The sequence below is a fragment of the Gossypium arboreum genome, chromosome 8, assembly GCF_025698485.1.
Source record: "Gossypium arboreum isolate Shixiya-1 chromosome 8, ASM2569848v2, whole genome shotgun sequence".
Lineage (NCBI taxonomy): Eukaryota > Viridiplantae > Streptophyta > Magnoliopsida > Malvales > Malvaceae > Gossypium > Gossypium arboreum.
In genome coordinates this window covers 42,980,127-43,052,215 of record NC_069077.1, presented here as the reverse complement: position 1 = coordinate 43,052,215, position 72,089 = coordinate 42,980,127, and the positions used below count along the sequence as shown (strand labels likewise).

The 72,089-nt window shown below is 35.1% G+C and overlaps 1 protein-coding gene across 2 annotated transcripts; it reads left to right on the top strand.

Moving 5' to 3' along the window:
* The first annotated feature begins 45,885 nt into the window (after positions 1-45,885).
* Positions 45,886-47,782, top strand: LOC108469221 (putative anthocyanidin reductase). Of its 2 annotated transcripts, XM_017770116.2 has the most exons (5): positions 45,886-46,167; positions 46,281-46,456; positions 46,541-46,747; positions 46,829-47,214; positions 47,305-47,782. In XM_017770116.2, exons 1-5 carry the CDS (start codon positions 46,047-46,049, stop codon positions 47,447-47,449), a joined length of 1,035 nt encoding a protein of 344 aa, XP_017625605.1. In that variant the 5' UTR covers positions 45,886-46,046; the 3' UTR covers positions 47,450-47,782. The 2 variants fall into 2 exon arrangements, with proteins under 2 accessions (XP_017625605.1, XP_017625604.1); XM_017770115.2 differs by having other exon boundaries at positions 46,541-47,214.
* Positions 47,783-72,089: the final 24,307 nt, after the last annotated feature.

Here is a 72,089-nt window from a genome sequence, read left to right as displayed (position 1 = left end):
TTTTTATGCCTCGGTTTTGTGGTCCCGAAACCACATTCCGACTAGGGTCAATTTTGGGCTGTCACAAATGACTATAATGGTTAAAGGCAAGGGCAAGGTAGCAGAAGGAAACGATGCTTTAGACAATCCAATCCCTCTTTAAGGTGTGACCATTCAAATCCCAAGAGTAAACGAATTGCCTACAAGTGAGGATCCAAGAGAAGTGGACGAAGGAAAGTCGTTTATGGATGAAAAAGCTCATAAATTCAGCCTAATTGAGGAATGTCTGAAAGTCAACGAAGGATTAGACACATTCAAATCTGTAGAAGTAGAAGGCCTATGTTTGGTACCCGATGTGGTCATCCCACAAAAATTCAAAGTTCCTGACTTTGAAAAATTCAATGGTAGTAGTTTCCCCATTACTCATATCGCCATGTACTATAGGAAAATGGTTGTTTACTCTAAATATGAGAAACTACTAAAGCATATATTTCAAGATAGTCTAACCGGATCTGCGGCTCACTGGTAAGTAAAGTTGGACAAGAGCCAGATTCAAACTTAGGGAGAGCTCACACGGGCATTTATTGCTCAATACAAATATATTGTAAACATGGCCCCAGACCAACTGACTCTTCAGAACATGGAAAAGAAGTCAAATGAGAGTTATAAGGAATACACACAATGGTGGAGTAACTTGGCATCGCAAATAGAGCCCCATATTCACGGAAAAGGAGACCACTATTTTGTTCGTTGGTATGCTAAAAGGCATATAATACGTCAAGATGGTAGGAAATATCTCTAACACCTTTGAAAATATGATATTATCCGAAGAAATGATAGAGAATGCATTAAATTCGTGTACAGTAGATGACCCTTTGAACGCGAAGAGAGGTGTCATTGGGAAGAAAAAGGATGCAGAAACACAAAAAATCGCATGGGGTGGACCCATACTCTTACTTTCCATACTCGAGCCCAATACCTCCACACCCTCAATACTCAGCTGTAAATGCTACCAATACTTCACCATTTATGTATCGTCCACCTGTACCCATTACAAATCCCCCGATGTTAACTATGCCCACCTGGTCCTCACAGACCCAAGCTCCAGTAACGCCACTATGGGAGAGGTCTTTGTTTGATCTAATTCACATCTCCTACGCGGAACATTTTTCGATTCTAGTGGAGTAGTACCTCCTTGTACCTACACACAAGGAACTAATACAACCGCCATTTCCAAAGTGGTATGATGCCAATACTTGATGTGAGCATCACTCTGGCAATCCAAGTCACACAATCGAGAACTACTTAGGGCTTGGAAGATCTTGTCTGATAACTATTGCTGTAGGTGAATTTGACCAAGGGTAAGTGTCTTTCCCAACTTCCCTGAAACTCGAAGACACATCTCAACATGTCCTCTAGAATTTGAATTACTCTTTTCGACTGACCGTTAATTTGCGGGTGAAACGTCGTACTAAAACTCAACTTCGTTCCCATTGCTTCTTGTAACTTTTTCCAAAACCTCGCGGTAAACTGTGGGTCTCAGTCTGATATAATTGATAGCGGCACTCCATGAAGCCTTACAATCTCAAAAATATATAAGTCGGCTAGTTTCTCGAGGGAGTAGTCGGTACGCACTAGTATGAAATGGGCCGATTTTGTTGGTCTATCCATGACTACCCATACTGCATCTTTCTTTTTCGGGGTTACCAGCAAACCTGTCACAAGGTCCATAGTAATCCGATCCCACTTCCACTCGAAAACCATTATAGGCTGAAGTAGACCCAAAGGTACTTGATGTTTCACCTTTATTTGATGACATACTAGGCATTTAGACACAAACTCTGAAATGTCTCTTTTCATACCCGACCACCAATACATTTTCTTAAGGTCCTTGTATATTTTCACACTACCCGGGTGGAGGGACAAACAACCACTATGTGCTTCTCTCAGAATATTTTGAATAAGCTCATTATTCTTAGGTACACAAACTCTGTCTTTGAACATTATACATCCATCGGTACTAATACATAAATCTGCTTCAATTCCTGACTCACACTAAGTTCTCTTGGCTTGCAATTTCTCATATCTTTTTTGAGCTTCTCGGATCTCTTGAAGAAACGTCAGTCTAGCTCTCAACCCTGTTTAGACTGAACCATCATTAGAAAAAGTCATATTAACATTCATTTCTCCCAACGCGAATAACAATTTTCTACTCAATGCATCCGCGACGACATTTGCTTTTCTCGGCTGGTAATCTATTACTAACTCGTAATCCTTTAACAACTCTAACCATCGGCGTTGCCGCAAATGCAACTCCTTTTGAGTCATCAAGTACTTTAAGATCTTATGGTCTGTAAATACTCGGTATTCGCTCACCATACAAATGGTGTCTCCAAATTTTTAGCGCGAACACGATGGCAGCCAACTCCAAATCGTACGTCGAGTAGTTTTTCTCATGTTCCTTTAGTTGCCTAGAAGCGTAAGCTATGACTTTACCTTCTTGCATAAGCATGCACCTCAAACCATTCAATGAGGCATCGCTATAAATCATAAATTCCTTGCCCGACTCTGGTTGCACTAACACTGGTGCTTCGGTCAACAAAGCCTTTAATTGCTCGAACCTCTGTTGGCACTTTTCAGTCTATTCGAACTTGACATCTTTTTGTAATAGCCGTGTCATTGGAGTAACAATCATAGAAAATTATTTTACAAACCGTCTATAGTATCCGGCCAAGCCTAAAAAGCTTCAAACTTCTGTCACATTCCTCGGGGGTTTCAACTCTACAATAGCTGAGATCTTGCTTGGGTCAACTCGAATCCTGTCACCTGATAAATATGTCCTGGGAATCCGAATTTTTTAAGCCAAAATTCACTCTTACTGAACTTGGCGTATAAGTGCTTTTCTCTCAGGGTTTGTAACACAACTCTCAGATGTTCCGCATGCTCGCTCTCATCACGCGAATAAATCGACATGTCATCGATAAAGACGACGACAAACTTATCTAGATACGGTCAAAAAACGTGGTTCATCAAATCCATAACACCATAGGGCATTAGTCAAACCAAAGGGCATGACAAAAAACTCATAATGCCCGTATCTTGTTTGAAATGTAGTCTTCGGCACATCTTGATCTTTCACTCTTAACTGATAGTATCCGGATCTCAGGTCAATCTTGGAAAATATAGTAGCTCCCTTTAACTGATCAAACAGGTCGTCGATCCTTCGCAAAGGATACTTGTTCTTCACTGTTACTTTGTTGATCTGTCTATAGTCGATACATAATCTCTTCGACCCATCTTTCTTTTACACGAAAAGTACCGGAGCCATCCTATATGGAGCATTCGAGATGGGTGTCATACTAGAGACCAACTCGATTCCATACTCAACTTCCCTCACTGTAGGTAATACGGGTAATTTCTCAAGGAACACTTCTGTAAACTCACAAACTATCGGCACTGATTCAATCCTCAACCCAGACACTTAAGTATTTAGCACAAATGCTAATTAAGCCTCATATCCTGCTCTGAAATACTTCTCAGTAGTCAAAGATGATACTATTACGGGTAATTTATCTGACTCATCTGGCCAACCCGAAGAACATTCCCGTCGTCACATTTCAACTCAATTTTCTTTTTCCCATAGTCCACTACAACACTATGAGTAGTCAACCAATCCATCCCAAAGATTACATCAAACTCATTAAACGGAAACAACATCAGGTTGGCCGGAAAACAATGACCCCTAATTGTCAAAGGACAATTTCTACACACTTGGTCCACTAGTACATGTTTGCCTAAAGGATTGGACACTTTGATCACAAACTCAGTGGACTCTACTAGCATACTCAGACGAGGTATCAATTCCATAAAAATATAAGAGTGGGTAGATCCCAGGTCAATTAAAGCAATAATAGATATGTTATAGATAGAAAAGGTATCTGCCATCACATTAGGAGACTCTACATCTTCCCAGGCACGTATAGCATAGGTTCTTGTTGGCGCTCTGCCCTCAGACCTTACCGCAGCGTCTCTTGGTGTGCCTCTACTGCTATCCCCACTCCTCGGGTTCTTTTGCATTCTACCCTTCAACGGTGCACTACTTGCCTTCACTTCTTGTTTCTTTTCTCTCTCTTTCATCTCTAGACAATCACGGATAAAGTGTTCTAGTGACCCACACTTGAAGCAGCCTCTTTTGTTTCCTCGGCACTCGCCGAAGTGACGTCTTCCACATTGTGAACACTCCGGCTTATTTGGCTAAGCACTGTTGACACTCGCAACCGAAGTGGTCTGGGCTCTAGATATCGTATTCTACCGGTTCTTATTTCTCTTTGGATATCGGGTAGAGAATTCCTTTGATCTCTTGGATGAGCACTGATATGATTTCCCCATCTGCCTCTTCCTTAAATCTTATGATTCAAAAGCCACTTTCCTCTTCTCTTTAATCAGTTCTTTGGCCTTACAGCCTCTTTCAACAAGTGCTACAAATTCCCGTAGTCTAAGATGCCGACAAACACTCGGATATCTTCATTGAGGCCATCCTCAAATCTCTTACACATGGTGGCTTCTGTGGATACGCACCCCCGTGCATACTTGCTAAGCCTCACAAACTCAAGTTCATATTCTGTCATTGACATTCGACCTTGCTTTAACTCTAAAAATTCCTTCCTTTTCTGGTCCATGAACCTCTAGCTAATGTACTATTTCCTAAATTCCTCCTGGAAAAATTCCCAATTGACCCTCTCTCTTGGTACCACGGACACGAGAATGTTCCACCACTGATAAGCCGAGTCTCATAGGAGTGACACAACACACTTTACGCACTCTTAAGGTGTGCATGATAGTTTATCGAATACTCTTATGGTATTTTTTTAACCAAAAATCTACCCTCTCTGGGTCATCATCTATACTAGCCCGGAATTCCTTGGCCCCTTGTTTACTAATCTTGTCTATCGGAGGCTTCTCCTTTCTAAACATGTCCGCACCTTGCAGAGCTACTGGGGCATACTGGGGAATCAGAGGAGGTGAGGGAGGTGGAGTGTTTGGGTTCGCACGAACGAACTCTGTGTACCAAGCGTCCATCATTTGGAGATAGGCTTCTCTAGCCCTTCCGCCTTGGCCCATAGTCACGGGCTCACTCTCAACCGACTCAATCCCTTTAGAAGAAGCCGACACATTACTTTCCACGTCATCCACCATGGCTCTATCAGGATCCATTTACTATATAAAAACAAAATTTATAATCTTCAGGATTCATCACACTATCAATATACAACATAGCATGTATTTCTAGACTTGTGCTCTCGCTAGGTTAGTCCTAGAACTGGCTAAACCATAGCTCTGATACCACTAAATGTAACACCCTATACCCGTAACTCATACTGGGGCAAAGTACAAGGCATTACTTAACTTGGTTTCATGCATACAACCAATCTCAAGTCATCGAGACTCGGTCCAAATTAAAACTTTTTCAATTTCTACGTTAAACAACTTATTATGGGTTTACGAACCCCAAATCGATCATTGAAAACTATTCGAAACCATTCTGGGTCCTCAACGCAACCTTAAGAAGTTTTCTTTTGAAATAGGGCACACGCCCGTGTGGCTATTTCGACATGACCGTGCTAATGGCCCGTGTGGTTCAGACGGCCTAAGCTCTCAGGGGCATGCCCGTGTCCCGCGCCCGTGTGGAAATTAATTTCTAATTCACACCTATAGGGGTTTCCACACGGCTAGAGATACGCCCGTGTCCCTCACACAGCCACGACATGCCTGTGTCCTAGCCTGTGTGCAAAAACTTGGACATTCTGTATCTGATGTCAGCATCCCCATAATGTCATACGGCCATGGAACACACCCGTGTACCAGGCCATGTCCTCTACACGGCTGAGACACACGATTGTGTCTCTGTCCGTGTGTTTAATACCATGCATACTGACTTAAAATTTATACATGTAGGGGACACACGGCCAGATCACACGTCCATGAGGCTGACTGTGTGTCACATATAACCTAGTCACATACCCTTGTGTCTACCTGTGTGGACATTATAAGGCTATTTACCAAGCCTCATTGCCACCCTTGCATACCTATTTTCATATCAATACCCAAACAAGCATAATTTCCAAAATCAAATCAGTCGCAATAAACATTCATTCAACCATGATGAAGCATCTTTTATAAAATCAAAATGAATGTTAGCCATCATTCAAGGCTTAATACCAAGTGTGGGATCTATCCCAAGCCAACAGTTTTGGCCAATTCACAAAGACACAAAATAATAAGGTCTAGCCTTATACATGCCATATTCAAAAATATAAATCCAACTATACCGAATGCTTCGGCTGATAGTATGATCGATATATCTGACTTCCAGTGATCCTTGAGCTAATTAGGCTGCACTGTAAAAAAAAAGGAAATAAAAAAGGAGTAAGCATAAAAGCTTAGTAAGTTGCATATAAATAAATATAAAACAACAAATTCATCATTGACCATCATGCTCGTAACACAAAAATAGGCACAAGCATAACTTACTCGTTACCCTCCATACAAATCACATATTCTATATTGAGCTCATTCCTCACACGTACCAATTAGATACCTGTATCACTCACAACACAGATATACTTCCCTTATTAACTCACAATAATAATTTTCACCATTGAACCATTCGGAACACTACTAGATATTACATAAGCCTCAAACATGGGGTAAGGTGCCGATGCCATGTCCCAGACATGGTCTTACACTAGCTCTCGCATATTCGTGCTGATGCCATATCCCAGATATGGTCTTACACTGACACATGTCGTAGCCGATGCATGTCCCGGATACATCTTACACTGGCTTACATCTTGAGGCTAATGCATGTCCCAAACATGTCTTACACTGGCTCTCGTCGTCAACACCGATGCCATGTCCCAGACATGGTCTTACACTAGCTCACATAATGTAGCCGATGTATGTCCCAGACATGTCTTACACTAGCTCACACTAGTGACCCTAATGTTACGGCATGAATATTCAGTTTATTTCGTATGTTCAACGGGAACCCTACTATCTTTATTATTATTATACTTTCTCAATTCCAAAATCAAACAACTCACGCTATATTAATTCAAATACAATTCAACACTTTCATTATTAATGTGATTATATTATTTACATACAACTACCTCGGATTAAAAAAATACACACGACTAGTCAATTTAGTCAATTTGCTTGGCTGTCCCCCGATCTAGGTTTGGATTTGGCAATTCTTGATCTATATTAGCAAAATACACTCATTTAGTCACTAAATAAAATTAGGCAATTCAAAATTTACGTCTTAGGTAAAAATGACCATTTTGCCCCTGACTTTGACAAAATGACCATTTTGCCCCTATGCTCGAAAATTGATTTTAATCAAATTTCTTCGTACTTCAAGCCTAGCTAAACTCTTTTTACTCTTACAGCAACCCCAAATTCTCACTATTTCACACACTTATCACCTATTTTGCAAAATATGTAAAATAGTCCCTTTAGGTGTTTCCATGCTAACACCTTCCACAAAAGTTGTTTATGACACAACTAGTGTAATATCCTGAATTAGGGCCTAATCAGAATAGTGGTTTTGGGACCAAAAATTTGAGATAGAAATAATTATTTTATAATTATTTTGAGGTCTATGATATGATTGCATGACTGTGTGAAAATTTCATGAAGAAATTCTATGCATAAAGTGTTTAATTTGAAATTAGGGATTAAATTGAATAAGTTGAAAAACTTGCATTCTAGAAGCTTTTAGTATGAAATTGCTTTGGAATATTAATTAGGAGGTCTTAAATAGCAATTTAACCAATTTCTAAAAATTTTCGACAAAAATGGGCTTGTACATGAAAAATTACAAAGAAATGCATTAAGGGCATTTTTGTCAATTGGTAAATATAGTCATTAAAAAGGGAAAAATAACACAAAAATGGACTCATCTTCTCCATAAGGGCTGCTGAATTTTGCTTGTCACCATAGCTAGGGTTTCAACATTTTCAAGCCTTGATTGTAAGTGATTTTCATGCCCGTTTTTAATGCTCTTTTCAATTTTAAAATCTAGAAAGCATGTTCTATTATTTTCTAGCAATATTTTGAGCTAGGATACATGTACGAAAATTTACCCATGTGTGACATAATTGTATTTTGATGAATAATGAAGGAATATGGTGGTTTGATGTGTGTTTAACAACTTTTACCTAGTAGTTTTATGTGAAAACACCAAAAAAGGGACTTAATTGTAAAAATGGTAAATTTGATGGCAAAAATCTAATTTTTAGCTTGAAATTTGGGCTGTTATGGACACTAGGAAATTCGGCTATGCCTAGATGTCATGGGAAATGCATGTAACTCATTGTACAAACTTAAGGACTCAATTGTAAATAATTGAAAAGCTAGAGGTAAAATGGTAATTTTTATCTAAGCCCGTATTAGGGGCTGTTCTGATGAATATGTATATTGAATAAATTAATTTGGCATATTAGATCAAGAGAAACAAGATTCGAGTCGTGATCGAGGGAAAAATAAAGTTTACGAGGAATAGGCTCGATTTCTAACATTTTGTACCGAGGTAAGTTAATGTATAAATGTAGTAACATAATTGTCATTTTAAGTAATTTAATGTTATTTATATGATATGATGATTATTATCATGAAATATTATGCTTTGTGGATTATTATTTAGTAATATGCAAATTATGTGAGCTACTTGATAAATATGAAATGCTACCAAGTATCGGTTCCGACATTCCGTGGAAGATAACAAAGATGTGTGATTGAGGAAAATCCCGTTTGAACCTTGGAAATAGATTAGGATACGAGTGACATGTCACTAGGATATTTGAGTTCCAAACTCGTTGAGTTGAGTCCGAGTTCGTGAGATGTAACTAGGTATCTGAACTCTTTGAGTTGAGTCTGAGTTCACTTATGGATGCGAACGCCTCAGCTCGTTGAGTTGAGTCTGAGTTCACTTATGGGCGGGTTACATGGTAGCTTGGCTACATAATTTCTGCAGGCTATTGAGTTTGTCTAGCTACAGGTATGGCACTTATGTTCATGCAATCCGTGTATCCAAGGTATATTCCGATGTGTTCAACGGGTGAATCTTAAGTGAATAAGGAGAATACTTAAGATGTAAGTGGCATGTTAGTAAGTGTGGTGAATGAGAAAATTGGACAGGTATCCACTTAAACCCTTGGGTTGAGAACTTGGTATGATGAAATTGTGGTAAGATAGTAAATGCAAATGTAACATGAATGCCTTGGTGATGTTTATGCAAATGATGTTTTATGTTGGATTGCATGATTATGTTACTTGCTATTTACATGTGAACTTACTAAGCATTTATGCTTACTCCCTCCTTTCCATTCTTTGTAGTTTTGACAAACCAACTCAGAAATTGGGAACGGTCTGAGGCTCGCTCACACTATCCGTGGACCATTTTGGTATAGTGGCTTGTATATTTTGAGAATGGCATGTATAGTATTATAATCATTTTGTGTATCTGATCTTATGATATGGATATTGAGTGGTAAGGAGATGTTTGGTAATGAGTAGCCATTGGAATGGCTAATCAAGATCATATTTGGTGTTATGTATGCTTAATGTGCTATCTAATCCATGGAAATTCATAAAAAGGTGAAATTTGCTATAAAATAGTATCATACGTAGATGGTGAATAAAATATGAAATTAAAGTTTATTGAGTCTATTTTAATATGGAATAAATAAAACAGGTAAATGAGTTGTATTTTATAAGAAATTTGAGTTTTGGTGGAACAGGGTCAGAGCGATTTCTGAATCCCCTGTTCTGACTTTAGAAATTCACTAAAGATTGTAAAAAAACAAATAGGAGTCATACTTTGTATGTATAGATTCCTTAATCTAATTTTAATAGAAACAAACGAAATAGTCATCTGAATTCTGTACAGAGACAAAAGTGATTCGTAGTGAACAGAGGTTAGAATAGTCGAACACTGAAATAGGGGAAACTTTAACTAATAAACTGTACTATTTGGCCTGACCAAAAATTCTGGAAAAAACTTAGTAAATAGATATATGAGTCTAGTTTTAGGGAAAATTTACGGATTTAAATTTTGAGTTTTGTAACTCCAGATATGATTTTTTTAGCGACTGTGACGCAGATGAGCAATTTATTATGAAAGGTGCAATAAATTGTTTGAAATTGTTTAAGTGATAAATTAAGTCTGTTAACGCCTCAAGCTCGACTTAGGCGACGGTCTTGGGTAAGGGGGTGTTACAACTAGGACTCATATTCTTCCATAAAAACTCAGCAACTATCACAAATACATTCATGGCAAAACCCTAAACTCTTGTTTATTATGCACAATAATCCTCTCATTTCAAAGCCTATGCTTCAAGAAGTCCAAAAATGTAAAAGAATCATTAAGAGAAACTATCAAAATCACTTACTTGAGAGGGCTTAAAGTTGCTGAAATTTTTGAAGTTTTTAAACCCCAAAAATGGCTGATTTTCGGTCAAAGAGGAGAAAAATGGATGAAGAAGGTGAATACTAGGCTTTAGGGTATTATTAAAATACATATTATGACATCAACCAACCTAACCCTTTGACCAATTACCCATCCTTGTCTCATGGCCGGCCAAGCTCTTCTAATAGGGTCTAATTGCCCTTTAAAATCCCTCAATTTTGATTCTCTAACAAAATAACACCTTTAGCTATCAATTTAGGACTTTTACACTTTGTGCGATTTAGTCCTTTTTCGCAATTGGGCTCACAAACGTCAAAATTAACTTACCAAATTTTTCATGCACTAATATTTTCATGCCAGAACATCATCATAATACTAAAATAATCTTTTTAACTTCAGATTTGTGGTCCCGAGACCAGTGTTCTGACTAGGTCCTAAATCAGGCTATTACATTTCTCCCCCTTAGGGATTTTCGTCCTCGAAAATCTTACCAGTGAATAAGTTCGGGTACTGATCTCTCATAGTCTCTTCGAGTTCCCACGTGGCTTCCTCGACTCCATGTCTATGCCACAAAACTTTAACAAGTGTTATACTCTTATTTCTCAATTGTTTGACTTCCTAGGCTAAAATCCTGACTGGCTCTTCGCCATAAGTCATGTCCGGAAGAATCTCAACCTTTGTCTGCTCAATCACATGCGAAGGGTCTAATCTATATTAACGTAGCATGGACACATGAAACACATCGTGAATATTTTCCAATTCTGGTGGCAAATCCAATCGGTAGGCAACTGGCCCCACTCTCTCGGTAACCACATAAGGTCCTATAAAGCGAGGACTCAACTTGCCTTTTCTACCAAATCTGAGAACTTTTCGCCATGGAGATACTTTCAAAAATACCTTATCACCGACTTGAAACTCAATTTCCTTTCGTTTCAATTCTGCATATGATTTCTGTCTATCTAAGGCGACCTTCAAGCAGTCACGAATCACTTTGACTTTCTCTTCAGTCTCTTTGACTAAATCGACCCCGTGAATCTGGTGCTCTCTCAACTTAGTCCAGTATAAGGGCATTTGACACTTCTGCACATACAAAGCCTCATAAGGCGCCATTTTCAGACTTGTTTGATAAATGTTGTTGTAGGCAAATTTGACCAAGGGTAAGTATCTTTCCCAACTTCCCTGAAACTCAAGGACGCAACATCTCAACATGTCCTCTAGAATCTGAATCACCCTTTCCGACTGACCGTCAGTTTGCAGGTGGAACGTCATACTAAAACTCAACTTTGTTCCCATTGTTTCTTGTAACTTTTTCCAAAACCTCGAGGTAAACCGCAGGTCTCGGTCTGATATAATCGATAGCAGCACTCCATGAAGCCTTACAATCTCAGAAATATATAAGTCGGCTAGTTTCTTAAGCGAGTAGTCGGTACGCACTGGTATGAAATGGGCCAATTTTGTTAGTCTATCCACGACAACCCATACTGCATCTTTCTTTTTCGGGGTTATCGGCAAACCTGTCACAAGGTCCATAGTAATCCGATCCCACTTCCACTCGGGGACCATTATAGGCTAAAGTAGACCCGAAGGTACTTGATGTTTCACCTTTACTTTCTAACATACAAAGCATTTAGACACAAGCTCACAAATGTCTCTTCTCATACCCGACCACCAATACATTTTCTTCATGTCATTGTACATTTTCACACTACCCGGATGGACGAAAAAACAACCACTATGTGCCTCTCTCAAAATCTTCTGAATAAGGTCATTATTCTTGGGTACACAAACTCTGTCTTTGAACATTATACATCCATCGGTACTAATACAAAAATTTGATTCAATTCCCGACTCACACTGAGTTCTCTTGGCTTGCAATTTCACATCTCCTTTTTGAGCTTCTCGGATCTCTTGAAGAAACGTCGGTCTAGCTCTCAACTCTGTTAGGACTGAACCATCATCAGACAAAGCCATATTGACATTCATTGCTCTCAGTACAAATAACAATTTTCTACTCAATGCATCGGGGATGACGTTCGCTTTTCTCGGATGGTAATCTATTACTAACTCGTAATCCTTTAACAGCTCTAACCATCAGCGTTGCTGCAAATTCAACTCCTTTTAAGTCATCAAGTACTTTAAGCTCTTATGGTCAGTAAATAATCAACATTTCTCACCATACAGATGGTGTCTCCAAAGTTTTAGCGCGAACATGATGGCAGCCAACTCTAAATCGTGCATCGGGTAGTTTTTCTCATGTGGCTTCAGGTGCCTAGAAGCGTAAGCTATGACTTTACCTTCTCGCATAAGCACGCACCCCAAACCATTCAAGGAGGCGTCGTTACAAATCACAAATTCCTTGCCCAACTCTAGTTGCACTAACACTGGTGCTTCGATCAACAAAGCCTTTAATTGCTCGAAACTCTGTTGGCACTTTTCAGTCCATTCGTACTTGATGTCTTTCTGTAATTGCCTCATCATTGGAGTAGCGATCATAGAAAATCCATTTTCAAACCGTCTATAGTATCCGACCAAGCCTAAAAAGCTTCAAACTTCTATCACAGTCCTCGGTAGTTTCCACTCTACAATAGTTGAGATCTTGCTTGGGTCAACTCAGATCTCGTCACCCAACACAATATGTCCTAGGAATCCAACCTCTTTAAGCCAAAATTCACTCTTACTAAACTTGGCATATAACTACTTGTCTCTCAGGGTTTGTAACACAACTCTCAGATGTTCTGCGTGCTCACTCTCATCACGCAAATAAATCAACATGTCATCGATAAAGACAACGACAAACTTATCTAGATACAGTCAAAAATGCGGTTCATGAAATCCATAACACAGTTGGGGCATTAGTCAAACCAACGGGCATGACGAGGAGCTCATAATGCCCGTATCTTTTCCGAAATGCAGTCTTCGGCACATTTTGCTCTTTCACTCTTAACTGATAGTATCCGATCTCAGGTCAATCTTGGAAAATATAGTGGCTCCCTTTAACTGATCAAACAGGTCGTCGATCCTTGGCAAAGGATACTTGTTTTTCACTGTTACTTTGTTGAGCTGTCTATAGTCGATACATAATCTCATCGACCCATCTTTCTTTTTCACGAAAAGTACTGGAGTACCTCACGGTGAAAAACTCAGTCTCGCAAAGCCCTTATCCGTTAACTCTTTCAACTGTGCTTTCAACTCTTTCAACTATGTTGGAGCCATCCTATACGAAGCAATCGAGATGGGTGTCATACGAGAACCAACTCGATTCCAAACTCAAATTCCCTCACTAGAGGTAATTTGGGTAATTCCTCTGGGAACACGCTGTAAACTCACAAACTACCGGCATTGATTCAATCTTCAACTCAGACACTTGAGTATTCAGCACAAATGCTAAGTAAGCCTCATATCCTTTTCTCAAATACTTCTCACTAGTCAAAGACGATACTATTACGGGCAATTTATCTAACTCATCTAGCCCAACCCGAAGAACTTTCCCGTCTTCATATTTCAACTCAATTTTCTTTTTCCCGCAGTCCACTACAACACTATGAGTAGTCAACCAATCCATCCCTAGGATTACATCAGACTCATTAAACGATAACAACATCAGGTTGGCCGGGAAACAATGACCCTTAATTATCAAAGGACAAGTTCTACACACTTGGTCCATTAATACATGTTTGCCTAAAGGATTGGACAATTTGATCACAAACTTAGTAGAGTCTACCAGTATACTCATACGAGGTATCAATTCCATACAAATATAAGAGTGGGTAAATCCCAGGTTAATTACAGCAATAATAGATATGTTATAGATAGAAAAGGTACTCGTGATCACATCGAGAGACTCTACCTCTTTCCGGACACGTATAGTATAGGTCTTTACTGGAGCTCTGCCCTCAGACCTCACCGTAGCGTCTCTTGGTGCGCCTCTACTACTATCCCTACTCCCCGGGTTCTTTTGTGTTCTACCCTTCAATGGTGCACTACTTGCCTTCATTTCTTGTTTTCTTTCTCTCTTTCATCTCAAGACAATTACAGATAAAGTGGTCTAGTGACCCACACTTGAAGCAACCTCTTTCGTTTCCTTAACACTCGCTGAAGTGACGTCTTCCACATTGTGAACACTCTGGCTTATTTGGTCGAGCACTACCGACACTCGCGACTAAAGTGGTCTGGTCTCTAGATATCTTGTTCTGCAGGTTCTTGTTTCTCTTTGGATACCCCATCGAAGCATTCGATCGGGTAGAGAACTCCTTTGATCCCTTGGATGAGGACTGATATGATTTCCCCATCTGCCTCTTCCTTAAGTCCCGTGATTCAAAAGCCGCTTTCCTCTTCTCTTTAATCAGTTCTTCGGCCTTACAGGCTCTTTCAACAAGTGCTAAGAATTCCCGTAGCTCTAAGATGCCGACAAACACTAGGACATCTTCGTTGAGGCCATCCTCAAATCTCTTACACATGGTGGCTTCTATAGATGCGCACTCTCGTGCATACTTGCTAAGCCTTACAAACTCGCATTCATATTCCATCACTGACATTCGGCCTTGCTTTAACTCTAAGAATTCCTTCCTTTTCTGGTCTATGAACCTCTGGCTAATGTATTTTTTCCTAAATTCCTCCTGGAAAAATTCCCAATTGACCCTAACTGTAACAGCCCTTTTTTTTAGAGTTGATCGGAACAGTGGTTTCGGGACCACCAAATCCGAACGAGTAGGTTGGTAAATATTATATTTAATATTTACGAGTTAATTGTGATTTTAAAAATGTTTTTGATATTGTGATTTTTGTTTTATAAGCGATTTATTAAGTTTAAGTGGTATGACCCTAAGGTCAAGTGGGCTTAGAAAATGAGGTATCGGGACCTTGTTTCTATAAACCGAGTTGTAAATATTTTTATAAATATTTACGTAGTGGCAATAAGATGGTATTAAAGTTTCGTTGAAAAATTTTATCGTTTCGATAGTTAATTAAACAAAAAGGACTAAATTGTGTAAAGTGAAAAAGTTATGTTCTATAACCTAAAGGTATTAAATAGATATAGAACTTAAAAGTAGAAGTCCTTATTTGGTAATTAGCCCATTAAAGAGATAGCGGGATATGATGGCTTGACATTTGGTGTAATAAATAAAGTGTATAAAGGTTAATATTGTAAATTGGTTAAAAATAATAATAAAATGAATATAATAAAAGAATCAAGGTGTCATCTTTTTCATTCTCTTTTTACCAGGCTTGAGAAGCCATGGAAGAAGCTTCCAACTTTCAGCTAATGCATAGTAGGCATTTCTAGTCCCGTTTTTAATTATTTTTATATTTTCGGGATCGTTGTTGCTTAATCTATCTAATGAGGGGACTATTTTGCAAAACCATTGAATAGTTTGATATTTTCCATTGATGAGTATAATAGGGCTTTGAAGTTTAATGGAAGAATATGAGTCCTTGTTGATAGTTAAACACTTTTTGTTAAGTGAATTTTTGTGAAATTGACAATTAAGGGCTAAATCGATAAATGTGAAAATTTTGTGGTTAAAATGTCAAATAAATGAAATGTGTGGGCTGCTAGAGACACTAGCGATATTCATCTATAGTAGAATTTTACTCAATTTCATGAATTTGCATTTTTATGATATAGGGACTAAATTGTAAAGAAGTTGAAATATTAGGGGTAAAACTATAATTTTGCCATAAAGTGAATTATGGACTGTTTTGATATCATGAACATTTGGCTAAGCTTAATTATGGTTAAAATGGTTAATTTGCATGTTTTGAGCTCGGGGACTAAAATGAATAAAAGTAAAACTTTAGGGTAATTTTGTAAAATGACAAAATGACCAAATTGTATGAAATGAGGTGTTTTAATGTCTAAATTAATATACTGAATGAAATTATTAATTTAGATCAAGATCTGGTGGTAAATCGATAAAAATGAGAAAATTACCAAAATGCCCCTGAACTTTGGTATCTCTACAATTTAGCCAGGTAAGTTCGTATGCAACAAGCATTGTTAAATTGATGTTTCTAATGCTTTAATATTGTATAAATTGTATATACGTGAATATTTTAATGTCTGACGACATATCGACAAAATGTGGCACTTAGTATGCGGGGCAATCAAATATGGTACTCAGTGTACGAAATATTGAGAATGACACTTAGTGTGCGATATATTGAGAATGACACTTAGTGTGCAAAATATCGAATGATTCAAAGGGAAATTATAAATTGTGATTGAATGATTAAATAGAGCAAAGTGAACAGGTATACATGCTATATTATATGAATTGTTTATGAGACGACTTTATAATGGTGATATTTGGGCTTTGAGCCTAGCAAGCTTTAAGTCGGTGAATAATATTATCGGGTTTAAAACCTAGCGGGCTAAATGCTGGGTGATTTGATAAAAGTCTAAGACTATGAGACCTTGTGTTAAATCGGCAATTGAATTTGTTCAATGCATTAAGTTGGCGGTATGTGATATATTCTTATGCATGTTAGATCGATTGGAATTGAATCATGAGTGTGAAATGAGAAGCATAGGTGAAAATGCCTATGTCATATATGTGAGGAAGGGCAAAACCATCGTAAATTATCGATAAGGGTGGACTATGCGGAATCATCTTATAATTGCTAATTTGAGCGGTTGTATGCGAATCATTGAGCATGATGTATTGTATTGAGATTATGCTTGAGTGAAATTATAGATATGTGATGAAATTGATTAGTGATATACATGTTTAAATAATGTGAATGCAAATAATGTGTGAAAGAGTAAATTTGTAATAAATCTGCTTGGTACAAGTAGTAACGTGATTTTGGAAAATCACCATAAATTGTTGGAGTTGAGTTAGAAGATGAATAAATTATGTAATTAAAGCTTAATGAGTCTAGTTTCTTATAAAAGAAACCGTAAGCAAAAGAATTGTTGATAATGAGATATTTGAAGTGGCGTGGGATAGAGTCAAATGACTTTGGGGTCCCCTGCTCGCTTTTTAGAAAATCATTATAATTTGTATAAAAATGGTTATAAGATAAAATTTATATGCTTAGACTCCTTAATGAGCTAGTTTCAAATGAAATCAAATAGAACATATTTTGAATTCTGTACAATGAGAAATTTGATTCGTAGTGAAGAGTGGTCAAATTAGTCAAATAGTGAAATAGGGGAAACTTTAAGAAAAATCTGGTATTGATTGGCCAAACCTAAAATTCTGAAAATTTTATGGATGGAAGATATATGAGTCTATTTTCAGGGAAAATTAACGACAATTGATTTGGAGTTTTGTAGCTCCAGTTATAAATAATTTAGTGACTATTGCTCAGGAAGACAACTTGTAGTGAATTTGTGATTATGTTGTAAACATTGATAAAACTTGTTAATGAGTTGCTTATTGTTTTCTTATGACTTACTAAGCGTAAAGCTTACTCCCCTTTTCTTTCCCATTTTCCCTAGGGTTGCCAGGTTAGATCGGGTTGGAGGTCGTCAGAGATATTATCACATTGTCAAGTCTACGCTATCGGCGTAAGTAAATCTTAGTGTTTCGAGTCTATGGCATGTATAGGGTTGTAAAGTTGAGTAAGTAAATGATACAAGACTAACATATTGGTAAATATTTAATAATGCCTCATGAATATTTTGGGCCTTGTAAGCCCGATTAAAGGATAATATCGTGTGTATGAAAAGTTTAAAATTGATCAAAAATTTTACTGATGCGGTTTTATATAAATGGATGAGTTTAAATCTGGTAGCACCTCGAACCCTATTCCGGCGAGGGATAAGGGCGAAGGGTGTTACATTTTATTGGTATCAGAGCCATAGTTTAGTCAGTTCTAGGACTACCATGGCGTATGTGAGTCTAGTTGTACATGCCATATTTGACACGCAATAATGTGATATCTCCGACTCGATTGAAAATTATTTGAATAGGATGATAAGTCTTTCAATCAAGCTAATTTTAATAGTATAGAATATGTACTCAGATGTTCAAATGAAATTGTGTTCTATACTGATTTGATTAAATTAAAGTTGGCTCTGAAATGTTTAAGTGTTCATGAACATATGAGTCCAAAGTTAAATGAAATGATATGTTCAAAGTGCACATATGTGATGTTTTATAGACTTGGTTAAGTCACTTCAATGTGCAACAACAAGTGAACATAGGCGCTGTGTGTGTGAGTTCCGTAACCAAGCATTGTGTGTGCGAGATCAGTTGTTGAGGCACTGTGTGTGCGAGTTCCGTAACCGAGCACTGTGTGTGCGAGATCGGTTGTTGAGGCACTGTGTGTACAAGTTCCGTAATCGAGCATTGTGTGTGCGAGATCGGTTGTTGAGGCACTTGTGTGTGCGAGTTCAGAATCGTAAGTCTTGTGTGTGAAGTTTCAGAATCGAGCAACCGCTCTGGCGAGATCGATTGTTGAGGCACTGTGTGTGTGAGTTCCGTAACCAAGCACTGTGTGTGCAAGATCGGTTGTTGGGGCACTAAGTGTGTGAAATGAGATCATGTAAGACCTCATTCGAGACGAAGGCATTGATTTGAAGTAGTGTATAAGAACGATATGCGGGACATGGCATCACTTATGATTAGTGTAAGACCCGTCCGGACAAATGGCATCGATATTGAATAAACTTGGTCGATGTATGTAGTCCATGTGAAAATGAGACGTGATAAATAATGAGATAAATATATACTATATGTGCTTGACATGTGACCTTGTGGTTCCATAAATCAAACAGGAAAAATATGACATGTTTTGGTTGGTATGTATTGGATATGTGCAAGTTTTGTTCATACGAATGAATTGACAGTTATCACACAATTTAAAATCATAGTCATAAGTTATTAGTAAATATAAATAAGTGAAGCTATTTAATAAGGTTATATGAACTTAAGAGTACTATGAATGTATATGCAATTGAGATTATTTTTCAATTCGGATTAGTGATATGGAATTTTCATAATCATTGAAATGATTTATTTGCTTAAGGCTTACTAAGCTTTCAAAGCTTATTCTGTGTGTTTTTCATAAGACAGATATGCTTTCCAATCGAGCTAATTCTGATAGTACAGAATGTTATACTCAAACGTTTGAGTGAAAATGTGTTGGTGATGAGTTGAAACTCATAAAAAGGTATGAATCAGAATGCATGATATTCGCTATTGATAAATGTTATAATTATATGAGTATATGAGTTGTGATGTTGGGTATATGATTGTTGTGTGAATATTTTGATTTGGAATTTATGATTTGATTTAGCGTATGAGCTATGTGTTAAGTACCAAATGATCATAAGTAAATGATTGCTAGATGTTTGAGAATGCGGAATTAGTAATGAACTGTTCGTTCATAATAGTATGTGTGATGTGTATGCTTACGTAAGAGTTAAAATTGTTGGCTTTACAACCCTCACCCCCTCATTGGTAAAGCATTATAATGAGATCCGTACTATATGGCTTAAATAAGCTTACAAGTGCGGAATGACAGAGTCTCGTGATTGAAGGATTAGTATTGTGATCAGATAAGAGAATGAGTCCGTAAGTGAAGACAGTAACAGAAAAGATATTGGATCGTGTTGAAGGCCATTTGTAATATGCAAAGTTACTGTTAAAAGAAAAGTTGAATTAGATGAAACCAAATATTCAGATATGATATCTAAAGAATATATTAACTGGAAGTTCTCCCGAATTGGCCTCCGTTAGTGTTGGGATAATGAGAAATTAGTGATGTTAGAGATAGACAGTAGAATCATATTTGAATTATAAAGATACTTGAGCACAGCAATTATAGTCGAATGGTTTACGAGAACTCTTCTGGGTATTCTATGTGTTCAATTATCCTCAGAGGTATGTGAAGCTGTATATTTTCAGATGAAATTCTTATCATATGAGAATGTTATCTATATATATTGATATATGAAAGCATTGTTGGGCTGTTCGGGTTACAATCAGCATTATTATATCTTTCTCTGGTATTCTATTTCATTTTATTGGAAGAAAAGATCGACGATTAAATCTGTGTGATGTTGGTATTCTGCTCCTACTGGTTGTTGATCTGCTTAGTACACATGAAGATTATATTGTTTCTGTGCATATGAGTGATGATTTACTTCTGGATTTCCTCTGAAACATCATTGAGATATCTGTCATCTGATATGGGTGCTTTCTTAAAAAAGATTAGTATAGTGATATATTCGAGAATTACAGTATCTCGCTTTCTTATGATTCTATATGGTTATCGTGAAAATATCTATTGAATGATCTGTAACTATATTTCAATTTCTCTTATGTTCAAAATGTATTATTGATAATTGGGACATTATATATCTATACGGTTGAGATGTCAGCCTTATTATGGCACTATGATTTGAAATTATCTGATGGTTGTGGCTTCAGTATGGTTCAAAGCTTCGTTGATTAATAATTGAAAAGTTATTACTTGACAGTCGAGATCGATTCAGTTGTCTAGTTTGATTAGATTAATTGCTTGAAGGACTAATCGAGTTACTTGTATCTGAATCTATCCACAGGGTGGAAATAAAGTTTGAATGTTCACGGATAAATAGATGAATATTTTGAATGCATGATTCATATTCTAGAAGATATGATACAGAATTATATCCATCAGAACAATTTTATTGAGAAATATTCTTATAGATCGTGATTGGGAAGTCTGAATGATGTGATAATTATCAATAAAGTGGTAAACAGTTGAAGAAATTGTTAATTGAAGCGTCAGTTTTCAGGTGAAGAGTTATTCAACACAAGAATTAAAGATGGTTTGAACTGTTGAAAGATTATGAGTCGACGATTGATTATCAATCGGACAAATGATTATAGTCTTTGGGGTTACGGCGAGAATCTTTATGTGTTTTACGGCCGATAATCATGTGATTAATCTTATCAAATGATGAGTGTTTATTAGCTGAGCTAGAAACTAAATTGATGTTTAATTAGCAAATTTGTGAGGTTAAGAGGTGTGTCAGTGAATTACAAGTTAAAAAGGGTACAACGTAAATTGATTTCGATTTAGAATTTGATTGGAACCTACAATTGTTCGTTATGTCGAGATAGAGTTCGTGTATTGAGAAATCCGAGATTTTACAACAATTGTGACATCTAGCACGATGGTAATTATCCGTCCGCACGGGAGTACTAAAAGAGTGCTAGTTTTCATTGTTCAAATGAAGACACGAGGATTATATCGTGTTACTAAAATAAACTACTATGAGCTTTGGGTATGGAATTACTTTGTAACACTGTGTTCTAGAACTTGAAAGCAACCGAGAAAGACATTTATTGTTGGTTAAGTTTGCATATAATAATAATAGTTATGAGATGAATGTTAAGATAGCATTGTATGAGTGTGGTATGGTTGCAATTCTTGAACTTCGTTGTATTGAATTGAATTTTATAAAAAAATTTGGGGTCGATGTGATTGGAAAGACTCAAGGAAATGAAAGTAATTCATGACCGTCTAAAAATAGTTTCAGATTTGCAGAAAATATATGTGGGCTTGATGCGTAAAAGCATTGAATTTTCAATTAGAAAATTGAGTATTTGTAAAGGTATTATAGTGGGAATAGAATTTCTAGATTTAGCTATAAAGAGAAGTTGAGTTCGCAGTTCATCGGATTGAATGAGATTATTATCAAAACTTGAGAAGACCCGTAATGTGTTTTTTTATATATATGATGTGATGATACAAATAAGATCCTTTATCTATAGTATCTCTTACAGAACTAGAAACTCAGCTTGTTATGATGTATAGCAAAGAGCAGATCATAATCTTAGCTCATGAGATTGAAAAGTTGAGAAATCTGAGGCTAGGTGAGAAATTGTTGAGGTTGGTGAAAGAAAATCACTAATTTATTCTTTGGAAAGATTTTCAGGGACGAAAATCCCTAAGGGGGGAGAGTTGTAACAGCCCTTTTTTTTAGAGTTGATCGGAACAATGGTTTCGGGACCACCAAATCCGAACGAGTAGGTTGGTAAATATTATATTTAATATTTACGAGTTAATTGTGATTTTAAAAATGTTTTTGATATTGTGATTTTTGTTTTATAAGCGATTTATTAAGTTTAAGTGGTATGACCCTAAGGTCAAGTGGGTTTAGAAAATGAGGTATCGGGACCTTGTTTCTATAAACCGAGTTGTAAATATTTTTATAAATATTTACGTAGTGGCAATAAGATGGTATTAAAGTTTCGTTGAAAAATTTTATCGTTTCGATAGTTAATTAAACAAAAAGGACTAAATTGTGTAAAGTGCAAAAGTTATGTTCTATAACCTAAAGGTATTAAATAGATATAGAACTTAAAAGTAGAAGTCCTTATTTGGTAATTAGCCCATTAAAGAGATAGTGGGATATGATGGCTTGGCATTTGGTGTAATAAATAAAGTGTATAAAGGTTAATATTGTAAATTGGTTAAAAATAATAATAAAATGAATATAATAAAAGAATCAAGGTGTCATCTTTTTCATTCTCTTTTTACCAAGCTTGAGAAGCCATGGAAGAAGCTTCCAACTTTCAGCTAATGCATAGTAGGCATTTCTAGTCCCGTTTTTAATTATTTTTATATTTTCGGGATCGTTGTTGCTTAATCTATCTAATGAGGGGACTATTTTGCAAAACCATTGAATAGTTTGATATTTGCCATTGATGAGTATAATAGGGCTTTGAAGTTTAATGGAAGAATATGAGTCCTTGTTGATAGTTAAACACTTTTTGTTAAGTGAATTTTTGTGAAATTGACAATTAAGGGCTAAATCGATAAATGTGAAAATTGTGGTTAAAATGTCAAATAAATGAAATGTGTGGGCTGCTAGAGACACTAGCGATATTCATCTATAGTAGAATTTTACTCAATTTCATGAATTTGCATTTTTATGATATAGGGACTAAATTGTAAAGAAGTTGAAATATTAGGGGTAAAACTATAATTTTGCCATAAAGTGAATTATGGACTGTTTTGATATCATGAACATTTGGCTAAGCTTAATTATGGTTAAAAATGGTTAATTTGCATGTTTTGAGCTCAGGGACTAAAATGAATAAAAGTAAAACTTTAGGGGTAATTTTGTAAAAATGACAAAAATGACCAAATTTTATGAAATGAGGTGTTTTAATGTCTAAATTAATATACTGAATGAAATTATTAATTTAGATCAAGATCGGGTGGTAAATCGAGAAAAATGAGAAAATTACCAAAATGCCCCTGAACTTTGGTATCTCTACAATTTAGTCAGGTAAGTTCGTATGCAACAAGCATTGTTAAATTGATGTTTCTAATGCTTTAATATTGTATAAATTGTATATACGTGAATATTTTAATGTCTGACGACATATCGACAAAATGTGGCACTTAGTATGCGGGGCAATCAAATATGGTACTCAGTGTACGAAATATTGAGAATGACACTTAGTGTGCGATATATTGAGAATGACACTTAGTGTGCAAAATATCGAATGATTCAAAGGGAAATTATAAATTGTGATTGAATGATTAAATAGAGCAAAGTGAACAGGTATACATGCTATATTATATGAATTGTTTATGAGACGACTTTATAATGGTGATATTTGGGCTTTGAGCCTAGCAAGCTTTAAGCTGGTGAATAATATTATCGGGTTTAAAACCTAGCAGGCTAAATGCCGGTGATTTGATAAAAGTCTAAGACTATGAGACCTTGTGTTAAATCGACAATTGAATTTGTTCAATGCATTAAGTTGGCCAGGTATGTGATATATTCTTATGCATGTTAGATCGATTGGAATTGAATCATGAGTGTGAAATGAGAAGCATAGGTGGAAATGCCTATGTCATATATGTGAGGAAGGGCAAAACCATCGTAAATTATCGATAAGGGTGGACTATGTGCGGAATCATCTTATAATTGCTAATTTGAACAGTTGTATGCGAATCATTGAGCATGATGTATTGTATTGAGATTATGCTTGAGTGAAATTATAGATATGTGATGAAATTGATTAGTGATATACATGTTTAAATAATGTGAATGCAAATAATGTGTGAAAGAGTAAATTTGTAATAAATCTGCTTGGTACAGCAGTAGTAACGTGATTTTGGAAAATCACCATAAATTGTTGGAGTTGAGTTAGAAGATGAATAAATTATATAATTAAAGCTTAATGAGTCTAGTTTCTTATAAAAGAAACCGTGTAAGCAAAAGAATTGTTGATAATGAGATATTTGAAGTGGCGTGGGATAGAGTCAAATGACTTCGGGGTCCCCTGTTCTGTTTTTAGAAAATCATTATAATTTGTATAAAAATGGTTATAAGATAAAATTTATATGCTTAGACTCCTTAATGAGTCTAGTTTCAAATGAAATCAAATATAACATATTTTGAATTCTGTACAATGAGAAATTTGATTCGTAGTGAAGAGTGGTCAAATTAGTCAAATAGTGAAACAGGGGAAACTTTAAGAAAAATCTGGTATTGATTGGCCAAACCTAAAATTCTGAAAATTTTATGGATGGAAGATATATGAGTTTATTTTCAGGGAAAATTAACGGCAATTAATTTGGAGTTTTGTAGCTCCAGTTATAAATAATTTAGTGACTATTGCTCAGGAAGACAACTTGTAGTGAATTTGTGATTATGTTGTAAACATTGATAAAACTTGTTAATGAGTTGCTTATTGTTTTCTTATGACTTACTAAGCGTAAAGCTTACTCCCCTTTTCTTTCCCATATTCCCTAGGGTTGCCAGGTTAGATCGGGTTGGAGGCCGTCAGAGATATTATCACATTGTCAAGTCTACGCTATCGGCGTAAGTAAATCTTAGTGTTTCGAGTCTATGACATGTATAGGGTTGTAAAGTTGAGTAAGTAAATGATACAAGACTAAGATATTGGTAAATATTTAATAATGCCTCTTGAATATTTTGGGCCTTGTAAGCCCGATTAAAGGATAATATACGTGTGTATGAAAAGTTTAAAATTGATCAAAAAATTTTACGGTCTGGTTTTATATAAATGGATGAGTTTAAATCTGGTAGCACCTCGAACCCTGTTCCAGCGAGGGATACGGGCGAAGGGTGTTACACTAACTCTCGGTACCACGGATACGAGAGTGTTCTACCACTGATAAGCCAAGTCTTGTAGGAGCAACACAGCACACTTTACGCACTCTTCAGGTGTGCATGACAGTTCATCGAATACTCTTATGGTATCTTCTAACCAAAACTTTTCCCTCTCCGGGTCATCATCTATACTAGCTCAGAATTCCTCAGCCCCTTGTTTCTAGATCTTGTCTACCGGAGGCTTCTCCCTCCTAATCATGTCTGCACCTTGCAGAGCTACCGGGGCATACTGGGGAATTAGAGGTGGTGGGGGAGGTGGAGTGTTCGGGTTCGCACGAACAGACTCCGTGTACCAAGCATCCATCATTCGGAGATATGCTTCTCTAGCCCTTCTGCCTTGGCCTATAGTTACGGGCTCACTCTCAACCGGCGCGGTCCTTTCAGTGGGATCCGGTGCATTACTTTCCATGTCACCGGCCGTGGCTCTATCAGGATCCATTTACTATATAAAAACAAAATTTATAATCATCAGGATTCGTCACACTATCAATATACAACTATGGCATGTATAGCTAGACTCGTGCTCTCATTAGGCTAGTCCTAGAACCGACTAAACCATAGCTCTGATACCACTGAATGTAACACCCAATACCTGTAACCTACGCTGGGGCAGAGTACAAGGCATTACTTAACTCAGTTTCATGCATACAACCAATCTCAAGTCATCGAGACTCGATCCAAATTAAAAAATTTTTAATTTCTACTTTAAACTACTTATTATAGGCTTACAAGCCCCAAATCGATCATTGAAAACTATTCGGAACCATTTCGGGTCCTCAACCCAACCTTAAGAAATTTGTTTTTGAAACAGGGTACACGCCCGTGTAGCTATTTCAACATGACCGTGCTGACGGCCCGCGTAGTTCACATGGCCTGACCACTCAGGGACACGCCTGTATCCCGCGCCCGTGTCCCGCGTCCATGTGGAAATTAATTTCTAGTTCACACCTACAGGGGTTTCCACACGGCCAGACACACGCTCTTGTCAACAGCCCGTGACCTTTACACAGCCACAACACGCTCATTTCTTAGCCCATGTGCAAAAACCTGGACATTCTGTTTCTAACATTAGCATCCCCAAAATGTCACACGGTCGTGGCACACGCCCGTGCACCAGGCTGTGTCCTCTACACGGCTGAGACACACGACTGTGTCTCTGCCCATGTGTTTAATACCATGCATACTAACTTGAAATTTATACGTGTAAGGGATACACGGCCCGACCACATGCCTATGGGGCTGACCGTGTGTCATGCACGGCCTAGACACATGCCCTTGTGTCTACCCGTGTAGAAATATAGGGCTATTTACCAAGCCTCATTGCCACCCTTGCATACCTATTTTCATATCAATACCCAAACAAGCATAATTTCCAAAATCAACTCAGCCGCAATAGACACTCATTCAACCATGAAGAAGCATCTTTTATAATCTCAAAATGAATGTTAGCCATCATTCAAGGCTTAATACCAAGTGTGGGATCTATCTCAAGCCAACACTTTTGGCCAATTCTCAAAGACACAAAATAATAAGGTCTAGCCCTATACATGCCATATTCAAAAATATAAATCCAACTATACTGAAAGCTTTGGCTGATAGTGTGATTGATATCTCTGACTTCCGATGATCCTTGAGCTAATTAGGCGACACTGTAAAAAAATGGAAATAAAAAGAGAGTAAGCATAAAAGCTTAGTAAGTTGCATATAAATAAATATACAACAACAAATTCATCAATGATCATCATGCTCGTAACACAAAAATAGGCAAAAGCATAACTTACTCGTTACCCTCTATACAAATCACATATTCTATATTGAGCTCATTCCTCATACGTACCAATTAGGTACCTGTATCACTCACAATACCGTTATACTTCCCTTATTAACTCACAATTATAACTTTCACCATTGAACCATTCGGAACACTATTGGATATTACATAAGCCTCAAACATGGGGTAAGGTGTCGATGCCATGTCCCAGACATGGTCTTACACTAGCTTTCACATATTTGTGCCGATACCATGTCCTAGACATGGTCTTACACTGACACATCTCGTAGCCGAAGCATGTCCCAGACATGTCTTACACTGGCTTACATCTCGAGGCCGATGCATGTCCCAAACATGTCTTGCACTGGCTCTCATTTCAACGCCGTTGCCATGTCCTAGACATGTCTTACACTAGCTCATACAAGTGACCCTAATGTTACGGCATGAATATCCGGTTTATTTCATATATTCAGCTGGAATCCTACTATCTCTATTATTATTATACTTTCTCAATTCCAAAATCAAGCAATTCATGCTATATTAATTCAAATACAATTCAACACATACATTATTAATGTGGTTGTATTATTTACATACAACTTACCTCGCATTACAAAATACAAACGACTAGTCAATTTAGTCGATTTACTTGGCTTTCCCCCGATCTAGGTTCAGATTCAGAAATTCTTGATCTATATTAGCAAAATACACTCATTTAGTCACTAAATAAAATTAGGCAATTCAAAATTTACGTCTTAGGTAAAAATGACCATTTTGCCCTTGGACCTTGACAAAATGACCATTTTGCCCCTATGCTAGAAAATTGATTTTTATCAAATTTCTTCGTACTTCAAGCTTATCTGAACTCTTTTTACTCTTATAGCAACCCCAGATTCTCACTATTTCAGACACTTATCACCTATTTTGCAACTTATGCAAAATAGTCCATTTAGGTGTTTTCATGCTAACCCCTTTCACAAAAGTTGTTTATGACACAACTAGGACTCATATTATTCCATAAAAACTCAGCAACTATCACAAATAAATTCATGTCAAAACCCTAAAATCTTGTTTATTATGCACAATAATCCTCTCATTTGAAAGCTTATGCCTCAATAAGTCTAAAAAATGTAAAAAAAATCATTAAAAGAAACTATCAAAATCATTTACTTGAGAGGGCTTAAAGTTGTTTAAATTTTTAAAGCTTTCAAACCCCAAAAATGGCTGATTTTTGGTCAAAGAGAAGAAAAATGGATGAAGAAGGTGAATACTAGGCTTTAGGGTATTATTAAAATACATATTAGGACATCAACCAACCTAACCCTTTGACCAATTACCCATCCTTGTCTCATGGCCGGCCAAGCTCTTCTAATAGGGTCTAATTCCCCTTTAAAATCCCCCAATTTTGATTCTCTAACAAAATAACACCTTTATCTACCAATTTAGGACTTTTACACTTTATGCGATTTAGTCCTTTTTCGCAATTGGGCTCACAAACATCAAAATTAACTTACCAAATTTTTCATGCACTAAAATGTTCATGCCAGAACATCAAAATAATAATAACATAATCTTTTTAACTTCAGATTTGTGGTCCCAAGACCACTATTCTGACTAGGCCCTAAATCAGGCTATTACAATATGGCATGTATAAGCTACTGTCATCTTGGCATGTTTTGAACTTTGAATTTAGCCATGTAAGTTGGATTGTAAATGGTGTTCTTGATGAAGTTGAATTTGGCCTATGTTATGAGTTAATATATGATATGTGATGTATTTATGATGCCTTATGTTTTGGTAGGCTTGATATGGTCATTTTGATGGGTTGAAAGATAAGTATTCAGTAAATTGTTAATGATGTATTATGGTTTTGAGAAATAGTAAGTTTTGGTATAATTTAAGATGATGTTCGAATGCCATTTTGGTTTAGTAAATGCTTGATGATTTGGGTTATGTCTAAATGTGAATATTAATAAAGTAACATTTGGATTTGGTATGTTTTGGCTATGGATTTGAGTAGTTAAGAGTATGAATTATAAATGGCATGAAATGTGTATAAAATAGCATGTTCTGGTTGCCTATTAATGTATGGAATTGGTACAAATGTTGTGGTTTAGGTATACTAGAGAAAGGGTAAGAAATATGGCTTCAACCAAGCCTATTTTCACTCCACACAACCAAGCACACGGGCGTGTGGCTTGACCATGTGTGACATATGGCCCTGATACTTGGTCGTGTGTCCCCTAGGGTAGCCCTTCGAATTAAGTCAGTATACCCTATAGGTTTGGCACAGTCTAGACACACGGGCGTGCCTACTGGCCATGTGAGGCACACGGGCTGGCACATGGGCTTGTGGCCGGCCGGTGACCCAATTTAGTATACCCTCCAGTTTTCCCACAGCCATGGCACACGGGCATGTATCCGGCCGAGTGGTGCAAGTCAGTATGTATGCCCTGTTTTCACATGGCCTGTGACACAGGCGTGTTTGGAGGCCATGTGAGGCACACAGCCTGTTCACACGGGCATGCACCCTTAAATGCATGAAAAATTTTATAAATTCCCTTAAGTTTTTATATGTTATCGGTTGTCCCGAACCACTTCTAAGCATGTTCTAAGACCTTGAAGAGCCTCGTAAGGGACAATATGATTGTGTTATTCATAACTATGACTATGAATATTTGAAGTATGTAATATTGATGTGATTTGATCAGTAATGCCTCGTAACCCTATTTCAGTTAGAGACACGAGTTATGGGTGTTACATTTTATTGGTATCAGAGCTATGATTTAGTCGATTCTCGAACTAACGTAGTGAGTGAGAGTCTAGCTATACATGCCATATATATAAACTGTGATAGTGTGATGATTCCTGATAGCTTAAAGTGTGTTTTCATATAGTAAATGGACCCTGAAAGAGCTATAGCTGATGATGTAGAGAGTAATGCACCCGTTCCAGCTCAAGGGGTAGCGCTAGCTGATTCTAGGCCGATTTCAAGTAGTCAAGGGGGAGAAGCTAAGCAAGCCTTCTTCCAGATGATGAGTGAGTGGTTTTTAGAGTTTGTTCGAATGAATCCGGCTGCACAATAACCTCTACTCCCACCTATTCCTCAAAAAATCACCGTTGTTCTTCATGCTATAGATTAGATGCGATTGAATAAGTCGCCAATAGATAAGATTTGTAAACATGGGGCTGAGGAGTTCTGGGCTACCGTTGATGATGATGCTTAGAGAGCTAAGTTCTGGCTCGAGAATACGATTTGAGTATTCAACGAATTGTCTTGTACACTTGAAGAATGTATCAAATGTGTGGTATCTTTACTTAGAGATAATGCCTACCATTTCATTGGTGGAAAATGTTGATATCTGTTGTTCCTAAAGAATGGGTTACCTGAGAGTTCTTTCAATCTGAGTTTCAAAAGAAGTACACAAGTCAAAGATTTCTCGATCAAAAGCATAAAGAGTTTCTAGAATTGAAACAGGGTCGAATGATAGTGACCGAGTACGAAACATAATTTGTATGATTGAGCAAATATGCTAGGGAATATGTTTCTACCAAAGAAATCATGTGTAAACGGTTCATTGATGGATTGAACGAGGATTTAAAACTGTTAGTTGGGATTCTTGAATCAAAAGGATTTTTCGTTTTGGTTGAAAGGGCTTGTAAAGTTGAGGATCTTAGCAAAGAGAAAAGAAAAGTTAATTTTGAAGCAATAGATTCTAGAAAGAGATCGACTAGTAAATCTTATCAGTCTGCATCAAAGAAATTCTGAGACCCGTTTAATCATTTAATACATCAGTGGGACATTCAATCAGGGATCGTGAAAAGTAACCTGTGAGTTCTAAAGCTCAAGCTACATCTATTGCTAGTGTTGGCAGTATGAGACAAAACTGACCTGAGTGTAGACATTGTGGAAAATGATATATCAGTGATTGTAGATTGAATAATCGAGCCTGTTTTAAATATGGATCATTAGATCATTTCATTCATAATTTTCCTGGGTTGGCTGAGTAAGATACAATACAAAATGCGAGGCCGAGTAATACTGTAGTTAGAGGCAGACCACCCAAAAACATGGGAAATGTGAGTGGTAGCCAGAGAAAGACTAAAGATTCTACTTTGAGGTTAGAGGCCAGACCATTTACACGAGCCTATACTATTCATGCTCGCGAAGATTCGTCATCTTCAGATGTTATTACGGGTACTTTCACTCTTTATGATTCTAAAGTTATTGCATTTATAGATCCAGGATCAACCCATTCATATGTATGTTTGAATTTAGTATCCAGTAAGACTTTACCTGTAGAGTCTACTAAATTTGTGATTAGAGTATCGAACCCCTTAGGCAAGTGTGTTTTGGTTGATAAAGTGTGCAAGAACTATCCATTGATGATTCGAGATTTCTATTTTTCAGCTGATCTGACGTTGTTACGATTTGATGAATTTTATAATTCTGGGTATGGATTGGCTAATGCTAGATGATGCTATAGAAAGCTGTAAATGAAAAATGATTGATCTGATATGTCAGAATAATGAGATTATCAGGATTGAGTCAGATGATTTGAACGATTAACCAGCAGTGATTTTATCAATATTAGCTCAGAAATATGTGAGAAAGGGTTGCAAAGCTTATTTTGCTTATGTGCTTGATACAAAAGTGATTGAACAGATGATTGAATCAATGCTAGTTGTGTGTGAGTACCCGGATGTGTTTCTTGAAGAATTGTTGGGTTTTACCACCAATCCGAGAGGTTGAGTTTGGCATTGAGTTAGTACTGGGAGCTACTCCGATATCGGTAGCTCCGTACAGAATGGCTTCGACAGAGTTAAAAGAATTGAAAGCTCAGTTGCAAGAGTTAACAAATAGAGGTTTTGCTAGACTGAGTTTCTCGCCCTATGGTGCTCCCGTATTGTTTGTGAAAAAGAAAGATGGCACAATGAGAATGTGTATCAACTACCGATAGCTTAACAAAGTGATAATCAAGAATAAGTATACTCTGCTCAGAATAGATGATTTGTTTGATCAGTTAAAAGGGGCTATAGTGTTTTCAAAGATACATTTGAGATCGGGTTACTACCAGTTGCGAGTTAAAGACTCTGATATGTCGAAAACCGCATAGAACGAGGTATGGTCATTATGAATTCTTAGTTATGCCTTTTGGACTAACGAATGCTCCTACTATCTGTATGGACTTAATAAACTGGATTTTCAGACCGTTCCTAGATTGATTTGTCGTTGTGTTCATTGATGACATTTTGATTTACTCTCGTGATTAATCTAAGCATGCCGAGCATCTGAGAATTGTACTACAAACTTTGAGAGATAAACAATTGTTTGCAAAGTTTAGCAAATGTGAGTTTTGGCTACGTGAGGTTGGATTTCTAAGACATATTGTTTCAGCTGATGGTATCCGAGTTGACCCAAGCAAAATTTCTGCAATTATAGATTGGAAGCCTCCGAGAAATGTTTCTAAGGTCTACAGTTTTCTGGGACTAGCAAGATATTGACAATTTGTGAAAAGCTTTTCGATGATTGCGACTCCGATGACACGATTGCTTCAAAAAGATGTTAAGTTTGAGTGGTCAGATAAATGTCAGAAAAGTTTTGAGCAGTTAAAAGCTTTGTTGACAAAGGCACTAATGTTAGTTCAGCCTGAATTAGGTAAAGAGTTCGTAGTGTTTAGTGATGCATCGTTGAATTGTCTAGGTTATGTTTTGATGCAGGAAGGCAAAGTTATAGCTTATGCCTCGAGACAATTGAAACTGCATGAAAAGAATTACCCGATGCATGATTTGGAGTTAGCAGCTATTGTGTTCGCCTTGAAAATTTGGCAACACTATTCTTTTGGTGAGAAATGTCACATTTATACCAATCACAAGAGCTTGAAATATTTGATGACTCAGAAAGATTTGAATTTGTGACAACGGAGATGGTTAGAATTGTTAAAAGACTATGACTTGATAATAGACTATCATCCGGGGAAAGCGAACGTTGTTGCTGATGCTTGGAGCCGAAAGTCCTTATTTGCTTTACATGCTTTGAACACACATTTGAGTTTGTCTGACGATGGTTTATTAGTAGCCAAGTTGAAAACGAGACCATTATTTTTACAGCAAATTTATGAAGCTCAGAAATTCGATAATGAAATTTTAGCAAAACGAGCTCAATGTGATTTGAACCCTAATTGAGAGTTTCAAGTTGATTCTGATGATTGTTTAAAATTCAAAGGTCGAATATATGTTCCTAGAAATTCAGAGATGATTCAGATGTTATTGAACAAAGCTCATAGTAGTCGTTTATCTATTCATCCGGGAAGCACGAAAATGTATAACGACTTGAAACAACTCTATTGGTGGCCTAGTATGAAACATGACATCTCAGAGTTCATTTCTAAATGTTTGATTTGTCAGCAAGTTAAAGCTGAGCATCAGGTACTGTCTGGTTTATTGCAGCCGATTATGATTCCCAAGTGGAAATGTGATAGAGTAACTATGGATTTTGTGTCGAGATTGCCCCTTTCTCCGAGAAAGAAAGATGCGATCTGGATTATAGTTGTCAAATTGACAAAATCAGCTCATTTCATTCTGGTACGAACGGACTATTAGCTTGAAAAGTTAGCTAAGTTGTATATCTCTGAGGTTGTGAGATTACATTGAGTACCTATTTCTATTGTTTCGGATAGAGATTCGAGGTTTACATCGAGGTTTTGGAAGAAACTGTAAGATGCACTGGGTTTAAAACTACATTTTAGTACCACATTTCACCCGCAAATAGATGGTCAATCTGAACGAGTTATACAGATACTCGAGGATATGTTGAGATGTTGCATTCTTGAGTTCAAAGGTACATGAGAAAAGTATTTGTTGTTGATTGAATTCGCGTATAACAACAATTTTCAATTGAGTATTAAAATGGCACCATACAAAGCTTTATACAGTCGGAAGTGTCGAACACTGTTGTACTGGATGGAGCTCAGCAAGAGTAAGATTCACGGAGTTGATTTGGCTAGAGAGACGGAAGGAAAAGTGAAAGTAATTCGTAATAGTCTGAAAGCAGCGTCAGATCGACAAAAATCTTACGCAAACTTGAAACAGAAAGATATTGAGTTTCAGATTGGGGATAAAGTGTTTCTGAAAATGTCACCGTGGAAAAAGATATTATGATTTGGTTAGAAAAAAAATTAAGTTTGAGGTTTATCGGACTGTATGAGATTATCGAGCTAATCAGACCAGTTGCTTATCGACTATCTTTACCATCTGAGCTAGAGAAAATTCATAATGTATTTCATGTATTGATGCTTCGACGATACCGATCCGATCCTTCACATGTCATTTCCCCGACAGAGGTTGAAATTCAGTCTGATATGTCATATGATGAAGAACTTATTCAAATTTTAGCTCGTGAGATCAAAGAGTTGGGAAATAAGAGAATTGCATTAGTGAAAGTATTATGGCATCAGCACGGGGTTGGAGAAGCTACGTGGGAACCCGAGGATTCTATGAGAAAGAAATATCCAAACCTATTCACTAGTTAGATTTTTGGGGATGAAAATCCCTAAGGGGTAGAGTTGCAACAGCCCGATTTTAGCTAAATCAGAATAGTGGTTTCGAAACCAAAAATCCAAGGTCAAAAAATTATTTTTAATATTATTTTATATGTTTACAGCATGTGATTATATATGTGTGAAAATTTCGTGAGCTAATTTTATCGTTTAATAGCTCAATTTAAGAAAAAGGACTAAATCGCGTAAAATGTAAAAGTTGTATTCTACTTGTTAAAAGTGTCTATTGGCAATGAAATTTAAATTTGGAAGTCCTTATAATGAAATTAGACCATTATAGTGTAATTTTACATTAATGGCCTTATATTTGATGATTAAATAGTTTAATGATCTAGGGCAAAATGGTAAACTATGTATTAATGTATACTTAATAAAACAAAAAATAAAAATTAGTGTTAATGTTCATCTTTCTCACCAAAAATAAAAAGAAGAAAGACCAATTGAAGCATTTTAGGGTTCGGCCCTTTGTATTCTTGATTAAGGTATGTTTTGAGCTCGGTTTTTATGACTTTTATGTTTTTGTGTTGTTGTTTTGTATTCTAGCTAGCCCGTACCATAATCTGAATTGGTTGATGAATTTGTGAAGTGCCATTGATGATAGCTTGATTTTTTTGAATGTCGATGATGGAAAATGAATAATTGTTGAAAGATTAATTTGTTTTGTTAAGTGATTTTTGACAAAAATGTCAAATAGGGATTTAATTACAAAAAGTGTAAATTTAGTGGTTGAAATGTAAAATAAATGAAAATAATGGGCTAGTAGGAGTCTATGAAGAATTTGACTAGCATGAAACTAGAAAGAAATGGTGTAATTTGTGTTTTTATTATTGAGGACTAAATTGAAGAAATGTGAAACTTTAGGGGCTAAAGTATAAAAATGCCAAAATATGTGTATGTGGACTAAATTGAATGGTTTGGTGAATAAATGAGTTAATTTTGAATGTGTATAGATCAAGAAAGAAAATAATTAGATTTAGATCAGGGGAAATCGAAAGTTCTTGAGTAGTTGATCTGATCCATTAATTGTATATACGAGGTAATTTCATATGCAAATAAACGTCTTTTAATTGATTTATATATGTTTGTTATTTTTTGAATTGCTATGGGTGTTGAACAAGCAATTACGAGCAAGAATCGATGAAGTTACAATATCTGAAAGTCCCATACGAACCTTAGGAAAAGTATAGGATATGAATGTCATGACATTAGGTTACCGAGATGTGATTACATGTAAGACCATGTCTGGGACATTGGCATCGTTATATGATTTCGTGTAAGACCCTGTCTGGAACAGTGGCTTTGATATGTGATAACATGTAAGACCATATCTGGAATATGGCATTGTACGAGCTTTATGTGATTTCAGAGTATCCTTAACGGTTCCGAACGGTTCAACAGACAAAGTCAAGTTGAGAAAGAATGTGCGAATGAGTTAAATGACTCAGGTACGTACGAGATTCATACGAGTATTGAAAATGGAAGTATTTGATGAATTCAATTATGATATTGAATATGTGTACAATGAGAAAGATTTGTGAACATGTATGTTTTTAGCTATGCTTATGTAACACCCCAAACCCGGCCTAGACGTTAGGGCCGTATCTGTGATGTCAGATAGAAGTGAGTTTTGTAAAAACCTTGTTTGTGGATCTTTTGAAAAGCTATCTTGATTAATTCAATTGCCGATTACAAGCTCGTTAGTAAAACATGTTTCCTACTAGGTTGTTGTTATACTTTAAAACATAGTCGTTGCAGAAGCTTTTGAATTAGGTTACGTAGCATGATAGTTGGAAATCATTTATTTTCTGAAAACCCGTATCCTACAGCTAACAAGTATAAATCAAGTTAATAAAATCCCCAAATAAAAATAAAACTTAAAACGGCCTTATTACATAAAATACCCCAAATAAATCTACTTTTACTAAAGTCAAAACTGAATTACAGACAGTGGTGTGGCCGTTTCTGAGTCCCTCGTAGCATCGACCCGCCAAGGATTACCTGCACAGTTAAGCAGAAAAGGTGAGTTATGAAACCCAGTGTGTAATCCCTAATAATACACAGTCAAACGTACAGTGCTGAACAGTCTGGGCTTAAGCCCATATCAGTAGCAATATCAATGTGGGCCTTAGCCCATTACAGTAGCAATAATAGTATGGGCCTTAGCCTAATTTAGTACAATATAAAAAATGCATAAAGAGATTCTACCCAACCAACCTCTACACTCCACTCTGTCCAGCCCTACACTCCATGTAGGGAATAAATTGACCCACCCATCTCTACACTCCAGAATAAAGTACCGATTTCGGCACTAACAGTATTTGCAGTAGAGTTGCTAGTATTAGGCTTATAGCCTTTCAGTCCTCCAATAATATATATCCCACCCCATGAAATGCAACTAATATAAATATACATACAATATAAATGGCATGCTCAGATAGTCATACAACAAAAGGGGTATTTTCGTCATTTACCTCAATGGGGTAAAATAGTCATTTCATTAATTAGGGTTTAGGTATACTTACCGACCCAACGGTAGGTCCACAGTCGACTCGTGTAACCCCTGCAACCTTAACAGTTAAACAGTAAAAATAGGCCCAAGCCCATAATATGGCCCATGTGGGCCCACACGCTCGTGTGGCCCAAATATGCCCAAATAATGGCCTTAGTCATGCAAACAACACAGAAAGCCTAATAGTTCCCACATTTTTGTGTGTGCATCGATAATTAGGGTTACAACCCAAAATAATCAATATAAGCCACTTCTGATGGCCATATATAAAATAATCATGATACCATCATAAGCCACACATTTGGCTAATCAATATGACACTTAACAAAAAGACCAAGTCCCTATACACGTCACACCCAAAATGATAAAACTAACTATACCCAAATGTTCAATTGATAATGTGATCGTGTCTCCGACGTCCTTCGATTCCTGAGCTAGCTTGGCAGAACTATAAGAAATGGAAATGAGAGGGGGTAAGCTTTAAAGCTTAGTAAGTTCACATGCAAATAAAATGCAACTTAAACAAATAATGATCATACATATCACATAATGAACATAATCTTGCATTTCATCAAATCTCATATCCTTATTCTTCTCATATCTATATATATGTTCTTAATACGAGCTCATCGTAATTCATGTCATTCACATGATTCCGATGTACATAACTGTGCCCACTTGCACATTTACTTTCTTGTCTTGATGCCACCGTCAAGATTACTCATTGAACTTCTCTTGACTACCCGTTGAACACTCAGAATACTATCGGATACATCGAAAGCATGCACCTAAGGGCCTCATATGTAGCCAATGCTACTTTATATCTCAGACCACATATTGCTCACTTTTGAGCTACTCACGAGACTGCTCATAAAGGCCGTCAAGTATCCACAACACATGCCGGACTACCTTGCCATAATAGCATATATGAGACCCGTGCTCGAACGCCAAAACATGTGTCATACATATCACGAACTCAAACACAACTCAATGAGTTCGGATGTCACATATATCATGAACTCAGACCAACTCAATGAGTTCAGATTTCACAACTCTTAGTGATATGTCACTTGTATCCTAAACTATTCCTAAGGTTCAAATGGGATTTTCTCGATACCATATTTTCATTGACCTTTCTCGTAATGTCAATACTCATAGCACCAATCACATACTCATGGAATAATTAAGGCATCATTCATAATAAAAATGTAAGCATTTAAACACTTGGTACAATATTACATTAATTATATATATACTTACCATACATGCAATATCAAGCATTTAAAGTATGGTACATGTTGCATAATTTGTAAATGAACTTACCTCGGTACAAAATGATAGGAACGAGCCTAATCCTCGTAAACTTTGTTTTTCCTTGTTCAAGACCCAAATCACATTTTTCTTGATCTATAATGTAAAATTCAACTCATTCAATACACACATTACTCATATCGACTCATAACACAAGCTTAGGTAAAATTACCTTTTTACACCTAACTTTTCACTTATTTACACTTTAGTCCCTAGGCTCGTAAAATGAAATGCATGCAAGTTCTTGGTTATCCAAGCCTAGCTGATTCCTATTCCATCTCATATCAGCCCATAGTTTCCTTTATTTCACATTTCTACTACTCATTTTTACACCTTTTACAAACAAGTCCTTTTTAGGTGTTTTACTAAAAATCACTTAGCAAAAGATGTTTATCACACATCAAACATTCATATTCCTCCATTAAACATCAAAATACAGCCATATCACTCATGGATCAAATTTCATACATGAACCCTACTTCAAAATATGGCTAGAGATGGATAGATCATGCTTCAAGGACTTCAAAAATGCAAAGAACATTAAAAACGAGGCTAGGGAGCGCTTACAATCAAGCTTGAAAAGTTGAAAACCCTAGCTATGGAACCCTTTGTAAAGTTGAAAACCCTAGCTATGGAACCCTTGTAAAATTCGGCTATGTCTTGAAGAAGATGGACAAGATTTTCACTTCATTTTCCCTTCTTATTCTTTTATTTACCAAATGACAAAAATGCCCTTAAGGCCTTTCTTTCAAATTTTTCCTATTCATGCCCATTTTTGTCCAAATTTTTAGCACTTGGTATAATTATATTTAAGGACCTCTAATTAATAATCCAATACAATTTCATGTTGAAAGCTTCTAGAACTCAAGTTTTGCAACTTATTCAATGTAGTCCCTAAAGTCAAATTGGACATCTTAGGCATAGAATTTCTTCATAAAAATTTCAAACAAGCATGAAATTATATCATAGACCATCATATAATCATAAAATAATTATTTCTATTTTATATTTGTGGTCTTAAAACCACTGTTCCAACTAGACCCTAATTTGGGATGTTACAGTTGGCATGAATTCTATATGAATTGGCATGTTTTGGCTACCAATAAATGTAATGAAACGGTACTATTTTGGTTGCTAGGTGTGCATGATAAAAGGGTGGCAAATTAGATTGGAAAATAGCCTATTTTTGTCCACACGGGCAGAGACACGAGCATGTGTCTCAACTGTATGCGACACACGGTCATGTTATACGGTTGTGTGTCCCCTAGGGTACCCTTTCGAATCAAGTTAGTATACCCTACAGGTTTGGCACGGCCTAGACACACGGGCATGTCTACTGGCCATGTGTGGCACACGAGTTGGCACATGGGCGTGTGGCCGGCCGTGTGACACAAGTCAGCAACCCTTCCAATTTTCCCACAGCCATAGCACATGGGCGTGTCCTCGGTCGTGTGGTGCAAGTTAGTATGTATGCCCTGTTCGTACGGGTGTGTGACCCTTAAATGCAATAAAATTTTCTATGTTTCCCAATGTTTGCTAATGTTATCGATTTAGTCTCGAACCTCTTTTAAGCATGTTTTAAGGTCTCGTAGGGCCTTATAAAGGGACAATGTGAATGTGTTGAATGAATATTGATTATGAATACATATTTGTATGATTTATGTTATGATGGATCGGTAATGCCTTGTAACCCTATTTCGGTTATGGATACAGGTTAGGGGTGTTACACTCTCGAGCTTCCTGTTATATGGTTCCTGCGAGCATTCTGATCAGTAGTGATCCTGTATGTGTTGCAGACTACCGCAGCTCTTTGTAGGCATCCTATTATTTGATCAGTTGTGATCCTGCATATATTGTGGACACAAACACAATTCTTTATGAGTATCCTGATATAGGCTCTTTTTAAGTTTCCTGATATGGCTCGCTTGAACATCCTGTTATATGGCTATTCGAAGCTCCCTAATAATAGCTTTTCAGAGTTACCTGCTAAGCTCAATGAGCTTCCTGTTTTAAACTCTTATGAGTTTCCTGTTACATGGCTCATATGAGCATCTTATTATATTGCTCGAGAGAGTGCTTCTTGATTATGTCCCCTAATTGGGTACCCCTTATTATGAGTTGCAGCTTACAGATTTGTACACTTCAAGTATACTACATGAGCTTATCCATCGATATTTCAAATAAAATTCATCGGGTAAAGTTCTTATATGTCTAAATGGAACTTGAAATGAAATGTCTTGGAAATGTATATGTAACATGGAAGTATGATATGGAAAGTATATGTATATGAAAGTTACTATATGATAAGCTCATCTTTGATACCTGAAATTTATTTGGAAAAATGATTAACATGTTTGGTGAAGTTGTGTGTTTTAGGCTATTAGCCAAATTGCTTAGATGTATCTTTATATGTTTACCTTAAATGTAAATGCATGGTAAGTTAAATTCCTATTATGCGAACTCACTAAGCATTAAATGCTTACTTTGTTTTCTTTTCTCTATTTTATAGTGCTTGGAAGCTTATAAAGGTTGGAATCGGTTGGAGCATCATCACACTATCCTTCAGCTCGTTTTGGTATAAATAGCAAACTTATTTTGGTATAATGGCTTGTATAGGCTAATTTGGAAAATATTGGCATGTAAATGGTTGATTGTAATCTAGCTATTGGAATGGCTACTGATGGTATTTTTAGTGAATACATATATACTTAAGGATTATAATATGGCTAATACATGTGTGCTTAGTATGGTTATATTGAATTATGGTAAACATATATGTCTTTCAAAAGGTAAGTTTGAATACATGTGATGATATATCATGTATAATGTTAATATTGGCTTGATTTAAATGTCTCGAGTTGGTTTGGAAATGTGTTAAAATGTTAATGTAGGTACAAGGAAAAATTTGGGTGAAAAATAAAGTTAGGAAATGACCTTATTTTGTCCACACGGGCAAACAGACGAACGTGTGTCTTAACCGTGTGTGACACATGGCCATGCGCACGAGCGTGTGGTTTGGCCATGTGTCCTCTGCATCTTAAAAATGGAGAAACAGAATGCTCAAATTTGATCACACGGGCAGAGACATGGGTGTGTGTCTCAGCCGTGTAAAATACACGACCCAACACACGAGGCGTGTGTCTTGGCCGTGTGAATCTTGCATCTAATTTTTGAAAATTAAATTGTCCACACGGCCTAGCACATGGGCGTATGGCTAGCCGTGTGACTCAAGTCAAAGAGTTACACGAGTACAGGCACGGGTTGGCTGGCCGTGTAACTCAAGTCAGAGAGTTACACGGGTATGGATACGGGCTGGGACACAATCGTGTGCCTCACATCAAATGCCCACACGGCCTGAGAGACGGGCGTGTCATTTGGCCATGTGAGGCACTCAGCCTACCCACACGGGCGTGTGTCCCTTGCATTTAGGAAAATTTTTGAAATTTCACAAAAAATTCTTTAAGTTTTCGACTTAGTCCCGACTTGTTTCTAATGTATAAATTGGGCCTCGAGGGTCCAAATAAGGGACAACACGATTGAATATAATTGGTTATGGATTTGAATAGTGAATGATATAATTTAATTGTATTTATTCTGCAAACTTTGGTAATACTTTGTAACCCTATTCCGACAACAAATATGGGTTAGGGATGTTACATATAGCGTATTATTGATTTGATCTTTTTGTCATTTAAAATTTTGGGCTAACGCCCCAGTTCAGTGAATATATACCGAAACCTCAATAAAAAGTATGAACCAAATTTAAGCTTGCTTTCAATGTAACACCTCAATCTACCGATAAGGGTTAGAGTGTTACATATTGTCAAGTTAAAATTAAATAAAATATAATATAAAATAAGATCTAGGATGTTTATATCAGTCAATTTCATCCTTAGCTTGATATAAAAACCTAGAATTCTATGTATTGAATTAAGTCTAAGTTTAAATATTTTTAATTACCAAATGATAAGATTTAATTTTGTTAGTGTGTTGCGAATGGTTAGTAGATACATTTAAAAAATTATAATGTTTATATTATGATATAACTATTTTTAATTATTTACATTTTTGCGCTCACTATTCTATAAGAAAATTCCACAGTTTGATTAATTACTTTCCATCTCGTTATCTTTCTTTAGCCCCTTCAATTTACATAGTCATGTCTCTCAATCCAAGAGTAAGACCGTTTACAGAATACGGGGTATACCTCTTAATAATTTCATCTTGGAAATTTAAACTTAAATTCTCTATTTTAAGTGTATTGTGTCTACCTAATACATGTAACATCTATTGATATAATCTAATTATATTTTAGTATCTATTTGGTTTATATAAAATATTTAACGAAAAATAATTTTTGAAAAATAAGTTGATTTTTTAGAAAATATGATATCTTTTAGAAAATCTAAAATTTTCTAATGTTGGGATGATTCATTCTAAAAATATTTTTGTTGTTTGGTAAAATTTTCCTGAAATAATTTCCAAAACTATTTTCAATTAAACCAACATAATATTAACTAGAAAGAAAATTGTAGGTAGTATTTGAAAAGCTACTTAATAATTAGATTTGGATGAAATTACTTGTAATTACATGATGATAATATGTTTGGGTAACCATTATAATTGGTGTGTCTCATCGAATTGGGTATAATTGGAGCATTCGAATTACACTTTCCAATTCGTATGGCAAAAGGTGAGAATTGAAGTAATTACACGATTAATCACACTCAAATTTAATTTTAAAAATTATTTTTATACAAATTAAAAATATTTGGAATGATTAAATATGATATTTGGGATGATTATGAAAAAAACTTCTTATACTATACATCTTAAAATATATATTATAAAAAAATTTATGTATTTTATAAAGTTACAATAAAAAATTATATTATTTAAATCCTAGAAAATTTTTAAATTTATGGCTAAAAAGTCTATTTGAAAAAAATTAACATGTTATAAAAGTGTTATAATATATTTATTTATAAAAATAATTATGCCAAAAAGTATGTGCTAGGATAACTTATTGATGTGTTATAGGCCATCAAAATAATATACTTAGTCATAAAAAATGTTATAGTTTTTTAATCATAACTTATTTATAAAAAGTATCTTTCTAAAGTTATAACAGAAAAAAAAACATTTTATTTATAAGAAGTGTTAAGAAAATTATTAGACAATTTATAAAACATTTTTCTACAAAGGTTATATATTGTAAAATTTATATTATTTTTATTTAATTTATGTGTTATAAAAGGGATATAACCTAGTACAAGTCTTTATCTAAATTAAGTTTATAAAAGTTTTATAATTAAAGCTAGGACTATTTGGACTATAAACTCAAATATTATAAGGTCGATGGTAATTCTAAAGTTGATGATAACTATGCAAATACAAAATATTTTCTTGTACCATATCGTAGGGTATGATACAATTTGAGAGAATGCTGTCAGACAAAAACACCATAAACAGCTCGTGAACTCTTTAATTTGGGACATTTAATGTTTCGAAATATGGTTAAGAAGACATTTGTTGCTCTAAAAACATATTTTTCATATTAACAACATCACCTTATTATAGTAGAAAAAAACGATATTGGATCGTACTAGCATGTTATATATTTTATAACATGAATCAAAGGTGAAACTGAGATGATTTATACTTAGAGTATATGGAAGAAGACATAGATAATTTTAGTGATGTAGATTCAAATTTATATGATGATGAACTTGGTCAAGGACCAACAAATAATGATAATGAGCATATGTTAAATATTAAAGAGGAATAACCCAATAAATATGCACTAGATCAATTAGATAAAATTGCATATGATGTGTATTTTCTTTTTACTTTTATTAGTAATTGTATTATCAACTACTTTTTAGATTAACATAATACATATAATGATTTGATTTTAATTTTTGTTACTTGTTTATAAATTATTTTATCATAGTAATAAATTTTTATAGTAATTAATATTTTATAAAATATAAATTATGTAACTATGTAATCATACTTTTGTAGTACCAAATATGATATATAGAATTATGTTGTAATTACACTATGTCAACAAAACACGTTCAAAAATTATAATTCTTTATAACTATACGAGAATATAATTACTATATTACTAATTATATTTTTATTCAATTACTCTATGCAGGCCATAATTGATCAAGAAATTAATGTTTGATTATTAATTAATTCCATATATAACATTAATGAATAAATAAATAAATGAAACATCTCTGCAACTTGTTATAATTGATTAATCTAGCTAATCAGTGATGGTTAATTATTCACATTATATAATCCAAAGTGTTAGGCATATGGAAAGGGCAATAGACTGTCAGGTATTATGGTTCTTTTAGTAAATATAGAGGGTGAAAAAACCGCTTTAGCTAAACTCACACCTTTTGGTACAAACTCGAAGCAAACAACAGACAATTTATTTTGTTGTAGCATATTTTTTCTTTGCTCAATTCTTATGTTGTATAGTACATAAAATTATTGAGAAAGCAATACAGATAAGGCTAGAGGGTATCTAATGGGATCCACGTTCATTAGCAATGAGTTAATAAAAGAAGATGATGAACCATCAGAGAAAAAATGAAAAAGAAAATGCACCTAATTAGAGAAGCGAGAGATGCTGACTGTGAGATGAATGCTTCAATGGGTAAAGACACGTAATGAAGCTTAAATATGCGATTAAACGCGTTTTAATGGACTCTGATTAGTTACCTAACTATGTTCGTTCATTCCAGTTTCTGAATTATTTTTTTATTATGTACTACTCATTATTGTATTTGTTAAAAAGTATATTTATATTCATTCAATTACATATTATTTTAAAGAACTTGGATAAGTTAAAGTAATTATATTGAGAGAAAATTCACTCCATTATATGTTGTTCTCAAAAAACGCTGATTAATACATTATAAAATGTTTTACGTTTTTTTATAATATTAATTTTATTATTTATTTTTTATATAATATGTATAATTATATGTAGTCTCTCCCTCATCTTCAAATAAGAAAATAATTTATTTCAGTACAATGTAATCCTATACTAATAATAATATCCTAATTCTTTCGCTGTATTTTCCACAAACAAACACCATAGGAAAAGTATTCTACTTTGCTTTATTTATTTTTGTTTTTGTGAGAGAGACACCCTACCAACTCCTTTGTGGAAAAAGCGCATCTTGACATTTGATAATTCATCTATTAGTTTCTTATGCAGTACTGGTTGAGGTGGGACTGCCTCTCTTTATATATTACGGTAAGGACTTGGCACATATGCTGTAATCTTCTAAGTAAGGGAGCCCAAAAGAAATTAAGAGATCGAAATGGGGAAGCAAGCTTCAGCCAAGGTCTGCGTTACAGGAGGTGCTGGATATATAGGTTCTTGGCTTGTGAAGAAGCTCTTAGAGAAAGGCTACACTGTCCATGCAACCCTACGAAACTTGGGTAAATCCTCTCACCCATTCCCTCCTTTTTGCTTCATTTTAATTCAGCTTTGTGCCTTCTCCCCGCCGAAGTTAATGAAATTTCTGATGGCAAAATTTGTTATTGAATTGCAGATGACCAATTAAAAGTTGGGCTTTTAAAGTCCCTCGCTGGTGCAGACACCAGACTAGTTTTGTTCCAAGCTGATATATACAAACCCTACGAGTTTAGATACGCTATCCAAGGGTGTGAGTTTGTGTTTCACGTCGCTACTCCACAGCAAACTGCTGGAAGTTCTCATAGCTCTCAGGTAATTTATTCATCAATTATAGATGCCATAGCAGCTTAATTGTTACAACAGTCATCTAAGATTTTCTTGTCTTTTATTTCAAAGGAAATCGTTGAAGCAGCTATTTCAGGAGTAAGGAGCATCGCTGAGTCCTGTATCGAATCGCAAAGCGTTAAACGGCTTATCTACACTGCATCGGTGCTGGCATCCTCTCCATTGACAAAAGATGGATTCCACCTCAAATCATGCGTAAATGAATCCAATTGGACTCCATCTGATATTATATTTACCCATGGCTTTGAATATATGCGGGTATTCTCTCTCTTTCACTCTAATTCTTTCCATTTCCAATTGCCAAAAACAAGTCCAAATGACCGTATTAATTGCTGTGAGGCATATACTATATCGAAAACCTTAGCGGAGAAAGAGGCACTAAGCTATAACGAAAATCCTGGAGATGACAAGCTATTAGAAGTTGTAACTCTAGCCTGTGGCCTTGTGGGAGGAGAGACTCTACTGCCGTACGTGCCTTTAAGCGTGGAAGTGATGTTTTCGCAACTTATTGGCAAACCACAAACTTTCGAGGGACTAGAATTGATGGAAGAGGTAATGGGATCTGTTCCTCTGGTGCATATCGAAGACGTCTGCGATGCGCATATCTTCTGCATGGAGAAACCCTCCATGAGAGGAAGATTCCTTTGTGCAGCAGCTAACCCAACCATTAGAGAAATGGCAACATATTTTCGAGAAAACGAGTCGCAATACCAGGTGCCAGAAGAGTAAGTATTGAAGTATGTGCTGTTTTGCATGCATAATTTGCTGGAATAGAAAAAGAAAGAAATTTTTACTTGATTGATTTCAATGGACAGGTTCATGGGAGGAGAAAAGAAAGGCATTGCATTTGACTCCAGCAAATTGGTGAAGATGGGTTTTGAGTACAAATACGACAAGAAGAAAATATTAGATGATAGTGTAAACTGTGGGAGGCGACTAGGGTCTATCTCTCTCAATTAGTAGATTAATTCATGGCCTCAAAGAATATCATGATCAAGATCAATTGTCATGTTTGATTTACTATAATTAAATATTTGCGTTAGATCACGAATAATGCAAAAACATTATATATCATTTCGAAAGAATAAAATATATAAATTTATATATGGACGAACACCTTTAATTTCTTGTAAGATCAGTTGGCCAAATCTTGGCTTCATCTTCCGTAGCTAATTTTATTGGTGATTTATTTGTTTCGACCAGTTGGTTGATCTCTCCTATTTGTATTTATGCTGTCAAGGTTTTAAATCATATATATAATAAAATGACCTCCTCCAATTTAGTCTTTTAAAATAGCGTCTTGATTTTATTTTTATTTTTATTTTTATTTTTTAACAAAAGCGGGAGATTACATCTTAATTAATTTAAAATAATTTTTTAATTTATTTGCAATATAAAAACTATCAATCCTCATAATTGCCCAACACTCACTATAAAAACTATCTGTTAAATATGACTCCTATTTTCATTCAAATTTGAGAAATAATCTTTCAGTTAAACTCTGTTTACTTGTTTCAATCAAATACTGATTAGTTTAGATTATTTTATTATTATTTGATCTATGAATTTAGCCTATAAATAGGCTCTTTTATAACCTTAGAAAATACACCCATTAGAGATTAGAACTCATAACACATTTAAAGAATTTTGTGTTTATGTTTTGTGGGTTCTTTGTTTTCGGGTTTTCGGGGTTTAGTCTTAATCTCCATCTTTTGTACTCTTCGTTCTTTTTGCCATTATAGTAAAATTATCTTTGCCCGTGGTTTTTTATCCCCTTTGGAGGGGTTTTCCACGTTAAATTTGTGTGCTCAATTTCTCAATTTATTCCGCTATTTTTCTTGTTCGTTGCTTAATCGAATCGAAATCCTAACAAGTGGTATCAGAGCTAGTTCGATTTTCATAGATCAGCCCGTTCAGAGATGGCAGCAACAAGATTTGAAATTGAAAAGTTTAATGGTGAGACAAATTTCAATCTGTGGTAAGTTCGAATGATGGCAATTCTATTTCAATCCGGTTTGAAAAAGGTTGTTACTGGAAAAAAGCTTGAGAATCTAAATAAAACAGAATGGGAAGAGCTTGATGAAAAGGGTTTGTCTGCAATCCAGTTATGCCTCGCGAATACGGTATTGCAGGAGGTATTGATGGAAAAGACCTCATCCGCCTTGTGGAAAAGGTTAGAAACTCTTTATGCGACTAAGTCTCTGGTTAATTGTTTAGTGTTGAAACAACGTCTATTTACGTTTTGCATGAATGAAGGTGAGCTTCTTAGAGATCACATCAGTCAATTTATTACTCTTTTAAATGATTTAAAGAATGTTGAGGTTTATATTGACGATGAAGATCAGGCTATGCTATTATTGTGCTCTTTACCCCCTTCATACAAGTCTTTCAGGGAGACCCTAATTTATGGTAGTGTCAAACTCTCGTTCGAATATGTGAAGGGTCATTTGTTGAGTAGAGACAAACTCGACAATGAGCTTCATTTGGATAGCAAGACAGATAGGCAAGATTCCGTTTTGGTAGCATCAAAGAAACGAGATAAAAGGTGTCGCTATTGTAAAAAGTTAGGTCACGTCAAAGCAGTTTGTTATAAACTGCGAAATAAAAAAGCTGTTGAGAGTAACGAGGAAGATGTAGCTAGTGCTAATTCGGCCGATGAAAATGGTGATGATTTCTTATTAGTGTCAACAAGCAATAACACCAAGCTCACGTCTGAGTGGATCCTAGATTCAGGATGTTCTTTCTACATTTGTCCCAATAGAGAATGGTTCTCCACATACAGTTCGATTGAAGGTGGAGTTGTACGCATGGGAAACGATTCATCTAGTAAGGTAATTGGTATTGGTACTATTAAAATTAAGATGCACGATGGGACGATTAGGACACTCTCAGATGTCAGGTATGTACCTGATTTACGAAAGAATCTCATCTCCTTAAGTATTTTAGACTTGAAAGGATGTAAAATCAACATCGAGTCGAGCAGCATTAAAGTATCTCGTGGAGCTCTCGTTTTGTTAAAAGGTAAAAGAACCGGCAGCCTTTATATTTTGGAAGGTTATCGGATGACCGGTGAAATCGACGTCCTCGTGCATTACTTGAGTTGACGTCAACTTGTTTGGAGCGGAGGCAACTTGGTCATAGGAGGGAAAAAGGTATGATTGTTTCATTGAAGAGAGGTTCTCTTTTGGATGCAGGTTTTGAAAAGTTAGGGCACTGTGTTCGTGAAAGTCAGACCTGGGTTAGTTTTGATTTGGCAGTGTACAAGTCGAAGACTAGAAGTCTTCTAGTTTCTAAGCACAAATTCGACTCAGTTAATTCCCTGCATAGTTCAAGATAGGCTCGTGGCGGGCTTTGACAAGGATGGCATTGTGGAAATATGAGTCAAGTGGAGATTTGTTAAATATGACTCCTATTTTCAGTCAAATTCGAGAAATAATCTTTCAGTTAAACTCTGTTTACTTGTTTCAATCAAACACTAATTAGTTTAGATTATTTTATTATTATTTGATATATGAATTTAGCCTAAAAATAGGCTATTTTACAACCTTAGAAAATACACCCATTAGAGATTAGAACTCATAACACATTTAGAGAATTTTGTGTTTACGTTTTGTGGATTCTTTGTTTTCGAGTTTTCGGGGTTTAGTCTTAATCTCCATCTTTTGTACTCTTTGTTCTTTTTGCCATTATAGTCAAATTATCTTTGCCTGTGGTTTTTTATCCTCTTTGGAGGGGTTTTTCCACGTTAAATTTGTGTGTTCAATTTCTCAATTTATTCCACTATTTTTCTTGTTCATTGCTTAATCGGGTCGAAATCCTAACACTATCAATCTTTATTACCCCTCATCGTCTACTCCTCCATCACTAAAGCAATCCTGTAAGGTCATTTTTATGGCGCAAGGCGATGGAGTGAGGAGCAATAAAGATTTTTCTCCATTAAAATTAATTATCTTTTTGTCTTTTGGAAAATAAAGAAATAAGTTTGGTTGAATATATTATTGCATACTCATACTGCTTCTGTACTTGAAGAGGTTTTTCTTTGTATCAAACTTATTCATGAACAAATTCAGGTTTACTATTAAACTCCTTAATAAATCATGTTTCCAAAACCAAATTAAATGCTTGATCTTACTAGTTTCTTTTGGCTTAATTTCTATTTTTTTTCTTCATTTTCACCATAGAATTTGTTCCACGAGCTAAGTAACTCATACAATTTTCTTGAAGCTACTCACCCACCACCCCTAACCCATATTCATCGCTGAATTAGGGTTACGGGGTATTATCGGACAAGCACAATTCAGAACAGACATTTACTACATTTCTTGCTGTGTAATTTAAACTCATCAAAACACTTATCTTATTCAATTTCGAACTTAAAACTACTATATTACTATCATTGGCATATTTAAAATTTATTAAAGTATATATATATAAATCATTACACAACATATACCAGACATATAGCAACTATTTTTCATAAGCTAAATATCAAACATAACATTTCATAATCTAAGCATGTTCACTTATTAAAACCAATTAACATCCACACAAAAATGCAACATTGTACATTATGGCCGAATATATTGTTGTTTATTAGCAAACATAGTGCGCATTTATACCCAAACAATATGAACCATAACACAACTTAAGTATCACTCACTTATACGGCATTGGTTGCATTTAAACTAACATAATTTAATACTAAACATACTTCTTTCCTAATCACAAAACCATATATCTTAAATCATTTTAAGCACAAATAACAACTAAGAATACACATAATTCATATGCTAATTTTATATGCTTTAATTCATGCCAAAATTTCATTCACACTATCAAACTATATTATTTCATATTCGGTCATTCTATATAACATTCAATACATATATATTTATATAAATATGCTATAAACCAAATCTCATGCTTATCATTATAGTTCCAATGCCTTAACCATATATACATATACACTTACATTATCATTTCTAAACCAAATTACCCATTTAAGCATGCCATTCACAAAAACCACATTTCTTAATCCAATTTTCATAGCCTAACATCGTTCACATATGTCCAATACCACAAATCCAATGTTACATATAACTAAATACTTGATGACAAGATTTAAACACCATAGTTGAATTATAAATAACTTTAAAACATCACCTATATATTTCATTTCATAACCGATACATAAATACTTCATAAGCAATGTTCAAACCAATTCATGTTACAAATTATGCATCTCAATAATAAGTCATTAACTATTCATAACCTAAATATATTCATCAACCACATATATCAAATTTTCCAAATGAATAATCATGAGCTTTACATAACATTACTTTAAACCTTAAGCATATTCCAAACACATCACACACATATAGCATACATATTACTCATCTAATTTATCAAACCACAATTGCAAATCATACCAAGCACTTCACACATATATATATATATCATAACCGAAATCACCTAAGCTTAGACATCATTTCTAGCCATTTTTGCATGTCTAAATATATACACATTCAAAGCAAACTAACACAAAGGCTAGCCTATACATGCCATAAGTTCATAGTTTTAAACTTTTATAGTACCGAAATAACAATCGATAGTGTGACGGATTTCCTTGACGATCCCCAAGCTCGTAACCAACTCCCAAAATCTATAAAACAACAAACAAATACACACAATAAGCTAAAAGAGCTTAGTAAGTCATAAGCAAATAATTTATTTTTTATTTTATAACATCCTTAATTTAATTAAAGTAGACCAAACAAACAAACCTTAACCAAATATACATATATCATTCTTGTAAGTTCAAACATATCTCATAAACATTAACATTTTAATGTCAATGGTCGAATAAACATATACGCATAAACATATATAATACTAACTATTATATGCATATTTTGTATATATATATATATTACAAGTACACACTTACCTTTTTTTTTTCCAACCTTTTAACTTAGCACATACCTGGCCTCTTGGCTCGATTTTACATTCGATTTTAACTCGATATTGCCCGTTGAACCATTCAGAATTAATAAGGATACTCGGATAATCGAAAGACTCGTACAATGCTAACATCCCACACGTGGTCTTACATGTAATCACATATCGATGCCATAGTCCCAGACGTGGTCTTACACGAATTTACATATGATGCCGATGTCCCAGACATGGTCTTACACGTAAATCACAAATCGATACCAACGTCCCAAACGTGGTCTTACTCGAAATCACATATCAGAATCCTATGTCATGACATATGTATCCTAACTATTCCTAAGGTTCGCAGGGACTTTTGGACGTCGTAACTCGATCGATTCAGGCTTATAATACTTTTCCATACTTAAACAAATTTGGCTTGAACATATATATACAAGCAACATTTCAATTTGGAACAAATATAATATATACAATTGAATTTAACAACATTATTTACTTATGAACTAACCTCGTATGAAGACGAACAGACCGGGGTAGACTATCCAACAACTTAGATTTTCCCCGATCCAAATTTGATTTTCTCTTTTCTTGATCTAAATTAATATAGATTAAACTTATTTAATCAAACATTCAATCAAATTCATCCAAAAACACATAAATGGGCTAATTACACTTTTGCCCCTAATATTTCACATTTTTTACAATTTAGTCCCTATTTCACAAAACACAAAATATTTAAAATTTGACTACACCCATGTTAGGCCGAATTTACCCCTAGCCCATATAAGCCCATATGTTTCATTTATTTCACATTTTGACCCCTTAATTTGAAAAATTTACAATTTAATCCTAAATAGACATTTTTATCAAAAATTACTTAATTAAACATATTAATCTAACTACATATATTTATTTTTCATCATCAAACACAAAAATCATCAAGCTTTCAACAATGGCAAAACACAAAATCATCATCAATTTCCAAAATTGAGACATGGGCTAGCTAGAACACAAAGCAATGATATCAAAAACTTAAAAATAATAAAAAAGGAGCAAAACACATACCCAAATTATGCTTTAAGAATGCCGAACCCTAAAACTCCATGGATGAACATTTCCTTCTCAAGTTTCGACAAAAACAAAGATGAATGCGACTAATTCTTTGTTTTATTTTTATTTTATTAACATTAGTTCATAATTTACCATTTTAACCTTAATGAAATAATATAATCACTTTATAATGGTTGTCCATTTTTGTCCATGCATAATTCTAATGGTTAATTTACAACATAAGGATTCCATATAATAAAAGCCATAGAAAATAGATACTTTTACATAAAGCATGCTAGTTTTACATTCTACACGATTAAGTCATTTTTCAAAATTCGAAACACAAACGATAAAATTAAATCAAGAAATTTTCAAAAATATCAATTTACACATTATAAGCATGGAAAATAATATTAAAATATTTTTTGACTCAAACTTGTGGTCCCGAAACCACTGTTTCGAATAAGGTCTAAACCGGGCTGTTACAACTCTCCCCCTTAAGGATTTTCATTCTCGAAAACCTTACCGGCGAATAGATTAGGGTAACATTCTCTCATAGCATCCTCGGGCTCCCACATAGCGTCTTCAACCCCGTGTCGATGCCATAAGACTTTCACTAAAGAGATTTTCTCATTTCTCAATTCTTTAACCTCGCGATCTAAAATCCGGATCAGTTCTTCTTCATATGTCATATCGGATCGAATCTCAATCTCAATGGAAAAATCACATGTGATGGGTCAGATAGATATCGTCGAAGCATCGAAACATGGAATATGTTATGGATCTTTTCCAACTCGGATGGCAACAACAATCTGTAAGCAACCGGCTTGATACGCTCAATAATCTCATACGGCCCAATAAATCTCGGATTCAATTTGCCTTTACGACCGAATCGGAGTGTTTTCTTCCACGGTGAGACTTTCAAAAACACTTTGTCCTGATCTGAAACTTAATATCTTTTCGTTTCAAGTCTGCATACGATTTCTGACGATCTGACGCTACTTTTAAACTATCGCGAATCACTTTCACTTTTTGTTCAGTCTCTTTAATCAAATCGACCCCGTGTATCTTATTCTCAATAAGCTCAGTCCAATATAAAGGTGTTTGACATTTGCGACCATACAAAGCCTCATAAGGTGACATTTTGATACTCGATTGAAAGCTATTATTATACGCAAATTCAATTAGTAGCAAGTATCGTTCCCACATACCTTCGAACTCAAGAATACAACATCTCAACATATCCTCAAGTATCTGAATAATCCGCTCAGATTGACCATCTGTCTGTGGGTGGAAAGCAGTACTGAAGTGTAGCTTCGTACCTAATGCATCTTGCAGTTTCTTCCAAAACTGGGATGTGAACCTCAAATCTCTATCCGAAACAATAGCTATAGGTACTCTCCGTACAATCTCACAATCTGAGAAATACACAACTTAGAAAGCTTATCAAGTGAGTAATCTGTGCGAATCAGAATGAAAGGAGTTGATTTAGTCAATCTATCCATAACAACCCAGATCGCATCTTTCTTGCCCGGTGACAAAGGCAAACCCGATACAAAATCCATCGTGACTCTGTCCCATTTCCACTTGGGTATTATAATCTGTTGAAGTAACCCAGATGGTACCTAATTCTTGGCTTTGACTTGTTGACAGATTAACATTTCGAAACAAAGTCAGAGATGTCTTGTTTCATACCAAGCCACCAATAAAGCTGTTCCAAATCATTATACAACCAACTGCTATGAGCTTCATTTAAAATCATCTGAACCAACTCTGAATTTCACGGAACACATATTCGGCCTATGAATCTCAAACAACCCTTAGCATCAACTCAGAATTCTAAATCAATATTCGAATCACATTGAGCCCGTTTTGCTAACAATTCATTATCGACTTTTTGAACTTCGTAAATCTGCTGCATAAATAACGGTCTTGCTTTCAACTCAGATACAATCAAGCCATCATCAGATAGAGCCATATGCGCATTCATTGCACGTAAAGGAAACATAGATTTTCGACTTAGAGCATCAGCAACTACATTGGCCTTTCCTGGATGGTAGTCAATTACAATCTCGTAATCTTTTAACAACTATTACCATCTTCGTTGTCGTAGATCTTTCTGAGTCATCAAGTATTTTAAACTTTTGCAATCAAAATAAACATGACATTTCTCACTGAACAGATAGTGGCGCCAAATCTTCAACGCAAACACAATAGCTGCTAATTCTAAATCGTGCGTCAGATAGTTCTTTTCGTGCGGCTTTAACTGTCTCGAGGCATAAGCTATAACTTTACCTTCATACATCAAAACATAGCCCAAACCATTCAAAGATGCATCACTAAAGATTACTAATTCTTTAACCGATTCCAGCTAAACTAACACCGGAGCTTCAGTCAATAAAGCTTTCAACTGATTAAAACTTTTCTGACCATCAAACTTAACATCTTTCTGAAGTAGTCGCGTCATCGGGGTTGCAATCATCGAGAAACCTTTTACAAATCATCTGTAATATCTAGCAAGTCCCAAAAAATTTCACTCTTTAGAAACATTTCTCGGAGTTTTCCAATTTAGTACGGCCGAAATCTTGCTCGGATCAACCCGAATACCGATGCTAATACAACATGTCCCAAAAACCCAACTTCATGCAACCATAACTCACATTTACTAAACTTCGCATACAGCTGTTTATCTCGCAAAGTCTATAGCACAATTCTCAGGTGTTCGGCGTGTTCAGATTTATCACGGGAATAAACTAGGATGTCATCAATATACATAACCACAAATCGATCCAAATACGGTTTGAAGATCGATTCATTAAATCCATAAAAGCAGTAGGTGCATTAGTAAGTCCAAAAGGCATAACCAAAAACTCATAGTGTCTATACCTCGTTCGAAAAATAGTTTTTGGCACATTGAAGTCTTTAACTCGTAGCTAATAGTAACCCCATCTCAAGTCTAGCTTTGAAAACACTGTAGCCCCTTTCAACTGATTGAACAAGTCGCCAATCCATGGCAAAGGGTATTTATTCTTTATAGTCACCTTATTGAGCTGTCGGTAGTCGATACACATTCTCATAGTTTCGTCTTTCTTTTTCATAAACAAAATCGGTGCACCCTAGGGAGAAAACCTTAGTCGCGCAAAGCCTCTATCAGTCAATTTTTGCAACTGAGCTTTCAACTTTTTTAATTCGGTTGGTGCCATTCTGTACGGAGCTATTGAAATCGGAGTTGTCCTCGGCACTAACTCAATGCCAAGCTCTACCTCTCGGATTGGTGACGAACCCGGTAATTCGTCAGGAAACACATCCGGATATTCACACACTACTGATTCTGATTCAATCTTCTTTTCGGTCACTTTAGAGTCGAGCACATAGCCAAAGTAAGCTTCACAACACTTTCTCACATATTTTCGAGCTAACATCGAAGATATCACCACCGGTAAACTATTAAGATCATTAGACTCAATCCAAATTATCTCATCATTCTAGCATCGCAAATCAATAGTCTTCAGTTTGCAGTTCACAATAGCATCATGCAATGTTAACCAATCCATACCTAGAATTATATCAAACTGGTCGAATGACAACAACATCAAATCAGCCAGAAAACATGAATCTCGAATCATCAACGAACAATTCTTGTATACTTTATCAACCAAAACATACTGGCCTAATGGGTTCGATACTCTAATCACAAACTCAGTAGAATCTACATGTAAAGTCTTACTAGATAATAAAGTTTCACATATATAAGAATGAGTCGATCCAGGATCAATCAATGCAACAACACTAGTATTATAGAGAGTGAGAGTACCGGTAATCACATCTGGAGACGAAACTTCTTCACAAGCACAGATAGCATAAGCTCTCATAAGTGCGCGAGCCTCAGATCTAATAGCCGTGTTTTTAGTTCCTCTCTGACTGCCGCTCACATTACACATATTTTTGGGTGGTCTACCTCGAGCTGCCGCGTTACTCAGCCTCGTATTCTGCTTCATGTCTTGCTCAACCAACATAGGGCATTCACAAATGAAGTGATCCATCGAACCATATTTAAAACAAGCCTGATCATTCAATCTACAATTGATGGGATGTCGTTTACCACAATGTTTGCACTCAGGTTGGTTCGGTCAGATGTTTCCAACACTAGCTACTGAGGTAGCTCTCGAACTCATGGGTGGTCTGTTTCGATCACGTCTAGAATAGCCCGCAGTAGCCTTTGAACGGCTAAAGTCATCTCAGAATTTCTTTGATGCTGCTTGCAATTTTTTACCCGATGATCTTTTTTGTAAACCTCTAGCTTCAAAGTCAGCTTTTCTTTTCTCTTTCCTAAGCTCTTCGACTTTGCATGCTCGCTTGACTAGTACAACTAACTCTTTTATTTCAAGTATCCCAACTAACAGCTTAATGTCTTCATTCAACCCATCTTCAAATCTTTTACACAGTATAGCTTCAGTCGAAACTCATTCCTAGGCATAGTCAAAACTCATTCCTAGGCATATCTCCTGAGTCTTACAAATTCCCGTTCATATTTTGTTATGGTCATACGACCCTGTTTCAACTCGAGGAATTCTTTATGTTTTTGATCAATGTATCTCTAAATGATGTATTTCTTATAGAATCCAGTCTGAAAGAACTCCCAGGTCACCCATTCTTTCGGAACTACTAATATTAATGTATTCCACTAGTGATACGCAAAATCTCGAAGTAAGGATACAACAGATTTTATACACTCGTCAGGGGTACAGGATAGCTCATCAAACACATGAATAGTATTATCAAGCCAGAATTCAACTCACTCAACATCGTCATCAACAGTGGCTCTAAATTCTTCAGCCTCGTGTTTTCTGATTTTATCAACTGGTGGCTTATTTAATCTCATCGGATCAATTATTAGAGGTACCATGGGTATCTGAGGAGGATTAGGCGGGGTGGGGGTTGTTGAATAGCCAGATTTTTTCGAATATACTATGTGAATCATTCGTTCATCATCTGGAAGAACGCTTGCTTAGCCTCTCCCTCATGGCTACTCGTAATAGGTCTAGAATCAGATTGCATTGCCCCTTGAACGGGAGCAGGTGCATTACTTTCCACTTCATCTGCTGTGGCTAGATCGGGATCCATTTACTATACGAAAGCACATTTTAATTGTCAAGAATCATCACACTATCGCTGTATATAAATATGACATGTATAGCTAGATTCATATACGCTATGTTAGTCTTAGAATCGACTAAACCATAGCTCTGATTCCAATCAAATGTAACACCTTTAACCCATATTCGTCGCTGAATTAGGGTTACGAGACATTACTGGACATAGCACAGTTCAGAATAGACATTTACTACATTTCTTGCTTCATAATTTAAACTCATCAAAACAGTTATCTTATTCAATTTCAAACTTAAGACTACTATATTACTACCATTGACATATTTAAAATTTATTCAAGTATATATATAAATCATTACACAACATATACCAGACATATAGCAACTAATTTTTATAAGCTGAATATCAAACATAACATTTCATAATCTAAGCATGTTCACATATTAAAACCAATTAACATCCACACAAAAATGTAACCTTGGTTATTATACATTATGGCCGAATATATTGTTGTTTATTAGCAAGCATAGTGTGCATTTATACCCAAACAATATGAACCATAACACAACTTAAGTATCACTCACTTATATAGCATTGGTTGTATTTAAACTAACATAATTTAAGACTAAACATACTTATTTCCTAATCACAAAACCATACGCACAAGACCTTGTTATCTTAAACCATTTTAAGCACAAATAACAACTAAGAATACACACAATTCATATGCTAATTTTATATGCTTTAATTCATGCAAAAATTTCATTCACACTATCAAACTAAATTATTTCGTATTCGATCATTCTATATAACATTCAATACATAATATATTTATATAAATATGCTATAAACCAAATCTCAAGCTTATCGTTATAGTTCCAATGCTTTAACCATATATGCATATACACTTACATTATCATTTCTAAACCAAATTACCCATTTAAGCATGCCATTTCAAATTGACACAAAAATCACATCTCTTAATCCAATTTTCATAGCCTAACATAGTTCACATATGTCCAATACCATAAATCCAATGTTAACATATAACTAAATACTTGATGACAAGATTTAAACACCATAGCCGAATTATAAATAACTTTAAAACATCACCTATATATTTCATTTCATAGCCAAATACATAAATACTTCATAAGCAATGTTCAAACCAATTCATGTTACAAATTATGCATCTCAATAATAAGTTATTAACTATTCATAACATAAATATATTCATCAACCACATATATCAAATTTACCAAATGAATAATCATGAGCTTTACATAACATTACCTTAAACCTTAAGCATATTCCAGACACATCACACACATATAGCATACATATTACTCATCTAATTTATCAAACCACAATTGCAAATCATACCAAGCACTTCACACATATATATATATATATCATAACCGAAATCACCTAAGCTTAGACATCATTTCTAGCCATTTTTTGCATGGTTAAATATATACACATTCAAAACAAACTAACACAAAGGCTAGCCTATACATGCCATAAGTCCATAGTTTTAAACTTTTATAGTACTGAAATATCAATTGATAGTGTGACGGACTTCCTTGACGATCCCCGAGCTCATAACCAACTCCCAAAATCTATAAAACAACAAATGAATACACACAATAAGCTAAAATAGCTTAGTAAGTCATAAGCAAATAATTTATTTTTTATTTTATAACATCCTTAATTCAATTAAAGTAGACCAAACAAACAAACCTTAACGAAATATACATATATCATTCTTGTAAGTTCAAACATATCTCATAAACATTAACATTTTAATGTCAATGGTCGTGTAACATCCCGAAATAGGGCCTAGTCAGAATAGTGGTTTTGGGACCACAAATCTGACATTAAAATATTTATTTTATGATTATTATGAGGCTTAGAATATGAGTATATGCATGTATTAAAGTTTTATGAAGAAATTCTAAGTATAAGATGTCCAATTGGAAATTAGGGACTAAATTGAATAAATTGCAAAACTTGGTTTCTAGAAGCAATTTGTATGAAATTGCTTTAGCTTATGAATTAGAAGGTCTTGGAGATAAATTTGCCCAAACTCTACATTTTTGGACAAAAATGGGCTTGCATGGATGAAATTTTAAGGGCTTTTTGGTCATTTGTCATTTTAATGAAATAAAATGGGAAAAATGAACCAAAATCAGCTCATTTTCTCCTTCAACCAGCTGAAACTTCAAGGGTCACCATAGCTACGGTTTTCAAGCTTTCCAAGCTAAATAGTAAGTGCTCTCAAGCCCCGTTTTTCATGCTCTTTGTATTTTCGAAATCCCGGTAGCTTGCTGTCTCCATTTCTACCCATATGTCATGCTAGGGTTCATTTTTAAAAGTTTACCCATGCATGAGTTGCTTGTATTTTGATGGATTATGGAGGAATATGAAAGATGAATATGTATTAAACATTTTTTCCTAGTTGATTTTCATGAAAAACCCTTATAGGGACTATTTTGTAAAAGATGTAAATGTGTGGTAGAAATGAGAAAATAATAGAAAATTTGGGCTGCCATAAGAGAGAAAAATGTTCGGCTAGGCTTGGGCGAGATGGAAATTTTCATGTGTTCCATTATACGAGCCTAGGGACTAAATCGTAAAAATGTCAAAGGTTAGGGGCAAAACAGTCATTTAGACTGAGGGTGAGAATTAGACTTGAAATGTATAGTGTAGTATATTAATGAGTTAATTCTTTTGTTATAAACCCCGAGGAACAAATTCCGGAGGTCGATCGAGATAAAAACAAGGTTTCAGAATAACCGAAACACAACTCCGAAAAGAATACCAGGTAAGTTCGAATAACTTAAAGTAAACCCTTAATATGCATAATTGTATGATTTATGAATGCTTAATGATTGCATTTATGGCATGCAATGTCATAGAAATGTACATTTGATGATAACATGTGAAAAATGTCTCGGTTGGGGTTGAAAAAGGGAATTCAATGGACAAACCCTGTTTGACATGTGAACTGAGATCCTTCATGTGTTGCAGTAAGGATTTAGCCCGGATGGGTAATCCGTGATCTCAAGTATAGAAAGGATCTAGCCCAGACGGGTGTTCCTTGAATGATCAAGCCTCCCGAAGAATATGTGTGCATTATGGATTTAGCCCGGACGGGTAATCCGATTAGGGTTTGAATTTAGCCTGGACTGGTAATTCAGATCCGAGCTCAATAAGGGTGTTTGTCGTTATAAGGGATTTAGCCTAGATTGGTAATCCTGACATCACTTATGAGTTCATAATATGGGGGAATTAGCTTGACTGGTAATCCTGCCATAAGATGTGAGGTTCGCGGGAGTGCATATATATGAAATGATCATTCGTAAGAATTGACAGATAATGGGTATTCCATCGAGATTTCCTAGAAACTCAATGGGATTAATATGTATATGTCAATAAGATGATGAATGATGAGCTCAACTACATAAATTACATGATGCTTTGTTATGTGACTAACCCATTGATTGAGTGCATGTGATAGGGAATCATTTTATAATTGATGATTTCATGATTTATTTATGGATGTATGCTAATTACTCGGTAAGTTTACTTTCTGGTTATTCGAGCTTACTAAGCATGAAAATGCTTACCCCTCTCTTTTTCCCTGTTCCACAAAGCTCGAGGACTCATAAGGACTAGAAGACGATTAGAGAGTCAACATACTATCAACTAGACAAGCTTTGGTATAAAGACTCTATTTATTCCGTTCAATGGCATGTATAGTATTTTTGAGTATTTTGTTATATGTGTCATTTGATTTGCCAAGTAAAGGCATGGAAAAATATGTTTATCTCTTTGAATATGGCCATGAAAATCGACTTAATTTAAGTAGGCTATGACCTACGATTTTATGCATGGTTTTTAATTATAAATGATGAGTCACATGAATGAGCCAATTTCGGATGGATTAATGTAATATGGGAACCCATGACCCTAAAGAGGAAATAACCATTTATGTATGAAACCAATGTGAGGTTTCCATACAACTATTTTCACTAAGATTATTTACAAGCGAAAAATTATGTTTTCTCTTAAACTTGGTAACCACCAGGCACAAGTAGTAGAAAGGGGTGACAAAAGGCTTGGTAAATAGCCTAATAAAGTCCACATGATTGGACACACGGGCATGTGTCTAGGCCGTGTGTGACACATGGTTCCCTCCCATGGGCGTGTGCTATGGCCGTGTGTCCCTGCACTTAAAACTTTAGCTCAAATTTGTACACGAGTAGGCCACACGGGCGTGCGCCATGGCCGTGTTAAAATTACAGTTTCGTCCACGGGCAAGTAGCACGAGCGTGTTCTATGGCCATGTTGATAAGTCAGTGTTGCCCACGGTTGAAGGGTATGGGCGTGCCCCAAGATACATGGGCGTGTGAGTCCACACGATACACCTACACAGGTATGTGTCCCTTTTAGTTAAGGAAAATTTTCTGAGGAGCCCAAGGCTAATCAAACGTGCCCGTATTTGTCCCGTATTGCCTTCCGATATGTTATAGGTCTCGAAGGCCTATACAAGGGATGAGATGTTCATGATTGAAAAGTTTTAAATTGAAATGAAATTTTGTGACCCGAGTTAGTATACTGAAAGTGTAAAGTTCCGGTAATGCCTCGAGCCCTGTCCCGGTGTTGGATACAGGTTAGGGGTGTTACAGGTCGAATAAACATATACTCATAAACATATATAATATTAACTTTTATATGCATATTTCGTATATATATATCACAAGTACACAGTTACCTTATATTTTTTTCCAACCTTTTAACTTAGCACATACCTAACCTCTTGGCTCGATTTTACATTCAATCTTAACTCGATATTGCCCGTTGAACCATTCAAAATTAATAAGGATACTCAGATAATTGAAAGACTCATTCAATGCCAACGTCACAGATGTGGTCTTACATGAATCACATATCGATGCCACTGTCCCAGACAGGGTCTTACATGAACTCATAAACGATGCCGACGTCCTAGACATCGTCTTACATGTAAATCACAAATCGATGCCAACATCCCAGACGTGGCCTTACTCGAAATCACATATCGGAATCCTATGTCATGACATATGTATCCTAATTATTCCTAAGGTTCGCACAAGACTTTCGGACATCGTAACTCAATCGATTCAAGCTTATAATACTTTTCTATACTTAAAAAAATTCGGCTTGAACATACATATACAAGAAATATTTCAATTCGGCACAAATATAATATATAAAATTGAATTTAACGACATTATTTACTTATGAACTTACCTCGTATGAAGACGAACAGATCGGGTCGACTATTCAACAACTTTAGATTTTTCCCGATCCAAATTCGATTTTCTCTTTTCTTGATCTAAATTAATATAATTAAACTTATTTAATCAAACATTCAATCAAATTCATCCAAAAACACATAAATAGGCTAATTACCTTTTACTTCAAACATTTCATATTTTTCACAATTTAGTCCCTATTTTACAAAACACAAAATATTCAAAATTTGACTACACCCATGTTAGGCCGAATTACCCCTAGCCCATATAAGCCCATATCTTTCATTTATTTCACATTTTGACCCTTCAATTTGCAAAATTTACAATTTAGTCCTAAATAGACATTTTTATCAAAAATTACTTAATTAAACATATTAATCTAACTACATATATTTACTTTTCATCATCAAACACAAAAATCATCAAGCTTTCAACAATAGTAAAACACAAATCATCATCAATTTCCAAAATTGAGACATGGGCTAGCTAGAACACAAAGCAATGGTATCAAAAACGTAAAAATCATCAAAAACCGAGCAAAACACATACCCAAATTATGCTTCAAGAATGTCGAACCCTAAAACTCCATGGATGAACATTTCCTTCTCAAGTTTCGGCAAAAAAAAAAAGATGAATGCCACTAATTCTTTGTTTTATTTTTATTTTATTAACATTAGTTCATAATTTACCATTTTAACCTAATAAAATAATATAATCACTTTATAATGGTTGTCCATTTTTATCCATGCATAATTCTAATGGTTAATTTACAACATAAGGATTCCATATAATAAAAGCCATTGCAAATAGGTACTTTTACATAAAGCATGCTAGTTTTGCATTTTACGCGATTAAGTTCTTTTTCAAAATTCGACACACAAATGATAAAATTAAATCACGAAATTTTCAAAAATATCAATTCACACATTATAAGCATGAAAAATAATATTAAAATATTTTTTAACTCGGATTTGTGGTCCTGAAACCACTATTTCGTATAAGGTCGAAACTGGGCTGTTACACCATAGGTAAATATTTTTTTCTCACTCCTCACTCTGTTGCCTCCGCACCATAAAAACAACCTTACACAAATATTTTAGTGACCTAGCCACTAAGGGAAAAGGTATAGAACTCTTTGTGATTGAAATTTGTTTCGTGGATGATTCAATAGACCATTGGGTCATTGATTCTGAAGCCACTAACCATGTTTGTGTTTCTCTACAGAGGTTGAAGGAAATGAAAGATCTTAAAGATTAGAGTCTCTCATTGAAGACCGAAGATGGGACAGGTCTAGTTGTTGAAGCAATGGGAGATGTACATCTTTATTTTGATATTTTAAGAAATTTATTTTGAAAGATGTTTTATATGTACCTAGTTCCAAAAGAAACTTAATTTTTGTTGCATGTTTATTTAAAAACGATTTGACCGTGACTTGTAATAACAGTATTGCAATTTTTAGAAATCATACTCTTATCTATAATGGATGGATGTCAAGTAATCTCTATTTTTTCAAACCAAATATGTACACATTGCTTGGAACTGAATTGACAAATAAAAGACTTAAGACCTTTGACTCTAATGAGGCATACCTTTGGCATTGAGACTTTGTCATATTAACCAAAAAAGAACCACTAGACTTGTGAAAGATGACACCTTAAGTTCACTTAAGAAAGTTGATCTTCCACAATGTGAATCTTCCATAGAAAGTAAGATGACTAAGTGATCTTTTAATGCAAAAGCAACGGAGGTTGTGAAACCATTGAAACTTGTGCACATTGATGTTTGTGGCCCCATAAACATCAATGTGCGAGGTGGTTACGATTATTATACAACATTTTAGATGATTATTCTAGATATGGTTATGTGTACCTAATGAACCACAAAAGCGAAATATTTGATAAATTTAAAGAGTTTTGTGCAAAAGTTGAGAAACAATTAGGTTTTCTCACAGAGACTTTACTATGATCGACGTGGGCAATACTTATCGGATAAGTTCTTAGGTTTCCTTATAGAGAATGGTATATTTCCCCAATTAACCACGCCAAGAGCTCCACAACAGAATGGTGTAGCAAAGAAAATGAATTGAACTTTATTAAACATGGTTCAATCAATGTTATGTAATTTGCAGCTGCATAAGGTTTACAAATGGTTTCCTATATTCTGAATGATGTGCCAACTAAAGCTGTACCTAAAACTCCATACAAATTGTGGCACGACAGAAAGACAAGCCTTAAGCATTTAAGGACTTAAAGATGCCCAACCCATGCATTAGATAAAGATGCGAGGAAGTTGGATTCAAGGACAAAATTGTGCATCATTTTGAGATATCTTAAAGGAACAAAGGGTGGTGCTTTTATAACCCCAAAGAGAAAACAATTATACATTATAACAAAATAGTCCTAAGACAACACTTTTGGGCCGACACTTTTCTAAGTGTTGGGATAGACTTGCCAACATATGCTTTGGCCAACTTTTTGTATAAGGGCTGGGATATGCATGCCTAAGGCAACGCTTAAATAAGAGTCGGCTTTGTCCAACACTATGCTGACACTTTCCTAATTGTTGGGATAGACTTGTTGACATACGCGTTGGCTAACTCTTTGTATAAGGGTTGGGATATGCATGTTGAAGGCAATGCTTAAATAAGGGTCAGCTTTGTCCAACACTATACCAACACTTTTGGGCCGACACTTTCCTAAGTGTTAGGATAGACTTGCCGACATACGCTTTGGCCAACTCTTTGTATCAGGGTTGGGATATGCATGCCTAAGGCAACGCTTAAATAAGAGTCGGCTTTATCCAACATATGCTAACACTTTTGGGCCAACACTTTCATAAATGTTAGGATAGACTTGCCGACATACTCTTTAGCCAACTCTTTGTATAAGGGTTGGGATATCATACTTAAGGTAACGTTTAAATAAGAGTCGACTTTGTCCAACATTATGCCGACACTTTTGGGTCGACACTTTCCTAAGTGTTGGGATAGACTTGCCAACATATTCTTTGGCCAACTCTTTGCATAAGGGTTGGGATATGCATGCCTAAGGCAACACTTAAATAAGAGTTGGCTTTGTGCAACACTATGCCAACACTTTTGGGCTGACACTTTCCTACGTGTTGGGATAGACTTGCTGACATACGATTTGGCCAACTCTTTGCATAAGGGTTGAGATATGCATGCCTAATGCAACAATTAAATAAAAGTCGGCTTTGTCCAACACTATGTCGACTTTTGTTATACCTTTTCCAACTATATAAAAATGTTGCCATATGAAAAACTCTCCATCTTAATAATTAACAATAAACACTTAAATATATTAATAATTATGTTATATAAATTTCAAAGTATTTATATATTCATGTAATATATTTAGTATTATTTAGCATTATATTTTAATTATTATTTTCATATCTTATTTAAATGATGACATCTTCAATGTAGTGTTTAAGATTTCGCTTGGGATTAAATTTTTGGGGTTAAGGTTTAGGAAAATGAGTTAGGGATTTTCTGTGATACAAGTAAGTTTGTCTATAATTTGAAAGAGATGTCAAGTTCAAGAAAAATCATGAGTTTTCTAGCTTATTCAACCTACAACTCTGGAGATTTACGGTTTAAGAAGATAAGTTAAGGTTTCTCAATGATACATGTAAACTTTTTATGGGTTTGCTTAAGCACGATGACTAAAAAAAAATCATCAAGTTGTCTAATGTTAGGTTAGGGGCATGGGTAAGATTCTCCATTGTAGTAGTTACAATGGGGATTAATAAAAATTGTTTGATTCGAGGTAAACCAACATACTAGCACAGTGGATGATTTAGTGCATAAAAAATGATCTTGGTGCTTTGTGTTTGCCGCTTAGATCAACAAGTGGACACTTCAACAGTTATACATTTTGTTGAAATTAGGGGTCTAGAGTTTAAGGAGATGAGTTATTAGTGTTGACTATTAAGGTACACCAAAATAACATACTTTTGAAAATAATTCCAAAACATACTTATTTTAAAAATTAATTAAAATGTAATTATCTATACTATTATTTAAACTATTGGTTGAGTTGATGTCACAAGTTAACCGGACACCAGTTCGATTGAAAAAATTACAAAAAATGTCTTCCATATTTAACATAAATTATATTATTTGAGGGTAATTTAATTCTTTTAATTTTTTAAAAAATTAAAAATTCACATATAGTAATGTTTGAACCCAAACCAATAGAGTTTCTAGTTAAATATAACTCACTTCAGTTAACTTTTATCTAAACGAAAAACCTCAACAAGAATGAGCAAAAATCTAAATCATTATACTCCAAGTTAATTTAACTAACAGTGACCAATATTGTAATAGTAATAAAAAACACTAGAAACAAAATAAAAAACTTGACAAAAGTAGTGCTATTAGAATCAGAGTGGATATGAGATTTTTTTTATAATTTATAATTAATTATTTTCGAAATGGCAATTTAATACGTTGAATTGAAAATCCATTAAACTAGTTGTAACTCTCTCACTGCTTATTACTTGAAAGACACGCGTAAGAAAATGGAAAAAGAAAGGGGTTAGTAAATCTGGATCTAAACCCTAGTCCCCCTTTCTTTTATTCTCTCTTAGTCCCGCAGTCTGTCCCCTCCTTCTCGCTGCGACTTCATCTTCAAGGTTCTTTCTTAATCCTTTCTCTAATTTTTACTCCTTAATGCATAGGAATCAAGTTCTCCTCCTTGAAGATTTTTCCTTATATCTTTTATTTTATTCTCTGTTTTTCATTTTCCAAATCTCAGTTCTCAAATCGTAGAACTCTTTTCTATTAAGCCATGGCTCTGGTAAGCTTTATATCTGTGTATATATATTAGTTTTTTTTTTCTTGTGGTAGTTTAATTCTCTGAAATGGCGGTGAAAAATTTCAGCATTTTCTTCTTTGCTCTCCTCTTCTTCGCATCTCATTTCCTTCAAGGTTTGTAAATCATTATTTTTTCTTGATATGTTTTTACTTGCGTTGTTCTATTTAAGATCTGTAATTAGGTATTTATGCTTACCGATTTGTTTCATTTTTGTGGAGTTTCTATGTTGCTTTTTGGATTTCATGCTTAGTTGCTTACTGCAATTCGTTTCATTTTCCTTTAGTATCATTTTTTTCTCTATATTAATTTGGCTATTTCTAGGAATTTCTTTACTGGATCTTTTTGAATGTGAAAGTCATTTGGTTGTTTAAAAAACTTGTGACCTGATTAGTGAGCTGCTTGCATTTTCTTTTAAAGACTTCAAAATATTTTTATTTTCTAATCTTCGCTACTGAGATTTGATTATATTATTACTATTATTATTAAATTTCAACTTTTTTTCTATTTAAATAACTTCTAGGAACAAGAGTTGTGTTTTGGGATCTTGTAGATGCATTCCTGTTTCATTTATATCGCAACAATGTTGAAAGCACTAATTTAGAGAATTTTCTTCCCAAATTTCAGCATAGTAAGACACTAAAGTAGATGGCTTCTGCCTTCTCCCATCTTTCTATTTCTCTCTTTTGTTGTGTGCATGGTTGCACCTATGAATATTTGTAGGAATTTTTAAATATTTCTTTTCTGTGTTAAAAAATTTAGCAGCTTATGATAATTGTTATGATTTAGGGTATGTTCAAATGCTTGACATCCTTAGAGTTGGAAGCCATAATAAACTGTTTGCATACTGAATTGATGATTAATTCTTGGTTATCAATAGTTTTCATCTACTGAAATCAATTCTTGACTAGATTATTACAATACTCAATTAGGGGATTTGACCTCAAGATTGCCTCGTATGTCAGATGTTCTTGAGCGAAGCACATCAATTCGCTGGAATAAGAAACGACAAAGTAGTTTTAAATCGATGAAGAAGAAAATTCAAGGAGCAACAAACGAAATCAGAAATGTTGCAAGGTAATGCAGCTACAAAATCATGTTTGCATACAGGGCTTTATTTTTATCTTCATCAAATCTCAATAGAGCATTTTAGTTGTCTCCTTGTGCTTAGAAAATGAGTTGGGTCTCTAAATCCAATTTATTTATAGTTTCATGCAAGTAAAAAAGGCCAGTGGTGGTAACACTAATTAGGGACTTAGGCATCATGCATACAACTTATTTATGAATGCAAACATAATCCTATTTTAACTAAGGAAAGTATAAACTAAGTTTCATATCACACAAGCTACTAGTTTCAGATTAAGCCTTTATGTCTAAGGAAACATTTTTTTATTTTTTTAGCAGTTTACTTTTTTAATAGTTTTTATTTTTTTAACAGTTTATTAATTTCACCTTTAAGCCTTTATGTCTAAGGAAACAGTTTCATACAACATAATAGCAAGGTTTATGTCTAAAAAAATATAAAAAATGATATTTATGAATGCAAACAGTTTTTTTTTTTTTTTTTTTTAACAATTAGTTGCACATAAGCTACTGGTTTCATATTAAGCCTTTATGTCACCCAAAGAACTTGATTTCAATTTCCTGTTTGAGCAGTTTATTAGGAAATGAAGGGCTTGAAGTTGTTAATCCAAAGGAACTTGATAATCTTCTAAAGGAAGAGGTATGCTGTTTCATTTGATTTGCTATTTTCTATCTAATGCACCTTTGAATTTGCTATATTTTACTATAACAGTTTGAGGTTGAATGAGGTCTGCAATTGCCTTACAGTAAGGCTAGGGCTGGAGGGATAACGCTAAATATAGCGAAGAGTCAGGAAGCAATAACGGTGAAAAGAAAGAAGACTGCATATGTTACAAATAGGTGGTAAACAAAATGGATTGTTAGGGTATATGGTATACTTGGATCTGGAGATGTTTCACCAATTGGGGCTACCCTTATAGAAATAAGAGATCAGCAGAGCTTCATGGAATTGAAGTTGTCGTTTCCGACTGAATTAGCTTTTATGTAGTACAATATCAATATCAATGTCCACCATTTTAGGTACTTTTTTATTTCTTTACTTTTGTAATTTGGGGTGAATGTTGGTGGTATATATTTTGGCTAAATATTAGTGTATTTTGAATGTTGGATCGATTTTTATAGTGAATATTCAATTTTAAATTAATTTTAATTTTGTAGTTTTTAGTTGTATTTAAAGCACAATTTTATCATTATTCATTATTCATTATAAATGTTTATGAAAATATATTAATATTGAAATAATAAAAATAGAAAAAATTGCCCTTTTAAAGGTTGCTTTAGACATATCTATCCCAACCTTTTTAAAGTTGTCTTAGATGAGTTTATTCTAACCTTTCAAATGTTGCATTAGATAAGTTTATCTTAACTTTTTTAAAGGTTGTCTTAAATAAGGTTTATCTCAACCTTTTTTAAAGGTTACATCAGACAAAGTCTATCCTAACTTTTTTAATGTTGTCTTAAACAAGTCTATCCAAACTTTTTTAAGGTTGCCTTAGACTGGTGTATTCTAATTTTTTTTAAATGTTGCTTTATACAAGGTTAATATCAACCTTTTTAAAGTTGTCTTAGATGAGTTTATCCTAACCATTTTTAAATATCGATCATGACTAGGTTTTTTCCAAGCCCTCAATAAAGGTCAGCTTATGTTGAATTATGTCGACGCTTTTTCAAAATCATCGTAGAACTTATGCCAATTGCATTATAGATGATATTTTTGGAAGTGTCGGATGACCTATGCTAACCTTTTTTGTGTTATCTAAAGTTAAAAAAAAAAGTGCTGCGATAGGCCTGTTTTGTTGTAGTGATAGTGTCAACTTATGTTACTTTTCTTGAAAAAAGTTACATGAACGACTTGAAACCTCAAACTGAAGTACTCAAGAAACTTTTAGGAAATACACTAAGCCCTACAATAACGGTTCGAAAACCAACTCTTAATAGTAGACCTATAAATGATCAATAGCATAGAGAGCTTCATTGTAGTGAGAGGGTCTCTCGTAGGCTTAAGTTCTTCCAATCTAGAGAAAGTGTGTTTTAAACACTGACTCTATCAAACAAGAGGATGATGACCCAGTTACATTTGATGAAGCGATGTAAAGTGTTGATTCCAAGCTCTAGAAAATAACTATGAAAGCTTTAATGGATTCTATGCAATCCAACTCAGTATGGAAACTTATAAATTATCAGAAAGAATAAAACCCATAGTGTGTAAGTGGATCTACTAGAAGAAAACAAAAGCGAATGAAAAGGATGAAACATATAAGG

What these genes read in the sequence shown, in the direction of transcription:
- LOC108469221 (XM_017770115.2), top strand. Translation starts at nt 46,047, where the DNA reads ATGGGGAAGCAAGCTTCAGCCAAGGTCTGCGTTACAGGAGGTGCTGGA. An exon ending in TGCAACCCTACGAAACTTGG is followed by an intron (nt 46,168 to 46,280) that starts GTAAATCCTCTC and finishes ATTGAATTGCAG; the next exon opens with ATGACCAATTAAAAGTTGGG. An exon ending in GAAGTTCTCATAGCTCTCAG is followed by an intron (nt 46,457 to 46,540) that starts GTAATTTATTCA and finishes TTTATTTCAAAG; the next exon opens with GAAATCGTTGAAGCAGCTAT.